General features: G+C 44.8%; 3 protein-coding genes across 11 annotated transcripts in view; all 3 read right to left on the bottom strand.

The window, feature by feature from the left end:
• Nucleotides 1-11,444, bottom strand: part of SLC25A20 (solute carrier family 25 member 20) — a 13,811-nt gene extending 2,367 nt beyond the window's left edge. Inside the window, exons 1-8 of one of the 2 annotated variants that reach the window (XM_085853144.1) lie at nt 11,014-11,440; nt 8,846-8,938; nt 6,720-6,847; nt 6,526-6,616; nt 5,811-5,928; nt 5,040-5,112; nt 4,165-4,274; nt 416-540 (exon numbers count right to left, since the gene is read on the bottom strand). In XM_085853144.1, coding sequence (XP_085709270.1) covers nt 416-540; nt 4,165-4,274; nt 5,040-5,112; nt 5,811-5,928; nt 6,526-6,616; nt 6,720-6,847; nt 8,846-8,938; nt 11,014-11,115 — 840 coding nt within the window. In that variant the 5' untranslated portion in view covers nt 11,116-11,440. Of the gene's footprint in view, nt 1-415; nt 541-4,164; nt 4,275-5,039; nt 5,113-5,810; nt 5,929-6,525; nt 6,617-6,719; nt 6,848-8,845; nt 8,939-11,013 lie in introns of both variants that reach the window. The other variant, XM_085853145.1, reaches the window with a different exon arrangement.
• Nucleotides 11,445-21,536: 10,092 nt separating this feature from the next.
• On the bottom strand, nt 21,537-42,188 carry LOC147014825 (ubiquitin carboxyl-terminal hydrolase 17-like protein 6). 5 transcript variants are annotated; one of them, XM_085853140.1, is made up of 18 exons: nt 41,525-42,188; nt 41,187-41,319; nt 40,760-40,957; nt 40,507-40,635; nt 40,180-40,380; nt 38,587-38,694; nt 37,674-37,773; nt 37,251-37,321; nt 36,905-36,975; nt 36,621-36,703; nt 35,117-35,228; nt 34,698-34,838; nt 33,890-34,065; nt 33,507-33,776; nt 28,900-31,642; nt 28,537-28,664; nt 26,064-26,236; nt 21,537-23,071 (listed from the first exon to the last, which is right to left on the bottom strand). In XM_085853140.1, exons 4-15 carry the CDS (start codon nt 40,631-40,633, stop codon nt 31,513-31,515), a joined length of 1,590 nt encoding a protein of 529 aa, XP_085709266.1. In that variant the 5' UTR covers nt 40,634-40,635; nt 40,760-40,957; nt 41,187-41,319; nt 41,525-42,188; the 3' UTR covers nt 21,537-23,071; nt 26,064-26,236; nt 28,537-28,664; nt 28,900-31,512. The 5 variants fall into 5 exon arrangements, with proteins under 5 accessions (XP_085709266.1, XP_085709267.1, XP_085709268.1 ...); XM_085853141.1 differs by lacking the exon at nt 40,760-40,957 and having other exon boundaries at nt 28,900-29,332; nt 31,495-31,642; XM_085853142.1 differs by lacking the exon at nt 40,760-40,957 and having other exon boundaries at nt 28,900-28,970; nt 29,210-31,642; nt 41,525-42,187.
• A 21,245-nt stretch (nt 42,189-63,433) lies between these two features.
• Nucleotides 63,434-72,089, bottom strand: part of LOC147014824 (potassium channel subfamily K member 2-like) — a 79,655-nt gene continuing 70,999 nt past the window's right edge. For all 4 annotated transcript variants that reach the window (XM_085853132.1, XM_085853133.1, XM_085853129.1 and 1 more), the window contains one exon: nt 63,434-71,761. In XM_085853132.1, coding sequence (XP_085709258.1) covers nt 71,132-71,761 — 630 coding nt within the window. In that variant the 3' untranslated portion in view covers nt 63,434-71,131. The remainder of the gene's footprint in view (nt 71,762-72,089) is intronic.

Raw genomic sequence — 72,089 nt, 5'->3', positions numbered from 1 at the left:
TTGTTTGGTGGATGAAGTGTGTTGTAAGGTGAGGAATGAACAAATAATAATAGAACATTCAGCTTTTGACAAGAACTGCTCACAGATAACACAATCACGACATGTGTACACAATCCATACCGAAGTACGCAACATTCCCGTCCTGCCAATGTCTGTGATAAGCTCACTGATCCATAGTTTGAGGGTCATGAAAAAATCAAGTGAACTCAGAAGAGCTCCCTTATCTAAACAATCAGTGGTGCAATCTATTGTGGGCCAATAGAAGGTGAACATGATATGAAAGTGGGGTGTGATAGAAGTAAAGAGTAAAAAACAAAAAAGAACCTTGATAAAATGATGTTTATTGAGCGGTTGCGATGAAAGGTTGAATTAAAGACAGTGTTGCGGTGTGGTTAAGTGCACAGCCCCAACTCACCGCATTTGCAGGAAAGGCTCGCAGCATGACAGCATTGAAGCCCTTGTAAAGAGAGAACAGTCCATCCTCACGAAGTACCTCTCGCAGCACATCACGGAAACCACCAGGGTACTTTCCCTCTGGGGCTGGAACACACACCACACAGTGTACTCACTCACATTACAACAGCTACAGGCTACTAGGAATGGAACCAAAAAAAAACAAACAAAAAAACTTTTTATCACATTGCACACACATATATATTTGAAGAAGTGTTTGTTTGTTTGACTTGTATGCACTCATTAACCGCTGGACAGAATGAGATGAAGCCTGGTGGTTGCATACTCGGGGAGTGCATAAGAAGGTTTGAGGTGTTAAAGAATTAATAGCTGGTGGGGATTAGGGTGGGGGCAGGACATAAATTCCCTCGATGTAAATATATATCATAGAACAGCACAAGGTAGGAGCCAGTGATACAAGTCATCGCCATCGATAACCAGAGAAGTGAAGGAATGATTATTACCCTCGCCAAATGATTCGGAGAGGGAATTGCATTTGGCTCCGTTTGTTTGTCTGTCTGTCTGTTTGTTTGTTTGTCCGCACAGAACTTTCATGTTTTTCTTCGCAGCCGCTCGTCAGATTGAAACAAAATTTTCACCATTGGTACGACGACTCATGTAGAATGTTTTAATGATAATTATGACATCGTCGGTCACGTGGTGTGGCAGCCGTATTGGAAAAACGGAAAAACTTTGGACCTCTGTATCTCTGAAACCGCACCATGGAAAACATTTGAAACTTGGCACATAGCAATACAAGTACTCCTCATGGGGAATGAGTTTGATTTTTTTTTTAATGACATCATAGGTGCCCTCGTTATGACGTCATAATTGCATATGTATCACGCCACATCCGATCAGCATGAAAAATTTTGAGGGTCATCTCGGGATAAAATGGTCCACAGAAAAAAAAATATTCATGACGTCGTCAGTCACGTGATTTGGTAGCCATATTTTTATTTTTTTAAAAACCTTCAAAAATGTTCTTTGAAGTGGCTGAACAGATCGAGGTGAAACTTTACACAAATGACCGCCTGTCCATGAAGAACAAAAGGTACACACCCATGATGTCATTGGTCACATGATTTGGCAGCCATATTGGATTTACCCTAAAACCTATAAAAAATTTTCTCCAGAACGGCTGGACAAATTGAAGGGAACCTTCACACAAGTGTTCCGCAAGCCATGGGTGTACAAGTGGCACATAGCAAACACTACTCATGGGGAATGAGTGTGGTATTTTTTGATGACGTCATCAGTCATGTGATTCGGCAGCCATATTGTTTTTTTGGTTTTTTAAACCTTCAAAAATCTTCTTCTCTGAAATGGCTGCAAAGATCAAGGCGAAACTTTACACATGACCACCTATCCATGAGGAACAAGAGTTACACATATGACATCATAGGTCATATATGTGACTTTTGTTTTCTTTCTGCTTGTTTTTGGCCTCTTCCCTCACAATGCCTTCAACCTCTCGTCACAATTTGTCTGGCATCCTGTCAACCAAGTCCAGCTCTGCAAAACGGTGCTTTTTGTTCCTTTATTGCATATTGTTTAGATGTTTTTTCAAGGTCATATCTGGCCGAAGTGTTTTGATTTTTTTTCACATTTCTCGGTTTGATTCATAGTTTTGCCGCAAGGAGTTCATGATCTGTCCCACAGTCTGTACCTGGCAGTATGTTGGCAGATTGCACAGCACTTCTCCATCTTCTATTGATTAGAATATTGTCGATCTGGTTTCTACATTTCCCATCAGGTGAAGTCCAAATGTCTGCTTGGGTTGTTTGAACCATATGTTTGCAATTACAAACTCATTCTCCACAAAGAACTCCAGCATTCACTCCCCTGGCTCATTTTGGATACCAAGTGCATCCTTTCCTGCAATCCCTGGTGCTCCTGCTTCTCCATCTTTTTTTTTTTTTGCATTCTAGACTCCCATAATAAATAAAACATTTTCACATGTTCTAACAGTTCTTGTAACTTTCCATAAAACTCCTCCACATTTTCTTCATCTGCCGCAGAAGTTAGAGCATGTATCTGAATCACAGTGGTGTTCACTGGATGTCCTTTGACGGAGGGGGCCGCTGCAGGTGGCTGTACCAGGCTCACGTGCCATGGATAAAAGGCGGGGGTAAGCATTTGCAATTACCTCGGCTCCATTAGCCTTGGAGTAAAGGTGGGGGACACTGTGGGCATTACAATTAGGCCCGGGACACACCTTGGAGCAAGAGGAGCCAGAAGCAGTAAGGAGCAAAGTGAGCTAGCAAGGCTCAGGGCTAGGGAGCCCAAACAGGTGACAACAGGCAGTGGTTGCGACAAACTGACGGGTGTTGAATAGCAGAGGGGATATAGGATCATTTAAATTTGACGGCCAAATTGTGTGGACCAATTGGGCTTTAGTAAATTTGAACTATGAGAAATGTCAGAGTTGGGGGAATTTGAAATGAAATTAATTGGTTTTACTTTGAGGACTATAACATGAGAGTGTGCCTGTCTCCTTCTCCCTTTTCTTGCTCTCGCAGATTTGGGATGATTGGAGACTGTGGGAAGAACTGCACTGATGTGTGAGAGTGAAAATAATTTGAATGTGGACCAAATGAAGTGTTCATGGTACAGGGAGTGAATTGTGTGAGAGCAATGCCCCTACTGGAGGGAGGCAACAGTTGGTGTACGTGAGATAGGGGTTAGAGTATTTGGAAAATGGAAGCTGCAAAGCTGCTGGTCATCGAGCATAGCAAATTGGGAGCAGAATTTATAGGACTGGGTGCAAACATGTCGTTTGTGGGCTGGGAGTGTGACCTGAGAACATGTTGATACACTGCTCCGGTGCATGCTCCCATACCTGACCTGACTTGACCTGAGTGTGGCCTGAGAGTAAGGAGTGTTATTATTGAAGGCACCATGCCTTGGGGACTCCTGAGTGACTTAAAGCCACCAGAGACGCCAAGAGGACAAATAAGTCGGGGTAGAGGATTTGGACGCTTGAAGGAGAGAGAGCGCCTGTTGGGGGTGAGTGCCAATAGGGCACATGGGTGTCGGGAAGAGCCTCATGGTGGGAGCTAAGGAAGGCCCCGCAATTAGTTAGGGAGTGCGAAGAGACGTTCCAGGTCTGCCCCAAGGTCTCTGGTGTCATAGCAAGATAGAGCCAGATGAGAAGGCCTGAGTCAGGGCCACACTACCCACCCAGCTAATTGAGCTTGAGCACCTCATGAGAGAGAAGCCCAAGTTCATAGGATGGGATCAGCAAGCTCAACAATGGGTAAATTGGTCATTTGGACCACTAGAGTGAATTAAAATTAAAGAGAAACAAGTGTTTGATCATGTACTAGAGTTTACATTACAATCTGTCCTCCACACCATGCGATGTGTGACTGCCTCTGCTCAGGCCAGAATAGGGTAATCGGCATTTGCGATCACGTTAGGAGAAAGTCATGTTGAGCTTTCTGCGCATGCACAGAAGACCAGGAGCGTATAGGAAAACCTGAAGATTGAATGGATTACGAGCTTTACACTTGGACTAAATTTTTATGCAGAGACGAGTTAGTCGGTTTCTGAGGCGGTTCCATGCATACGGATTGTGGAGCGCGTCAAGATAAAGCTTAACTAGTCCTGGCACAGCCTTTGGTCACCAACTCGCGTAATCTCGGTTTACGCATATATGCCCTGGCACCTTTTCAGTGGAAGAACCAAATTACCAGATGACACACTTACCAGTCTGGAAGCGGGACTTGAGCACATCTGGAGGAATGGCCACAGCCCAGTTAAAGATTCCGGCCATTCCTCCAGCAAACAGCACCCGCAGTACACTCAGATCTGAAGCACTGCAGAGATAAATGAATGAGCTCGAGGGACATTTGATCGGTAAACAAAAGAGCAAAAATGAAGCACAGCATTGAGGAAGTACTCATGTGTGTTTGCCATCAAACTGCCAAGTTGCTCCATGTGCGGTAAATAGCACATGCAGGCTTACCTACACCTTAGTTTCTTGGTGAGGTCATTCAAAGGAGCAGATGGTAAATAAAAACAATATTATTGTTTTGTTTCATCATTTAGAGATCCTTCCAAGTTGTCAGCCCTCAAAAATGTCTCAGAATAAATCATTGCATCAAAGGTCAGGTTTTCCTCTATTTCTTTAAAGAATCAAGCACTTTGATTAGAATTACTCCCAAAAAAAGTTAACAAACCTAATAACATATACAGTATTGACAATTAAATCAACTTGAAAGCAGAAAACAACCAATAAACGACTCCAGAGTGGTTGTGAGAAAACAGAGCTGGACCTGATGTACAGCTTGACATGAAAGGTTACATTCAGCGGTTCTGGTTTTGGGCCCAACTTGAACCGATTGTCCTGCGAGGAACGGATATTACAAAACGTTCCTTGCGTGCCTCCATGTGAAAAGTGTGCCTTACAGTTCAATGTCTGTTTGCATACCTGAAAGAGGCGCTAAAAGTGACTGCCAATTATGCGAGTGAGAATAAATCATGGTATCGACGGTCTATAAGATAATAGAGGATTCGTGGGGAACTTGGGGTGTACAAGTGTAACAGTGATATTCCTGGATGGCTCACACTACGAGTCACACCTGCTCCCTTCTGGAGTCAAAAGGTTTTTCAATCCCTCGTAGCTCATGAAGTACATGCCAGAAGCTGGGACATCTGTGGGCATGGAGACATAAAAAGGGCTTCTGGATACCCCCAAATCAATAACAAAAACCAAGTTCATATTACAACTCAAGTAAGATGATTCCAACAAACGCATCAAAGTTAAACTCACCGAGTTCCAATATGGTAATTATTTTAGGATTTCTTTTATATATCAGGTTCATATTTTGTGATGAAAGCCTCATTTGCCAAATTGGGACCGTGGGCTGTGACGCAATCCTCGCTCTGCAAGGTGAGCGAGTTGTGTCGAAGACAGCACGTCTCTCACCATTGCTAAACAGTGACTTGTTAACCAGACATATTATCAGGATAAAAAATAAAAAAAACTGCAATACAATATGTACCGCTTTCCTTGCAGATTACATTACTACGGCACAATAATACAATGGCGAGCCCATAATAATATCAGACTAGGTGGTGTCATGGTTAGTGTCTGAATCTGAGAGGTCGGTGGTTCAAGCTCCGTCTGAGTCAGACATTAAAAATTACACGTGCTGCTTCCATGCTCAATGCTCAGTGTTTAAAAGGATAGAGCATGGACAAACAATGCTGGGAAGGCAATGGCAAACCACCCAGTATAACCCTTGCCAAGCTAGCACTCAAAAGCATTTCGATTTCATTGGCATTGTCCAGCTGTCCAAGACCAGGAGCACGTCTGTGTGTGCTCCACACGACATCATGGTGTTACCCACCTCGCATCAGTGTGAGCGCTGTTCCCTTGTAAATACTCCGCAGACCCCCTTCTTTGTACAGCTGTCGTATGCAGTCCAATGGACCAGCAAAGCGCTTCTTGTTCCCACCTGCTTGGATCTGTGTGAAGGAGAGGGCCGATGCATTTATCATTATCGTTTTCTGCAGTACCGGCGGATTAATGTTGCTACTCGTCATTAGTTTCGGTACGTAGATGTTTCGTTAGTTTGTGGCCGAGTTTGAGGCCAACAATAGCAGAAAAATAAAGTGGCCTCAAAACAAATATGTGATGCGACAGCAAATAATTATTTACTATGATGGCAATAAAAAGAACACCATGTACGTTGCCCTCTTTTCTTCAAACAAAACCTTTCTTTGCCAAGGGGAACGGCTCGACAACCTAAATGATCCACATTCTCCGTCCGGGTCTCTCACCCACCCTCAACATTCCAACCACAAAAGGTGCGATTCTGAACCGACAAACCCATTATCCACATTTCATCATCAAACGAAGAGTTTGCTTTTATCATGCCCAAATAAATCGCTCTTCCAAGTCAAATGCAAATCTTTACAGCGGACCACATGCACATGTTGTTTACAAATACCCCTCTTGACAGGCCGGTTAATTTTAGAGTCGAAGTAAGAAATCACAGTAGTTGATTTGAGCTAAAAGAAAACAGTGCTTTGCTGCGAGAATGAAATATTCCCAACACTTACTTGTAACAGACATTTGACCCTCTCACCAGGAGCCATAATCGCCGAAGTAAAGATGCCAGATAACATGCCAGCCTTGAATATTTGCCCGTACCTACCAGGAACAAAGCAACGGGGTCAGGACACCGATTCACAACAAGGTCTTTGACTGGTTCAGATCGGTATTTCTCAAACCGAAAATGGTTCGGAGAACGTACGTCAATGAATCATTTGGGTGTCTCTGCTGCAGCTTCTTCCCCAAGCCATATCCAAAGAAGCACACGGCGAACATGGGTGTAACGCCCAACACCGGAGCCGCCATGCCCTTGTAAAGACCCTTCACACCCTGCACAATTGAAAAAAAATACATGTGATAACAACTGGAGAGTTCATAGAACACCTTACCCTACGCAGTCTTGAGAAAAAAAAAGGGACATGGGCAGGGTCCGTGAGCAGCAAATTTGATTGGTTGACATAATGTAAAATGCTGTAATATTTTGTCCAAGTATTGCTAAAGGAAATGTTTTTGAAAGTGGCAAAAAGGAGATTTGTGTTATCTCATGTTCAAGTATATAAATCAATTGAATTAAAATTTTAAAAAATTGAAGGTTGTAGAATTTTTTGGACGTTTACCGCCGTTGATGCAACGTCTTTTACCCCACCTTATTTAACACATTATCTACGGACGCATCATCATCTCCCAACAGTCTAGGTGGGAGGAGCCTGTTCAGTGTTCAGCTCTCCATTTGGAGGTTGTAAAGTCTGTTGCGGAGCCGCTAAGGCTGTTGTGGAATCCTCTTCATAACCATCTGTGATCGTGAGAAGAGTTCGTGTTCCTCTTCTTCTTTGCACAAATAAGCAAAGCGAGTAGACAAACTCTTTTTGCCGACATAACATGGGGTCCTTGGAATAGATAAATGTCGCTTCTAGTATTCACTACAAAAGGTCTTTGACTGGTTCAGATCGGTGAATTCACTAGAATTCACTTCCATATTCACTAAAATACTAGAAGCGAAATTTATCCATTCCACGGACCCGATGTTGTGTCGGCAAAAAAAAACTTTTTCCACTCGCTTTGCTTATTTGTGCAAAGAAGAAGAGGAACATGAACTTGTCTCGTGATCACAGATGGTTATGAAGAAGATTCTACAACAGCCTGAGCGGCTCCACCACAGACTCTGCAACCTCCAATTGGGGAGCTGAACACTGAACAGGCTCCTCCCTCCTAGACTGTTGGGAGATGATGATGCGTCAGTGGAGAACGTCCAATCAGAATCAACACGTTACATTAGTTCTTTGTGTCTGTTGTTTGTGTCCTTTATGACATCTTTAAAAACAGCAAGTTTACTAATTTGGAATTCTTTTCAATTTTGTTTAACTGCCAGACAGGCAGACAGTAAAAAAAAAAATAATAATAATCTCACTCCTCTCTGCGTATGTGAAATCCGGTCGAATTCAGCACCAAAGTACTGTTAAACTGCAGGTTCGTTTTCCGATTCGTGTTCAAAATATAACATTCAATGGAAATGTTCCTCGATCATAAACTAACATTTGTAGACAGAGACAGACAAAGTGAACCAATTGCTCAACATCGCTTTTCGCTTCCCATGCATGAGTGAATACAAGACCCCTTATACCTTACGGAGTGGATGCTGATGGCAAACTCACCAACTGGGTGATCCTCCCCTCCCTGTCCACACATTAATTTATTATTTTGCTCTGTAGCTGCCATCTGCCCCTCCCCCTCCCCACAAATCCTCTGTTAGTGAGGATCTGAAACCATAACAAGAGGTAGTTATTTGTATTCCAGAGGTGCATGTTCATTGTTCATCATCTGTTGAAGCTTCCGTAAGTGTGGTTTCTAATTTTCCATCATTATCACTGTAAAATTGTGAAAAGGAAAAGTGGAGCTGCCATTATATTTGTGCAGTCTTGGAGGGAAGATGTGCAAGGTATCATCTGTTATTAGTTTCAAATTGGAAAGAGGCCCTGCACACAGCATCTAATAAGGCCAATCAGGCCGCTCAGTGATTCTGGGGTGAGAAAGCACGATGAGTGTTCGTCCATCAAAGACAGGCACAGGTTGCAATAAGGTTGTGAATAGATATCCATCGAAGACCAAACAAAAGACAAGAAAGGACAAATAAAAAGACTAAATATGTAAAGCCACTGGAGGCTGTCCCATCCACTGAGGGGAGTCTTTGTACGCTGTCTCAAATCGTCTTTGTTCGCCATAGGATGTCAAAGCAATCGCAAAAGCTTTTCATTGTAAGACAACTACACTCACGACATCAAAATAATAAATCATCACAATCACCACCACCATTACCATTGCCACCATTACCTCATGAGTAACAGTTTTCTTCAAGCAGTCGAATGTTCCAGCATACTCAGGGACTTGTCCTGGTAATGCCAATGGCTGGGTCTGCAACCTCACCTACCACAAAAACAGAATGCTCGTCTTCCGCACGTAAACTGCACGCTCGTCCGCCGCACGTAAACTGCACGCTCGTCCGCCGCACGTAAACGGCACGCTCGTCCGCCGCACGTAAACGGCACGCTCGTCCGCCGCACGTAAACTGCACGCTCGTCTGCCGCACGTAAACGGCACGCTCGTCCGCCGCACGTAAACGGCACGCTCGTCCGCCGCACGTAAACTACACGCTCGTCCGCCGCACGTAAACTGCACGCTCGTCCGTCGCACGTAAACTGCACGCTCGTCCGCCGCACGTAAACTGCACGCTCGTCCGCCGCACGTAAACTGCACGCTCGTCCGCCGCACGTAAACGGCACGCTCGTCCGCCGCACGTAAACGGCACGCTCGTCCGCCGCACGTAAACGGCACGCTCGTCCGCCGCACGTAAACGGCACGCTCGTCCGCCGCACGTACACTGCACTCTCGTCCGCCGCACGTAAACTGCACGCTCGTCCGCCGCACGTAAACTGCACGCTCGTCCGCCGCACGTAAACTGCACGCTCGTCCGCCGCACGTAAACTGCACGCTCGTCCGCCGCACGTAAACTGCACGCTCGTCCGCCGCACGTAAACTGCACGCTCGTCCGCCGCACGTAAACGGCACGCTCGTCCGCCGCACGTAAACGGCACGCTCGTCCGCCGCACGTAAACGGCACGCTCGTCCGCCGCACGTAAACGGCACGCTCGTCCGCCGCACGTAAACGGCACGCTCGTCCGCCGCACGTAAACTGCACGCTCGTCCGCCGCACGTAAACTGCACGCTCGTCCGCCGCACGTAAACTGCACGCTCGTCCGCCGCACGTAAACTGCACGCTCGTCCGCCGCACGTAAACTGCACGCTCGTCCGCCGCACGTAAACTGCACGCTCGTCCGCCGCACGTAAACTGCACGCTCGTCCGCCGCACGTAAACTGCACGCTCGTCCGCCGCACGTAAACTGCACGCTCGTCCGCCGCACGTAAACTGCACTCTCGTCCGCCGCACGTAAACTGCACGCTCGTCCGCCGCACGTAAACTGCACGCTCTCCCACCGCACAAAAAGCACCACCCTTGCCGACCGCATTAAAAGCACCACACTCGCCCACAGCACAAAAAGCACCACCCTCGACCACCGCACAAAAAGCACCACCCTCGACCACCGCACAAAAAGCACCACCCTCGACCACCGCACAAAAAGCACCACCCTCGACCACCGCACAAAAAGCACCACCATTGCCCACCGAATTAAAAGCACCACCCTCGCCCACCGAACTAAAAGCACCACCCTCGCCCACCGAACTAAAAGCACCACCCTCGCCCACCGAACTAAAAGCACCACCCTTGCCCACTGCAATACAAGCACCACCCTCGACCACCGCACAAAAAGCACCACGCTCGCCCACCGCACTAAAAGCACCACCTTCGCCCACCGCAATACAAGCACCACCATCGGCCACCGAACTAAAAGCACCACCCTCGCTCACCGAACTAAAAGCACCACCCTTGCCCACTGCAATACAAGCACCACCCTCACCCACCGCACAAAAAGCACCACGCTCGCCCACCGCACTAAAAGCACCACCATCACCCACAGCATTAAAAGTACCACCCTCGCCCACCGCAATATAAGCACCACCATCGCCCACCGAACTAAAAGCACCACCCTCGCCCACCGAACTAAAAGCACCACCCTTGCCCACCGCAATACAAGCACCACCCTCGCCCACTGCACAAAAAGCACCACGCTCGCCCACCGCAATACAAGCACCACCCTCGCCCACCGCACAAAAAGCACCACGCTCGCCCACCGCACTAAAAGCACCACCCTCGACCACCGCACAAAAAGCACCACCATCGCCCACCGAACTAAAAGCACCACCCTCGCCCACCGCAATAAAAGCACCACCCTTGCCCACAGCATTAAAAGCACCACCCTCGCCCACCGCACTAAAGGCACCACCCTCGCCCACCGAACCATCCTCTGGTGCACACACTCCCCCCTTTCCTCCTGTCCCTGCCGGTGTGTTCGAACCAGGTCCCGAGGTTCCCTCGAACAAACCTTAATGGTGTCCAACGGGTGCCCAGCGAGGACCAAACACACTCCGCCGAATCCTCCAGCGAAGAAGTTCTTCAGGGGACTGATGGTCGCCTGTTCAGCCATTGCTGCCCTTGTAACTGTGCTCAGAGGGGATCACAAGGATTTCGTCACCATCAAACTGTCAGCACCGACTCACATCACTTCCTGCTTTGTGAAACGTTAATTATTATTATTCGCGTCAGAAAAAGTTACTCAGTTCGAGTTCGAGTTCCGAGCGACACTTTTCATTGAAATAGTTTCCAACAAATCGATCGCGGATTCTCGACGGCAAGACCGAAACAGTATTGCGTCACATGTCTCAGATTTCGTCATTAATTACGTCACCCGTCTCAAATTTCATCATTAATTACGTCACACGTCTCAAATTTCGTCAGGCGTTGCGTCCTCTTCTTCTTCTTTGCGTGTTTTTGATGTGATGTAGCTGATCGTGCTTCTCGCGGCGGTGGAACGCCGGAAGTGATTCTCGTGTTTCACTGAAAACGCAGAGCCAATGGAAGCACATATCACTGGCCGAGGTAGAACATGAACAAAGAAGTAAAAAGTCTCCCATCGCCATCACCTGTACGTATTACAGTCCTCTCGTCAGGCGTCAGTACTGCTTGAAGAGATGTCACGTGGTCAGGCTCAGATCCAATCATGTTTATTACAGAAACAACAAATAGTTGTTGGCACGTGGTGAGCTGACACAACCCACTCGGTGTGAGCGCCCTCTGTCACTACCTATCAGTACAACAACAAGCCTGGTGTTGGCTTAAGATCTTTGGGTCTTCAGTTTGAGCCACTATCATCCCGTTGGAATAACACATGAACACCAAGTGGGTTGATAAAGCCTGCCACCCTTCCTAAAATGAGTAACAGCTTACCTGTACAGGGTGGCACGGCTATCTCTCCAGAAAAATGATGCAGCCACAGGCTGCATGCAAAACAAGAAGAAGTCAGAGATTGCAGACCCTCACCAGGACTTTTGTGTTTGTGTTTGCGGACCGAACAAGCAAAAAGCAAAGATGGACTCATCAGGAGGAACCTGGATAGCATTCGGGTTTCAGTTGCTACTGTACTCCTCTCTCCTCAAACCCATCCAGATACAGCCAGGTGAACCTTTATCAAAAAATAATAAAGAAATAAATAAAACACAGATTCAAAAAAACAAATAATTCTGGCTTGCATACCGTGTGTCCAATTAGGTGGGAATTTAAATCATATCTTCCCCATCAATAACAGATCATGATTTTAAAGTTTCATTTTGATCGATGAAGTGGTTCAAGAGAAATAATTTTTTTTTAAAGATTTTTGTTCAATCCAGTATGGCTGCCAGACCGTGTGACCTATCAGTTTTATTCATGAACACCCTGGTATCTCAAAGGCTTGGGGAACACGTCTGTGAAGTCTCCCTTTGATCTGTCTGCAGAAGAAGGTTGTTAAAGGTTTTCGGGTAAATCCAATGTGGCTGACAAATCATGTGACCTATGATGTCCATCCATCCATTGGGAGCATACTCTGTGCAGAGCGTTGGTGCTGCCCAAGCAGTCTCCTTGGCTATTGGGCACAATACTGGACAGGTTGCCATGCTGACGCATGCCGAAGGGTGGGAATGTTTTGTTCCTTATGGATAGGTGGTCATAATTGTAAAGTTTTGCCTCCATCTGTTCAACTGTTTCAGAGAAGATTTTTGAAGGTTAAAAAAAAAAGAAAAAAAAATGCTGCCGAACCACGTGACCAATAACATCATCATTTTTTTGCTTCTGTTGACCAATTTTTTTCTGATATGACCCTCAAAAATTTCATACTGATCGGATGTGGTGTTCTACATATGCAATTATGACGTCATAACGGGGGCACCTAATATGGAATAGGCAAAGCCTAGAAGCAAACGTAGAATTCTTCTTACATTCGATGCTGCAATTTCCGGTTACTTCGGCCTGGATTCGGGATCAGCGATCAAATAATGTAAATCACGATTAAAAATTATTTCACATTACCTTCACAACAACAACTACACCGCCTAGAACAGGATCTCATCTAAAAAATAAATATTATCTTAACATTACCTTCACAATGACAACTACACCACCGAGAACAGGATCTCATCTAAAAAAATAAATATTACCTCAACATTACCTTCACAACAACAACTACACCGCCTAGAACAGGATCTCATCTAAAAAAATTAATGTTACCTCAACATTACCTTCACAACAACAACTACACCGACTAGAACAGGATCTCATCTGAATAAATATATATTACCGAAACATTACCTTAACAACGACAACTACACGCCTTGAACAGGATCTCATCTGAAAAAATTAACATTACCTCAACATTATACCTCAACATTACCTTCACAACAACAACTACACCGCCTAGAACAGGATCTCATCTGAAAAAATAAATATTACCTCAACATTACCTTCACAACAACAACTACACCGCCTAGAACAGGACCTCATCTGAAAAAATAAATATTACCTCAACATTAAACCTCAACATTACCTTCACAACAACAGCTACACCACCTAGAACAGGATCTCATCTGAAAAAATTAATATTACCTCAACATTATACCTCAACATTACCTTCACAACAACAACTACACCGACTAGAACAGGATCTCATCTGAAAAAAATTAATATTACCTCAACATTACCTTCACAACAACAACTACACCGCCGAGAACAGGATCTCATCGAAAAAAATAAATATTACCTCAACATAACCTTCACAACAACGACACCGCCGAGAACAGGATATCATCGAAAAAAATTAATATTACCTCAACATTACCTTCACAACAACAACTACACCGCCTAGAACAGGATCTCATCTGAAAAAAATTAATATTACCTCAACATTACCTTCACAACAACAACTACACCACCTAGAACAGGATCTCATCTGAATAAATATATATTACCTAAACATTACCTTAACAACGACAACTACACCGCCTTGAACAGGATCTCATCTGAAAAAACTTAATATTACCTCAACATTATACCTCAACATTACCTTCACAACAACAACTACACCACCTAGAACAGGATCTCATCTGAATAAATATATATTACCTAAACATTACCTTAACAACGACAACTACACCGCCTTGAACAGGATCTCATCTGAAAAAACTTAATATTACCTCAACATTATACCTCAACATTACCTTCACAACAACAACTACACCGCCTAGAACAGGATCTCATCTGAAAAAAATAAATACTAGATTGAACGTAGAATTATTCTTACATTCGCTTCTGGCTTTACCTATAACTTGTTCACAACTGTATACACAATTTCCGGTTCCTTTGGCCTGGATTCGGGATCAGCGATCAAATAATGTAAATCACGATAAAAATTATTTTTTGATGATGCGGGAGATATCTTTATTAAAATCAGTGGAGGAAATATACACCATGTCTGATATTTGGGTCTTTCATGTCTCCTTTATCTCCCAGCATGCATCATTCCCCATGACAAAAACCGGAAGCAAAAAAAAACCGGAAACAAAAAAACCGGAAGCAAAAGGGTCATACCAACGGCACGGATTCCGAATTGCCAAGGTATTGTGTTGTTGTTGTTGTTGTTTCCGTTGTTTCCTATTCTCTCATGTGCATGCGTTAAGTATGAAGCTCACTACGTTCACTATGTAGTATTTTATATATGGAGCGAGGGAGGCTGAGGAAGGGTGGGGGAGCAAGGAGGAGTGGGGAGTGATAAAGGAGGGGGGCAAAGAGGGGTACAGAAAGGGAAGGCAGCATGAGGTGAGGGCAAGGGAAGGCACCATGAAGGAAGGGCAGGGGAGGGTAAGGGAAGGTAGCAAGGTGAGACAGTGAGGGGTGAGACCGTTCGGACATAACCACCATCTGGACACGTCTCAAGATAACCACTGTCCAAACATAACCACCATCCAGATACATGAAGGGAAGGTAGCATGAGGGAGGGAAAGGTAAGGCAGTGTGAGAGGAGGGTCTGTCCTGACACGTCCAGAAAGAAACCACCGTCTGGACGGGTATATTAAGAGGGGGTGAGAAAAATTGGGAGGAGAGAGAGGGGTGGAGTAGCGAGGAGGTAGGGAGACCGAGGAGCGGTGGGGAGCAAGGAAGCAGGGGGGTGTGAGGAGGGGTGGGGGAGTAAGGCAGGGTGGGGGAAGGAAAGGGAGGGAAAGAACTATGAGGGGAGGGGAAGGTGGTGTTTGGGGAGGGCAAGGGAAGGTAGAATAAGGAGAGGTTCTATCTGGACATAAACTCTGTCGGGACATGCCCAGAGATAACCACCACCCAGAAATAACCACCATCCAGATACATGCGGAGATAACCACCATCTGGGCATAACCACCATTCAGATATGTTCAGAGAGAGACACACACACACACACACACACACACACACACACACATACACACATACACACATACACACATACACACATACACACATACACACATACACACATACACAAAAACACACACACACACACACACTCACATACACACACACACACACACACTCACATACACATACACACACACACACACACACACACTCACATACACATACACACACACACACACACACACACACACACACATACACATACACACACACATACACATACACATACACATACACATACACATACACATACACACATACACACATACACACATACACACATACACACATACACACATACACACATACACACACACACACACACACACACACACACACACACACACACACACACAATAGATTAGTGCTTGGCCGATATCAGTAAGTTTTCGGTCATTGGCTGATCGCAGCCATTGTGATAACTGACTACAGTACATACTGCAAACAACCCAAAAATCTGGAGTAGCTTTCACCCTTGTTTTGGGGGAATTTCAATTAACAAATTATAAAAACAATGTTACATTGCATACGTTGAAAGGTGATGAGCAAACCATTATTTTTTATAAACAGCTGCCAATTGTCGTGTGACCTTCCTTGGCACATCTGAGGTCCTATCCACGTACAAAGCTTTCATCTGCATCTCATTGGAGTACTGCTCTTCCCTCTGGGGTCGCTCCTCTGCCTGGCATCTTGCTCAGCTTGACACCATGGAAACAAAGACCTTCAATATCATTGGAATCTCTCGCGATGAAGCTGAGGATGGGCCTTCTCCATCGCTGACTGGTCAGTGTCTCACTGTCTTCTTCCACCGCATTTCTGGACTTTCACCCTCTGCCCTCTCCGTGCTTTCTCCCTGCCAGGTATCTGCAAAACCCACGAGGTCAACAAGCAACCCCTCCTGGTGAATCTGCCTAAATCCAGAATCACTTCTCATCTCCACTCATTTATTCTTCTATTTTCCTGCCTGTTGAATCACCTTCCACACTCTCATCAATCTCATTCTTCCCTCCAAGTCTTCAAGACAGTTGTTCACCACAATTTGAACTTGTCCTCCATCCCTTAGTCATGATCTATTCTTCACCCTTTAAACCACCACACACCCCTCCAAATGTTTGGTTTTGTGTCCACATTGTCCACCCTTTGCGTTCTCCCAATTACCCCTAGTTGTTAACTGTCTCCCTCGTTTGTCCATCTCCATCTACTTTCGCCCTCTGCTCTGCTGTTAGTGTTTTCCCCTTTCTCCTGCTGTTCCTTTGTTGTGTTGTGTTCTGATTTTGTTCTTGTGTCGTCGCTCTTCCATGAGCCTCTTCCACGAATAAAAGTGACTGTTGGAAGGTCATGCAAAAAGCACGTGATGCCAGATCTAGATGTTATTCATGAGGGATGGAAACCTTTCATTCCAAAAGGTTTTGTTTCAGCACGAGATGACGCTGCCAATCACCAACCTGTTAAAATGTTGAGAGACATGGAGGGAATCTCAGTCTTTGATGCGAGAGGACATCTTGCCTTGATTCAAGAAGATGTCACCTAGTGCCAATGTACTGTTTCAAGGTGTTGGTGGCTTTGCCAATGCACCTCCTCAGGTGGTTCACTTAAAGTCTGCCTTGGTGTCAGGACCTGTTACTGTAGGCTTGCAGTCTACTTTTCCTGTTGGAGTGACTTTTATTATTGGAAATGACTTCGCAGGTGGTCAAGTTCGTTGAAGAACCATGTGTTGAGTGTAAAACAGCATCTTGAGCAGGAGATTCCTGATATTTTTCTATTATGTCATGACTCGCTCCAAGTTTCGGTAGAGGGGATACCCTGGGTGAGCTTTTCCTGGCGGTGGTTTCAGGACATGTTGGGCATTGAAAAGCTTTGGGGTTATTGGCCTCATGGTGGTTACCTTTTGCCTGTGGTCGGGTGGCAGCACTATCTGACCCCACATCCCAATATACACGTTATAGCGGCCTTTGGTGACCTCAAAACGGACTTCACGGCCAGCGTCCAATAGCTTGAATCGTTGCCCACATTATGAGTTCCCTACACCAAAAATTTGGGGCCTTTAGGTGCTATGGTTCGGCCGTGAACGAATAACATACAAACAAACAAACAAACAAGCAGTCATAGACTGGTACTTACGAAATCGTCAACTTGACCTCTGACCTTGTCTAATAAAAGCTGTCTCTAGACAGGTAGCGACGCAAACCAGAAGTTTCTACAATGATTCTGTACCAAACCATCAAAAATCGTAACGTCAACCGAAGCAAAAATCTCCATTTCTCCACGCAATTATTTAATATCATTTTATCAAAGTCACAAAACCGTAATATTTGGCCATCCACCAACAATCTTTACATAATCCGACGGCTTTGCGAGTCAGGCATGCGACGATAATTTTTATTGGGATAAAAATGACTTTTAAACACCATCTTTATCGAAAACACCGTCAGTGCGCACACGCAAAACCTTTACATGACTCAACGACGTGTCTGCTCGAGCGCGCTGCACCACGTGACGAGCCGTGACGCGGCGAGTGAAATATTTTTTATACAATCTTAAAACGTCTCTAAAACATCCGATTTTTACCAGAATTTCGACAACCGAGTGTTAAGCGTCCTAAGCGATCGCAAAAACCGAAGAAAAAAAATTAAAATCGAAGTTAAAACGAACTCGTAACGTAGTCCGAAGCAAAAATACTCCATTTCTCCACATGAATTTACGGAATTATGTTTGACCTCACTGTGACCTTGACCTTTGACCGATTTTGACCAAAATCTAATCAGCGCTAGCCATCATGCTCCTGAATCACGTGGTGTAATTTGAAATTGGTAGCTTCTTCCATTCTCAAGTTATCGTGCCTGCAAACAAACACACAAACACATAAACACACACACAAACACACAAACAGAGGACGGAAGTCATCAATATACCTACGAAATCTTTAGATTTCGTAAGTAACAAGCAGTCATAGACTGGTACTTACGAAATTGTCAACTTAACCTTTGACCTTGTCGAATAAAAGCTGTCTCTGGAGAAGGTAGCGACGCAAACCAGAAGTTTCTACAATGATTCTGTACTAAACCATCAAAAATCGAATGTTTGACTTCACTGTGACCTTGACCTTTGACCGATTTTGACCAAAATCTAATCAGCCCTAGCCATCACACTCCTGAATCACGTGGTGTAATTTGACATTGGTAGCTTCTTCCATTCTCGAGTTACCGCGCGGATTAACGTAACGTAAAGGTCACACTCGATGCCCCCCCCCCCAACTCGAAAGGACGCTGGGGCGAGCGCGATGACGTCAGCGCGCACACGCAAAACCTTTATGTGACTCAACGACGCGTCTGCTCGAGCGCGCTGCGCCACGTGACGAGCCGTGATGCACCGGGTGAAATATTTTTGTACAATCTTAAAACGTCTCCAAAACATCCGATTTTTACCAGAATTTCGACAACCGAGTGTTAAGCGACCTAAGCGATCGCAAAAACCGAAGACAAAATTAAAATCGAAGTTAAAACGAACTCATAACATCGACCGAAGCAAAAATACTCCATTTCTCCACAGGAATTTACGGAATTATTTAATATTATTTTATCAAAGTCATAAAACCGGAATATTCGGCCATCCACAAACAATCTTTCACCATCAATTTCACAAACTAACACCATCCGACGGCTTAGCGAGTCAGGCATGCGATGATAAGTTTTATTGGGATGAAAAATGACTTTTGAACACCATCGAAAACACAACGCGGCCTACAACTAGGCAAGGCGTTCTGTGCCATGGGCGCTAACACTGAAAAATTTTAAAACAGCCGTAACTTGACGAATTGACACACAAATTCCACAGAACTTACCTCGATCTTCCAAACTCACGCTCCATCAACAATATCTGTGGTAACTGTTCTCGAGTTATCGTGTTTTGGATATTTGACCTCACTGTGACCTTGACCTTTAACCGATTTAGACCAAAATCTAATCAGCGCTAGCCATCACCCGCCTGAATCATGTGGTGTAATTTGACATTGGTAGCTTCTTCCGTTCTCGAGTTATCGTGCCTACAAACAAACACACAAACACACAAACAGAGGACGGCAGTCATCAATACACTTACAAAATCTTTAGATTTCGTAAGTAACAAACAGAGGACGGAAGTGATCAATATACTTATGAAATCTTTAGATTTCGTAAGTAACAAACACACAACCAAACACTTCAACAAAACAAGAAACATCTGTAAACAGTGAATCAAATTTCAGCCACCTCATTCTTCAGAGAGAGTATGACATCACAATCGGCATACACGAGGGTTATCATCATTGTGAGGTCTTTGCGCATGGCCTTCAAAACTATTTATGCATTTAAGAGGATTGAAGAATATGAAATCCTCACTCTTGTGAATCGTATCGTTCAAACACAAGATTTTTTTGAAAGGGATGTTTTCAATGTGTAAGATTGAGGGTGTGTGGGAGAGGAAGATAGAGGGTGTGTGGGAGAGGATGATAGAGGATGTGTGGGGAGGGGATGATAGAGGGTGTGTGGGGAGGGGATGATAGAGGGTGTGTGGGGAGGGGATGATAGAGGGTGTGTGGGGAGGGGATGATAGAGGGTGTGTGGGGAGGGGATGATAGAGGGTGTGTGGGGAGGGGATGATAGAGGGTGTGTGGGGAGGGGAGGATAGAGGGTGTGTGGGGAGGAGAGGATAGAGGGTGTGTAGGGAGGGGAGCATAGAGGGTGTGTAGGGAGGGAACGATAGAGGATGTTTTGGGAGGGGAGGATAGAGGGTGTGTGGGGAGGGGACGATAGAGGGTGTGTAGGGAGGGGAGGATAGAGGGTGTGTAGGGAGGGAACGATAGAGGATGTTTTGGGAGGGGAGGATAGAGGGTGTGTGGGGAGGGGACGATAGAGGGTGTGTGAGGAGGGAACGATCGAGGGTTGTAAGGAGGGGACGGTAGAGGGTGGCTGTGAAATTAGTAATAACAACATCATCATCACCTTCATCACCAAGAACAACCTGAGGAGAAAAATAAAAGAACAGTTTTCAGCAGATGAGATGAGGAGAAGGCAATGACACGTTCTCCTGAACTGTCACACACATTTTCAAGCTTTGTAAACCATTTAAAACCAGTGAAGGACTCATCAGGGTCTTCTGATTGTAAACCTGGGAATGTTCAGTGAACCCACGGTCACAACGAACCCACTACGCATTTGTGCCACTTCACGACAGAAAATTTGGGCAAATCGTGGGTCATCGGGGGTCGTCGCAAGACAGTCCCACTAAATTTTGAGCATCGTGGCATCGACTTGCGTCATGAGGCAAAATTGGGCATGCACCTTTTTGCTCGACGATTTTTTGTGGTATCTATGTCTTGTGGCTGTCGTGAGTCTGTCCTACGACAGTCTTGCGTTATATAGTCGGGAGGCGGACGCGCGAGCGTCCCATGAGTGACCCACGACCTGATCACGTGAAAAACAGCCCCCCCCCCCCCCGACAACTCACGATGGTCCCACGACTGTCGCACGACTGACTTGCGACACACCCACGACATATCTTTTTTTTCTGTCGTGTCCCCATCGCCAAACCATCTTTAATGTGTCGTAGCCCTTGTGACCACTCGAAATAGATTTCGGGCATGTTGCAAGATCTGGCCACGACAAATATTTTATGGGTCTACCACGAAAAAATTACATACGATCCGTTGTGCCCGGGGCTTGACTCACCTGTTCTCTGACCACGACGGATCAACTTCAACTTACTGTGCGTTGATCTGTGGATGTTCAACTTCTCTTCTTATATAATACCCAGTGAGATATTCTTTCCTGAACTCCCTCCACTCATGTAATCTACCTGTCAGACATTGCACTGTTGTTATCTCGGCGACGATTTCAAAGCTTGCATACCCTCATTGGTGAAATTTCTAGTGATTTACTTGCCATTTTTGAGAAGGTGTGCGGCTGATTGATTGGTGGGTACTCTCTGAGCTCATTCATCCCTCCAACCTCCCTTATCCTCAGTATCACGTTGTCCTTCACAACGTGGAGTTGTAGCGACCTCATTTTGTCTTTGATTTTACAGGGTGTTCCAAAAAGATTGGACAACTTTGGTTTAAATTTTTTTTAATTCCACAAATGATACAACAATACACTTTGGTTTCTATGATTTTATAGATATTCAACACTTTGAAAGTTTGCTTGAGTGACAACAGTTGGTTGCAAATGAGAATGCTCAAGATTGTCACCAATTAACGGCTATTTTTGAAACACAACTTTTTGGAGACATTCATCACCACATTGACCAAACAGTATATCCCATTTAATATCAGCCTGTTTGATGTTCTTCTTCACAAGGAACATATTGATATTGGTATTATAAGGGGAGTTCTCACAATCGACTTCCCTGATAGCGATCAGGAAGCCACCGCCCCGCAGATAACTCCGCGGTGTGACAGGTTCTTCAACAACCACAGACACCGGCAGTAGTTTAATTGTAGTCGGGTTCAGCATCCCAATCTCGCTTTACTGTCACGGCAAATTAAACATTACAGAGAGGGAACTATGCTTCCCAACGCACAACCGATTCCTGGATACAGCCGAGTTTGACCGCAGGTGTACGTGTTGACTCAAAATGGAACAGCTTGGGAGAACTCTCCATCTGCAGCACACTATGTTTAACCAATAGAAGCTGACAGACAGTTTGGAAGGGATTATTATTTCACAAAGGCACATATTTAGGAGGTCAATTAGTGTCACAAATAGAAAAGCCTCATCTATGCACATAAGCCCCTTAGTCAGAGGACTTTGTGCAAATAGCAAAGGTGTCACTCTCATTCCAGGAAAAAGAAGATGAGCAAGAGGATAGACAGACAGTGAAAGTGATGAGGTACAGGGTACTCGCGTAACCGCTTTGATGCCGTGGATCAGTCCCACTCAAACTGCATGGGCTACCATGTCTGCTTAGCCTTCCACGTGTGAGGTCGTTGGTTTGTGGTGTGGACATGTAAAGCGTGTTGGTTGTGTTTGAGAGAGAGGGAAAGAGATCGATAGGTTGATAAAGAACTACAATGGGGTTGATGCTGCTATGAACACAACACATGTTCCACTCCCATACTGAATGCTGGATTCCCAAGTTTCGCAGCACAAAAATATGATGACATAACTAAACTAGGATTTTATGTGATTTGGAATGTGCCACACTGGGGGTCTCTAAAATCCATGACATTACCCCCTCCCCTGTATCGACCTCATCCTGAGGCTGCCGATCACTCCAGTGTACCCACTGAGCATGAACACCTAACTTATTGGATTTCTGGGTGACATTTTGTCCATGGAAAAAATTATTTACATTCATGTCCCCAAAAAGAAAAACAATTAAAGATAATGTGTTGTGCAACTACTACGATGACACACTCACTCAAGGTGTGCAACTTGTGGGTTAAAATTCCATTTTTATCGATGCACATATGACCAGGTGGGTTCAACAGTTTTTAAACACGAAACACTGTTCAATAATTATAGGTCTTCAGCGGTGATCTCCAACAGCAGGTCGGCATGGTCACAAATGGTCCCTCGCTAGCAGCAAAGTGGCACAAATGGTCTCCAACACGCCATGGTCAGTCGTCTCTCAGGCATGGCATGTGAGTTGTCCTTTGGGTAAGGTGACAAGGCAAATGAGTTGGGCATCTTGGCAAGGCAAGGCAAACAGGCAAAACCTAGGCCGGCAGGTGTCGCTGGCCTGACTCTTGGTTGATGTGTTGTGCTCGGACCTTCAGAAAAGCATTTCGTACAGAAAATCAATGTGGTTGCTGAATGTTGCAAGTTCCGCCAGAGATCTCAGAGGCCTGAGGAGAACATCAATCTATATGTTGTGGCCTTGTGTTACCTTTCCGCCACTTGTGAATTTGGTGAAATGGACGAGGAGATGCGACTTGATCAACTGGTCGAACGTGTTTCCAATAACAGGATTTGTGAAAGACTGCTGTGAGATCCAAACCATACTTTAACAAAAGCAGTCGATATGGTCTGTCAAACTGAATCAGCATTGCTGAATGCAAATATACTGTCTGATTCAGCTTCGGTCCAAGCAATCAACACCAAACAAGCAATTACTTAATCTTCAACCTGCTACGGACATTTTATCCACCAATAAACACGATACCTGTGACAAGTGTGGATGTGCAAATGTGCAAACGATGTGTTTGCACGATGTGCAAACCACTGTGCAAATGTGACTTCTTGCCCTGCTTTTAAGGTTAAATGTAATGCATGTGGGAAAGTGGGACACTTCTTAAAATTCTACCATTCTGCCCAGAAAGTTTTCACAATTTCTGATCAAAAATTTTCATGCTGATCAGACGTAGGGTTTTGCATTTTGTAATTATGACGTCATTAAAAAATCACACATCCCCCATGAGGAGTACTTGGCTGTGCCAAGTTTCAATTTTTTTTCCTTGGTGCAGTATCAGAGAAACAGAGGTACAAAGTTTTCTATTTTTCCAATATGGCCACCACACCACGTGACCGACGACGTCATAATTAACATTAAAACATTCTACAAGAGTCGTCACCTCGATGATGAAAATTTCGTCTCAATCTAAAACAAGCAGTTGGAGAGAAAAACAATAAAGTTCTTTGTGAATAAACAGACAGACAGCCAAACAAACGAACCCAAATGTAGTACCCTCTCTGATGATGATGGTGACAATTCTTCAGGGATTACCAGGTGTACAAAACTACCTGGACGACAATTATTTATGGTCGTTCTATTCCAAAACACGACGCAAACCTCCATTCTGTCCTGCATTGCTTGCATGAGGATGGATGAAAACTCAACACTCAAAAGTGTATATTCAATCAAACCATCCTTCCTTTTCTAGAACATGTCATTTTAAAGGAGAGCTTCCTTTCTGATTCTGACCGCATCGTAACCATAACTGACCCAACTGCTCCTCTCGACATTCCTTCCCTATGCTCCTTCTTGGGAGGAACTTACCACTTGGTGCAGTAAATCCCGACCTAACTATGCCACGGTTGTTGAACAGCTGCGTGCACTGCTTAGGTCTGGGACTGACTTAAATTATATCTGGACTACTGAAGCTGAGCGGAGTTGCACTGCTTTAAATACAGTGATTGTGGAGAGCTCTTTCTCTCTTCGATCCAAACCTAACTCTCTTGCTCTCTTCGATCCAAAACTGACCCTCTTGCTCTCTTCGATCCAAACCTAACCCTCTTGCTCTCTGAGAGCCAAACCTTCCCCACCTTCATCTCAACAGATGTGCCTGAATACGGGCTAGTGGGAGCGTTAATTCAGCTGCACCCTGAGAATACTGAGCTCACAGTGGCTTTTGCATATCACACACCGTCTCCTGCCGAAAGGAAAAATTCGACAGTTGAGAAGGAAGCTCCAGCCTGCGTCTGGACTCTGGGAAAGTGGAGGATATAACTCTGGGGACGCCACTTCACTTTTTCAATTGACGACACTGCTCGCCACAAAAGGCATGGTCGTGCCAGAATGTGAATCACCAGATGGTCGACTCAACTGCTTTTCTTCTCTTACAATGTGATGCATCGCCCTGGAAAACAGAACTACACTGCCAACTGCCTATTCAGAATGCTTCTGCCTACAAATTGTGATGTGTCAGATGATGAACCTGAGCTGATTGCTGCTATTTTGCTTACCCTGATTGCTCTGTCCATTACAGAGTTCTTTGCTGAGTGCCCAAATCGAGCAAGGCTGGCAAAACTCTCGGAAAGCGGTTGCACCTGAGCTTGCTTCGTACTTTTCTGTCCGTCATAAACTGGGCATGGACAATACATATGCAATGCAGAAGACTGGCTTGATTGAACTGCTGTCCTTGTGTACCAAATTCGTCAACCTGGTGCATGAAAATCACCAGGGCATTGTGTGCATGAAACAGCACCTCCACGATCGACACTGGTGGCTGCACTGGAGTTCTGTGGAGAATGATCTCGCAATTGCAAAGACGTGGCTCAAACCACACAAGCATAGACGGCACACATGGGCTTCAACTGATGGGCAACGTAGACATCAGATTGACTACATTCTAATCAACAGAAGATGTTGAAGTGCTGTGCAATTTGCCAATACTCTGCCAGGTGCAGACTGTGGGACAGACCATGAACTCCTTGTGGCAAAACTAAGATTCAAATTGAGAAAGGTGGTGAAAAAAAACATCACAAACTGCAACTAGATTTGACCTTGAAATGGTATCTAAACAAAATGCAATTAAGGTCAAAAGCTGTTTTGCAGAGCAGGACTGAGTTGACAGAAATCCAGCTGAATTGTGGCAAGAGGTTGAAGACATTTTAAAATAAGAGGCAAAAAAACAACATCCCAAAAGCAAGCAGAAAGATGAAGGGTTAGGAATGGGTGGAAAGAAGCAGAAAGAAGAGGAAGAAATAAATAAATTAAATCTACATTTTAAATGATGCGAAACTAATGGATACAGGAAATTTAAAAAAAGGAAAATCCCACGAATATGTACGACGACAATCCATCACAGAACATTTTAGCAGCATGGATTCCATAAACGTTTTCATACCGAAAAAAACATGATTCTTGGAGTTAAAAAGTACTTGTGGGGTTAAAGTCTATCTCAAGGGTTTACACATGACCCACCAACAGGCATGGATTTTGATTGACAGCTGATCAACACCTGTAGGTCACGGTCTTGCACGTCATGGTATCGTCGTGGGGTGGCCGGGCGGTTAACACTGACAGCCCCCAGATGGGCGAGCGGTTCCTCATTAATCGGAGGCGGACAAGTTGATCCTCGGAGATTTTAACACGCGCTGGAAGGGCATGGTGGATGGGCGGAGGAGCATGGGGAATTAAATGGATGCACAGGCGGTTTATCCTCGAACCCACCACAAATACACGAATACAGTTTCTTCAAAATTAACACATTTAATGAAAATAAAACAAATATTCACAAAGGATGATAATTCAAAAGGAAATCACAATAATATGAAACTAGCCGAAACCCCGTCACAGACGGATTCCGTTCATTCAACCACCCTCACAAGCTCACCCACACTCGAGGGACATGGACTGGACAGGGCGTGCTTGCCCCCTCCTACTCATCCCCCGCCCCTGCCGCATTCCTCCTCCCCCCCCCCGCCTTCAATTTGCTTACCCCCGCCCAAAAATTTAATTACCCAGATCCGCCACTTCACTCCCCGTCCGCCGTCTCTTGATTCCCCGCCCCACTTGCCCCTGGGCCTCCGCCCCTGTCCACCCCCTCACACTCAACCCCGCGTAATTCACCCCAGCCCCACCCACTCATCCCCTACCCCATTTCCCCCCCCCATCTCCCGCTTTCAATTTGCTTACCGCCACCCAAAAATTTGCTTACCTTGTCCCCCGCCTCTTCACTCCCTGCCCCCGTCTCTTCATCCCCTGCCCCAGCCTCTTCACTCCTCGCCCCCGTCTCTTCATCCCCCACCCCCGCCTCTTCACTCCCTGCCTCCGTCTCTTCATCCCCCACCCCCGCCTCTTCACTCCCTGCCCCTGTTTCTTCATCCCCCACCCCCGCCTCTTCACTCCTTGCCCCCGTCTCAACGAAAAGTGTTTATTCTGCTTCAGAGTTGAAAGTTGACTCTTGCCACTATGTGCGATGCACTCTTACAGGTACGAAGTTTCTTTCAGTCCAGGTCACAGTATCGAGAAAAACGTGACGCGACCGCGAGGAGGAGCACAAAATTGGTCATTCAGTATTAATATATAGAAGATACAATGATTCTTGTCACCTTTTTTGTGTGAAATTCACATTCTGAGGTAGTCAGCATGTGCAGAAGAGGGTTTTACATTGCAGACGCTATTTTCGAGGAGTGGAATTACACCTCTCGGCGGTAACGGTCTGTCGACGACAGACGTAATGATGTCAGCGAATGACTGATGATGTCATGACGTTCTGACGCCTCTCAGCGGTGACGTCACACGTCGCCATGTAAACGAATGTAAAACGAAAAGTGTTTATTCTGCTTCAGAGTTGAAGTTTGACTATTGCCACTATGTGCGATGCACTCTTACAGGTACGAAGTTTCTTTCAGTTCAGGTCACAGTACCGAGAAAAACGTGACGCGACAGCGAGGAGGAGCACAAAATTGGTCATTCAGTATTAATATATAGATAAATAAATCCGGCAGTCAAGGCGCCGCGCACACAGACTCAAATACAGACAACGGGGGAACAAAATAAAAAGAAAACCCTTCCATTTCAACCACTCTTGCACTAAGCTTGGCCCAGAGCTGATCCTCTTGAAACCCAGAATTGAGGCACCCCCACCAGCACATGCACACGCGTGCAAAATGGCGCTTCTCTCACAGCAGGACAAATGCTAGCCAGGCAATCCACGAGCGGCACTCCACACCAAGGCTCAGAGCCCCAGAGCTTTGTGTGCTCCGGTCATCTTCACTAACCCGCAATGACATACACAAGGCTTAGGGTCCGTTGCTCACGACTCAACCAAGAGCCCAAGGCCAGTGTCTTGCTTCGTACGTGCGCTCACCCTGAACTCCCGCCTCCTCTCACGTGCGCTCTCCCTCTCGCCTCTCAAAATGCGCCAGCCTTCTTCTTTAATCACAGCTCTCCAAAAGTGCGCAAGCCCTGAACTCCCGCCTATGATTCTCTTCCGAATCAACTCTACCTTGTGCGTTCCTCAGCGACCTCGTGTGTGCGCTCTGCTGATCTCTCTTCAGAAACAGGAGGAAGCCTCCCACAATGTGCAAGCCAACCTTCCTCTTTATCATGCCTATATCCTCCACCTCCGGGGCATGGCCTGCTCACATGACACCCGGGAAGGCGGGGCCTCCGCCAGCTCCACACGCCTGGCTTTAGGGACGTGTTCCCCACCTTTATTTCCGATCTTGAAATATAAAAACAAATGGAAAAATCACAGAGGGGCAATTACATACTGGGAAAGCTTATTCTTAAACCCCAGCTAATTAACACGACACCACCCCCTCGTGTGGTGACACGTAATACTGAAGCTCACAGGTTCCTGATTTAATCACATTGAGATGCATTCTACACATCCACGGACAAGCAACTCTATTCAATGTTAAATTCCCGATTAAATTCCTCCATCTACCTCCACAATGGTAACAGTATCAACAATAATCCAGGGAGCGGATAGTGTTCGTCTCGACATGGCATTGGAAAAAGGATGATCTGGGTACACTCGATTCGTCTTCAAAAACGAGGTTCCAGTTTTCATCCCTGCGGAAGCACAATTGTATAAGCATGATACGACACGGGGAAATCTCATAAAGTATTGAACTTTTTGCTTAATTTTTGTGAAAATTTGTCAAAAAGTGTCAGTGTAACAAACAGTCCAACGGAAAGAGTGAAATATTTTTAAATATGAAAAGTAATCCTCAGGTTAAAGGAATTAATCATATTTTGTAAATAAACACAAAAACTCAGCGTTTTCATGTTTTGTATCGTCAACAACCTCTGGTTCCCAAAGATCATCATCCTGGAGAGCCAGAGAAAGCGGTGTCCATTATCGATGCATGAAGTTTCCTTGCAAAAATAAATAAAGAGAAAAGAGTAAAAAATAGAGAACCAAAAGGCGAGAAGAGAGGTTCAGGTTTAGTTTTAACTCCAGTATGATGAGAAATGATATTGGTGGGGGGTGTCCATCTCGCCTTTATCATGAAAAATAACAGAAACATTTTAAAGCTTTTTAATGTTAAATCAGAAGAGATGAATAATTGTGTGAAGTGTTGCTCATGATCTGTCAACCCAATACGATACGATACAAGGCCGGTGGAGGGTGGCAACGGCCTCCTTTATCGTCTCATCTGTGTCCAGATACAGAAGTACAGTTGTAGATCAGCCTTGACCTGCCATGCCTTCATGTGCACACCAAACCAGGTGAGTACCTGCAACGACAAGGCAACCACAACCAGACCAGGTGCACATGGCTCCAGATGATACAAAATCTCCAACAGCCAAGACCGATGGAATGATGCGAGGTTCATCACTTCATGTGATCCACGCTCCACACTGATCATAACCTTTGCTCTGAACGTGGTGACAAAGGAGATAATGCAGTGGATTTGTAAAAGTCATTGCTGTTCCTGATTGAGATGTTAATTCATCATAAATAATTATCAGCTGATAAATTCGTAGATCAAAGTGTTGAGATAATCCTGGACTTGAATAACATTGGAGATTTTACAGTTTGAATGAAAATAAACTTTTACACATTAAACTGGTTGTTGAGAATGTTTAAATTGTGCCGAATAAGAGTTAAATATCCTACAGCCTATCGGAATGAGAGACAGGTCACGAGATTAAACTCTCTCTTGTCCACAACTTTTACAATACTCACAACAGCATGAAATAATCAAACAACGGATGTAAGAGACTTGACATCATTTTCACGTCCGTTTTACCACCACCGTTGTTTCTGCCTCATGAATGCTGAGAAATTTCTTCCAAAAACAGAAGATAAAGTCAGTTCAGCTCAATCGTCCAAGTGCATTGGAAACACTCTGAACCATCTTGACCTGGCAAACAACTCGACCATCATAAATGACAGAATGTCACAAAAACAACAATATATCAGTATGAAATGAATAGCAAAACATCAACGGGGAAAACGTGGGACAGAGTAAAGCCGAGTGGTGAGGACAAACCCGGAGAATCCAAAGTTTCCAAACCACAGGTCGCTCCGCAATGATCCAAATCCCCTATGCTCCTTTTTCTGTGCACAGGAAGAACTTGCCATTCACGGGGGTTACGTTCTTGAGAATCACCATGAACCACAGTCAGTGATGTGTAAATTTAAGCAGAATTGGGGAAAACAGGGTTTGGGATTATAACATTAAACTTTGACACCCCTTTTTGCCAAAATGTACACTTAATTAACATGCGTGTGTATTGTTTTTGTGTTGGTAATTTTGATGAATAAAAGAGTAATTGTTGTTTCATCTGCAGCCTGTTGGTGCAGGTTGCAACATTTCTGGAAGTACTGATGCAGTGCCCTTTTTACCAGTAAGCTGGAACTCATTTTGCCTTCCTCAGAAGGCCGATGATGGGTGGAATCAACCCCCCTGGTGTTATTGCAATGGACCAAAAGGGATTTGAACTCAAGAAGCTAAGATGTTAAGCCAGCCACCTTAAAGAGGAACCCAAATGCTCAGACCAGCTCGACACTAATCTATCCCTTGATACCCTACAAAATAGATATGATGTGTCTTCGTCTGATTTCCAAATTATAAAGTCGGTAAATTTGCGATGAAAAGTCAAAATCTTCTTCTTCAGATTAGCTATGATGTCACACATGGAAGGAGAACATCTGCGAAATCAAGGTCAGACATCTTGCCATTCCCAAACGATGAACCGCAGTTTGATCTCTCCAACATCCTCCCCAGAATCCAGTTCGTACAAGCACTGAAAAGTGTGGGCGGCAGTACACACGCCTGACGAATTCTAGTAACAACTGGAAATAAGTCAGAGATGGTATCACCACATCTCACAGCACTCTCAGTACCACAGTATAGTTCAGACATCAGATTGATCAGTTTTGGTGGCACCCCACGACGACCAAGAATCCTCCAGAGGGCATCTCGATTCACTGAATCAAATGCTTTGCAGTGATCAACATAGGCTGCAAGCAGCAGCTGACGAAACTCCAGTCAGTGTTCGGTGAGGAGCCGAAGGGCAAGACAACATTAAGGTTTCTGGTCTGCCAAGTATTTCAATTTAAACAAATCTAGATAATATTTGACACAAAATATACCGTACCAGAACTCTTAGACTAATTCACGTAAACAATGGTCCCATGTCTTCAATTTCATAGGGGTTAATGTTCAAACCTGGAAACTAAATGAAGGCTTTTAACACGCGGAGACTTCTACTTCAAGCAAATCGGATAATAATTGGTGAAATGGTACCTGGTCACAGGCCCTTCAGATTCCAGCAGGTAACCATCACTTCAGTGACTTTCTTTCAATTTACAGGGGTGGAAGTGGATGGAGAGGAAGGGCAGGGAGATGTGTTACACTCGTTTGTGAAATTCTGCAATTAAAGTTGTTACCTCTTGTTTTATTCCTTGTCAAGTCCATTCCAGTCCTCTTCTCTTTGGATTCCCCAATTCCTCATCATCATCTTCGTGCTCACTCCTCTTCCGCTTCCTCATTTTTCCCTGCCTCTGTTCCCCTTGTGATGTGGTTTTCAGGAGAGGTCTGAATGGGAGGGAAGTACGAAATGCAAAACAATATTGTCGTTTATCAGAAAATCAAAACTTTTTTTGGGCATTAAAAACACTAAAGGATAATTTAAGAAACACACTCAGCAAGCGTCTTGCAAACACAAACCTTACCCTTAAACAGAAAAAAACATTGGTGGACACGAACAGCTAATCACCTTCCAGGTAGCAATTTATGAAGGGAGATAAATTGGCAATTGTGTGTGATTAAATACCAAATTAGTTGTGTGTGCCTAAACAGCTGATTAGTTGTGTCTGCCTCGGTTATGGTTCAATACATGTCAAACATTTATTTTGTTCAGCGTGCTCTATTTGAGGTTCCCAAACTAAATCACCAAAATGACACCACATTGGCCTCGCGTACACGTCAATTTTTAGTTTGTGTGTTCCAACTCCGCCAACATGTCGGGAAAGAAAAAGGAGAACAATTTTTCTCAAGAGCAACGAATGGCATCAAGGTTCATCAAGGAACAATCCAAGACAGCTGAAGTGACTCGGACGCAAATAAAAAAAACCAGCTTGAATGGGAAGATATTTTAAAAAGGATGGCAGTCCATTGATCTAGGTCATCTTGTACTAGATTCAGCAGCCAACATAATGATTCCTTCGAGAGTCCACAATGCCAGACATATGTGATATTGTCATACTTCTACATCGGGGGCTGACAAGATGGCCTAGAGGTACGTACACATGTCTCTAAACTGTCTAAACTGTCTAACCTGGGTTTGAATCCTGGCACATTTATAAAAACTGTCATCCTGGTGTTTCACAGGCAGGGTGATTCATCAATGTGTGCCGTCCCTCTTATGGAAGTTAAACAGGAATCCCATCTGCCAGCATTCGTTGGACCTTAAAGATCCTGTGGTGTCCTTTGCAAAGATCAAGCGAGCTATCTCCAGCACCAAGGCCAGATTCCTGCCCTAACTAGTCGACCATCACATCTAGCCAGCCGGTTCATGAACACTTAGGCCAAGTTTCCCCTGGCCGTCCCCACAAGCAAAGTGGGATAATGGTGCCGTTAAATAAGAAGAAAATACTTCTCCAGAGGATGCATCTATCCTCGAATATTGTCAATGCATGTCTGGGTACCGCCCTATTCCTATCCTCTTCTCTACCTCCTCGTGAGCTAATCCAAGTACTCCTAATCGTCCTACCACATCCATATTCACTGTCTCATGTAAACTACCAATTATTTCTGCTTACTTTAAAGCCTTAAACTTACTCTTAAACTGCCCTCACTGGTGTATAAAAGTTTATTTGTTATTTAAACGCTTGTGATTTGATTTTGATGAGCATCACATAATCACTCTTCAGTGATTGGTGATTAACTTTCAACAGGTGATCATCATACAATTTGCGATTCTACACAAACTCCTTTTATAAATTACGCCAGCACTAAATGTACCTGGAAGTTCACAGAATTTTCTCTGAACATGAATCACTCTTATTTCAGTCTGTTTGGTCACTAAGTCCATGGCTTAACATTGGAGAGTAAACACAAGTGTTCACCCGGTTAAAGATTTAAATTGAATAAAAAGAAAGGAATAAAAATATGAAACATTGTCATTGGCTCTTTCAGTCAGCCCTCGGACTTATTGATTGTCTCTCAGACTAAAGAAGTGCTTTTATCAAATCAAGTAAATGGTGATCGAAACAGAGAGTGAGAGGAACAGGGGGGTGGGGATGAAACAGTACAATAAAAGGGGGTGGGGGAATGTGGGGGTGACGTGGGGAGGGGGTTAAAGATGATGTAATGGGACAGAAGAAACTTATTCAAAAATAAAATCTGTATTTATAGATATTATATTGTGTGAAGTGATCGAGTTAGAAACAGGACTCACAGCTCGGGGCGAGATCCAACATCATCATGAGTGTGACACACCCGCTTGGTGTCACCATCACCATCGTTGTCATCATCATCATCATCATCATCATCATCATCTCTTCGCCGTTTTAATCCAGAAGCCTTGCCCATGCCATAAAACTTTGGTTTAGGTGGTGGTACCACCGGCAAAGCGCTACCTTTTCCCGTATGATAGTCTTGCAGGCACCTTGACAAATATTCTGTGTCAATCTTGCAACAAGGCTTGGCATGGGCTTGCTTGTTGCTCCTGAAGACACATGGGATATTAAGGCAGGGTGAAAGAACAACAATAATCTGTGGCACATTGACAACAGCAATTTAAAGGTGCATGATAACAAGACATCATTTATACAGACTTACCTGTTTACATCTCCATGCTGCATGTCGACACCATCTGATGGTTCCTTATTTTCACTTCCAGCAGCACCAGTTGAACGACTGTAGAATAAGAGGTACGCCTTTTGGAGCAACACCTCACTTAATTCTACTTTATTGACGAGGGAATCATTCATTTTGTACCAGCTGCCGTTGCTGGCCTGCCAGGATGCACGTACAATGGTTAGCATTTCATTATGAGACAGAAACACAAGTAATGAAAGAATATTCATCCATTTGAAGTTCACCATTCAGTGTCCTTAGAATCTCCAAGGTGACACAGCTCATGTCTGCAAGAGACCATAATGTAGCACACGTCATTTAATACGGAGAGTAAAAAGACCAGGTATTGGGAGGAATTCACGACTTTAATCATCGGATCAAAAATATTGTCTTCTGGTGCACCGTGCAAATTCCTGCCTGATAGCTCTTGGAAAGACAATGGCAAACCACCCAATGAATTATTGGCAAATGAGAATCTACTTTGGCAGCAACAAGGTTCCTCTACCGTGGACGGGACATCGGGTGAGGATCAACCGACTTGCTTAAGTTAACCCTGGTGAAATCTGTGAGGAGCAACAGCAAGTATCGTACATATTGGACACGCAACTTAATATTCCTTCTGGTCTGCCTATTGTTATATTGATCGATTGCTGTTCATTGCTTTCGACAAAATAAAGATAAGTTTGAATCATGTAACTTGCACAAAGTGCGATCCTCGGCCTGCAAGGCTTCCCCACACCCAGTCTGAGACAAAGAAACAATGCAGGAAATGATCACACGGATCACTCACCTTAACATAACTGTAATAGTGCCCTCGCCAAGTGCTTGTACCACTGTGCACAAGGACAGCATACAAGTTGTATTTGATGGCAGGGCCGTGCGGCTGTGACATGAACGGACGCATGTCAAAAGTTTCTGGAAATGGGAAATCCTGCACATGAGCAAAGACATGTTCGAGGGAAAGAGGAAAAACGGGTTAGGGTAAGGATTAAAAGCAAATGTTCAAACACCATTTCAATCCAAATGAGAAACAGTGAAGGTTGCTGTTCATAACCAGGTTTATTAGTTATTTCATGATGTCATACTGTTCACATGATGAGCATATTTGGAATGATCACGGTTATGACACATTCCATATCTGATTAAGATACATCTGATGAAGCAAACATCGTCATTGTGGAGGAATATTCTAAAAATGGACAAAATTACCTTTGAAATCTTTCTTCCAGTTGAGCCATAGAAACGCCGAAGTGCGACAGTGAGGATGTTGGGGGGGCTACAGATGTTGGACGTCATTGCAGCAGGTTTCTTCGAGTCACACCTGAAAATAATAAACATATTTCAGTTAAATGTCACAATGAAAGTTAAACACACATCATTGAGGTTTGTATGAGAGCCACTTGGCAGAGATGTCAAAAAGTCACTTGAGCCAAGTCTCAAGTCTTTGTGGGCATGTCTCAAGCAAGTCTCAAGTCTTTGAGGGCATGTCTCAAGTCAAGTCAAAGGCTGGTGATGGCTTCGTCATGACAGTGGCTGGCTTGGGATCTATGGTCCAGAGTTCAAGCCCTGTTTTTCAACTGAATTAACACCAGGGGGGTTGACTCAGCCTGTCATCCCTCTGAGGTTGGCAAAATGAGGACCAGTGTACTGGTATAGGGGCAGCATCAGTGGCATAGTTGCGCACCAACAAAATGATAGCTTCCTGGCAGCCAAGCTGCCATATGCAAGAAAAAGAAGTAGTAAAATCTCAAGTCTTTGAGGGCAAGTCTCAACTCAAATCTCAAGTCACTGTCGTTTTCATTCAACTTGTTTTCAGTCCCACATTTACTTATAAAACTTGGAGTCCAACCTAACAAGGCTAACAAGGAGTCCAAGCTAACAAGGAATGAAGACACAGAGCTTCATTTAAAGCAATGTATGTTCTAAAAATCCGTTTGACTCAAGTTTTTATTTGTCAACTTCACAGAGTGGACATTTCTGGTTTTGATCCCAGTAAACATATCATATCTCGTGTCCCTATTGGATCATAGGTGCATGAGACTAGTCAGTCACCTCAGCTTATGTTTGAATGGTTTACACGTAGAACCAAAGCATTCGATGTGGAATGGTTTTACTGGGTGGGTACCTGCACGGGGCCAAGTTTCCCCGATTTGACACGAATGTTGATGACATGGTTTGAATAAAGTTGTGCTTCCGTTGGTAAGATTGGTGCTTGCCATTTGGACATGGTGTACCATGAGCTGTCTCGAGAGTGTGCATTCCCTTCAACCTTAGTGGAGAAAGGTGTGCGACCCGGCGGCCGTAGCGTAATTGTGATATATACAGTACAAGGTTGGCCTATATGTCGCCACTGACCGAACCATGTACGCCGCCGACTGAAATTCATGTTCCATAAAACCCGTTTTAATTCAATGTTAAATGAATAATTATTTTCCAAATATTGTGAACAGTCATTATTACCTCAAATCATATGTAAGTTACAAGCAAGTCACAAGTCCCCAAACACTAAGTCCCAAGTCCGAGACTCAACTCTCAAGTCAATTTTGTTGAGTCCGAGTTTGGTCACAAGTCGCAAAAAATCCAAAACATCAAGTCACAAGTCACAGAAATGAAAACTTCCCCAACTCTGCCACTTCATGAAAAGTGAAATCAGAAAAGTCTGGTTCTCGGGAAAACTTCCTCCCGTTTGCAGTTTCCAAGACTTTGCACTCACCGTTCACAGAAACAGGCGTTGTCTCCCTCCAACAGGTCTGCCTGCACAAACTGCTGTAGGGAATCCAACATGTCTGAAGCATTCTATAAGAGGCCAAGAGAGTAGGTCAAGGGTTAGCTCAATAGGAACAAGATGTTTGAAGTTATGGAATCCTCATCCACCTTGAGGGTCCTTTAATTTGTTAGTTATCAAATGATTTGATCTATCAGCACAAACTCTGAACAGGAAGTGAAATGGAAAAGATAAATCAAATATTCCAAAGAAAAGCATGAAAAAATTCCAACCTCGACATCCAGAATGAGGTCCATCATTTCCTCACATCTGATTTTCTCCCCGTTACACGTCAGGCATTTAACTGAAAGAGGAACACGGGTACACTCATTGAGAACAAAAATCTATTCCAATCTGTTTTTTGAGTTTTTATTCTCAAAATGCATTTGTTTGTAAATGTAAGATTATGGTGAAAACTTGTGAGTTATGCTTAACTTATCATCCTCATCCTGATACGATGCTGAATCAATCTTTCCCGTTTGCTCACAAACCATAAAATTTGATCAAAAATCATGAATTTCACCCCCAGGAGGAATATCCCAACCAAATTATTTTGTTACATTCATTTTAAGAGCTCACCTTGAGATTGTAGGACGCCTCCAAATACCTCCTTGATCACCGAGGTGGAATTATTGGACAACTGAAAGCATCTGCAATGATAAACACAACAAAGAGAGAAACATGACAACAATTAGTAACTGAGAATGGAGTGGAATTATAACTTATTGGAGCTGGATGGTGTTGCTAAAACTCCCGGCGGGATCAGGCTAAACTCACAGATGCCGTTCTGATTCCACGCCGGCAAATGCGCTCATGATGCGCCGGTAAATTCCACCATGGCGCTAATGATGTGCACATGAAGGAACAGATTGAATCAATAACATAATTTCGGACCTTCCAACTGTACAAGAATAAACTCAACATTGCAAAGCTTGGGTGAGTAAAAGTTGATATGAGAAACAAAAAAGGATGAATATTGAAGAGAGATCATAAAACCCTCACCCGGGATGATCTTGAATATCATCTTCCATCGCACTCAGCAGACACCTGAGGAATTCATGAGCATCCTCCTGGTTTCCGAAAACAAAGTTCCGTGAAATCCCTGAAATCATTCAAACAACAGTCCATCAAACGGTGATGAGAATCAATTTGCCTCAATCAACTTAAAATGGGACATCAGAGATCTTGTCGTCTACATTTGGCCAGGCTACAACAAACACAGCAAATCATTGATTGGTCTTCACAGTCACGGATGGACGCACAACATCAAAACCTTCATAAATTTTAACCAAGTAGAGTCGTCTTCTCTGATTACAAGGGACAGCCATCATCAAATCTACCAATACAACTACGACTACTTTAATTGAACAAATAAATGATTCCTTTTGTGAGGTTGGCCAATGAGGAAGTTTGGCTGAAGTACCTCAGGAAACGTCTGGCCAGGCCTGACATTCATCTGGAGCTAGTTTGGGACACCTGGCTTCACGTCCATCCAAAGGACGGCACACTTCATGATGTAAGAACGTGACAACATGCTTTTTACTTTTATTGATACAGAAAACAACCCTTGCTCTGGATAAGTGTATGATTGGAGGAAATGAGCATTTAGATGTGGAATTCTGTCTGCATGTTTGGAAACCTGGATGGAGCTACACCATCAGATGGTGGAAACACGTGATATCGCTCTGTTCTGACACTGATGTTGCGTCCTGACACTGAAGGAGGCAGGACTTTATACATTAGAAAGGAGGTGATTACAAGGGATCTGACTGAGATGTTGAAGATAATGAAAGGTGTGGACCAAAATACGCCGAAGAGTTTTTCAGGAGAAAGGTCAGCAACAGGACCAAGGACCACATGCTTAGAGTGAAGAAGGGGAATGTTAGGCAAGCAGGTGAAGGGTGCTTTCACTCACTTTTCAGCTGAAGGATGAAGGGCAAAGGCTCAAATGGGATGTCTGTGCACGAGAATGCCTTCAGGATGTGCAAATGAAATATACACATCAGACAGGATGACTTGTGATCTAAACAAGGGAAACAAAGACAAATGTAATGACAATGTGATTGAAGACTTTTGATGGAATAGAAGACCACTGGATTCATCAATGAGTAACTTCAATATGAATTTAATTCTGGAAACAAAGATGTTGTCACATTTACAGCTGTGGCAGAGAGACAGCTGTGGCAAACCACGTGACTGTGGCAGAGAGGTGAACTGCAAACGTCAGAGCAGAGAGCTCCAGAGCCAGATTAAGGTCGAATTTAGTCGGCAAGCACACCAGCGTGCAGTGTACCTGGATTTATTACCTTCACTATCTGCATAGGACGGCAGGAATGTTTTCATCCCTGTCTGTGTTTGTGTGTCGGACATAACTAAAAGTTATGGATGGATTCGGATGAAATTGGACGAATTTGTTGGATTTTTGTTCAGATCTGGATCCAGATCCGGCCTATCATGGGATACAAAACGTAAACTGTTCAGCCTGGTGGAGGTATGTGCTCTACCACGTGCCGTTCTACTCGGTTCTACTTCATTATATAACTTGCGCGGCAATAATTAGCCTTAACTGAAGACATGACATGCATTTCTTTGTCGTTAACCATCCTCATATGAGCTATGTAGTATCTTCCATCCACTCAGCCAATATCCTCATACCCCTGGATCTCCAATGCTTCTACAAGGTGAGTCATAAGTACCAAGACACGGTTTTAGCTGCTTACATAAGATTTGTTTATACCATGTAATTATGCTGTGACAATGCTCTGTGGGGGTATGTCAAAGCTCGTCCTCCTCGTCTTCCTTCTCCTCCTTCCTCTGCATCACAAGGCTGCGTAAAGTATTATTGGCTGAGGGCATGGCTGTGCTGCTGATGCAATGCCCCCATTACCAGTACACCGGAACACATCTCGCCGACCTCGGAAGGGTGACAGGATGATACAACCCCGCCTGGTGTTCATTCAATGTCTGACAGGGGCTCAAACTCAGGACCCGGAGATCCCAAGCCAACCACTGTAACCACAAAGCCAACATCAGGCTATTACATCAAAGCTGAGGTTGCAGAACATCGCACGGCATCTGTTGATGAACTGAAACAATCCATTGAGGAAGCATTTGACACCATGACACGTGGTACATAACACGTGGTACATAACACGTGGTACATAACACGTGGTGCATAACACGTGGTATTTTGTGTGGGTTTTCACACCGCACGTGGAAAATTATCTTGTGCCGTGGAAATGGAGGACGTCCTCTGGATGCACTCAAGGTCTAAGGGGGTCTTGTCATTGTTGTATTGTTGTAATATTATATTATTACTCCTGGTATTATATTTTACTGTCATTACTGTAACGTGTTATGACTCCTTGGGTTTATGGGTCACCCTGGTAGATGGTATACGTGTCCTGGGACTTATCAAAAAAGAACTTTACAACATCATGATTACACGAATAGCACTTATAAGTGCAGGAAGTGTTCATTTTTCAGGTGAGAAAAGAGAGGAACTTACAGGTGTGGTCGTGTCTCCCCGAGAGCAGGTAGTTTACCATGGGACACGTGTAGGTCAGGCACTGAAGGGTGGAATTGAGAAAACATGTGTTGCCCATGTTCTGCAGGCCCGCACCAACGCCACCATTTCTCTGCCACCCGAGTGTGATGTTTCCGGATGTGACAAGGTCTCCAGGGGAAACGGAGATGTCATCTGGACTGTCTGTAGGAAGTATCAGGAAAACCCAAAGTGTCAACACATTCGACCTGAACACCGTGAAATCACGATACCAGTTAAACCACACTCCATGAGAACACATTTCATGGGTCTACAGGTAGGAAAACACACCTTTGGTGCTGGAGTGATCACTGCCATTGTGGAAGAAATCTTCCGTGGAAACCTCTGAGTTGAGATCATCCAAATCCTGCTGGGAATCCTCGGGAATGTCGAAGGAAAAAGGTTTTGTGTTCTCCATCGCTGATTAAAATGACAGAACAACAAAGAGAGACATTTTGCATCAAAAATACCAACAACCAAAATAAATTAACTTCGACTAATGTCACATGTCGCCCCTGACCACCACCCCCACCTTCCCAATTACCTGCACTGGTCCCGCAACCCCCGGGTCCATCCAGACCCCCAGAAGGATTATTTTGGAGAAGGGAGGGAAGGTGAGCAGAGGAATTGGAGGTGGAACGGAGGAGGGGGGGGGGGTTGGAGCACAGTTCGCATTCAGATCGGGAAATGAACCCCGCACAGACAACTCACAAGTCCGTACGTGCGGCTCCACCTGTATACTCTCGTGTTGGACAGGTGAACATGGAGTGATCACGTGATTCATGAACAAAATCATTGTATTAAATGTATTATTATAATAAACCAACACGGATGAAGAAAGCACGACGAGTCCTGATCGATGACCCTCATGAGAAGCAAGTTCAAACACTTGGGAGAGAACTCGATAAATGAAACATTTCAATGGTTCGATTCCCGACACCGCGCCGTGCATCCACCGTGTGCTTCCTCACCGACAGGAGATCAATTTCACGATGTAACCCCGAACAGGAAAGGCTGAAACACCATCAGAGATCCACAGAACCCTCAAAGTTCAGCTTCTTCCTCTCAGAGCACACGGCGACTGAACTCCGTGACAATGAATTACTGAACGTTCGAAACACACGATTATTACGTCACAATAGTTGCTTCGCACATATAAGGAACGCGCGATTTTATTGTTTGTGTCGTTGCCAAGCAACGAATATCCGACCAATCACGACGGTTTGTTCAGTAAAATGTGTTTTTCATCATGAGAAATACAAGGATTGAAATCTACAAAAACACCTCATCGTGTTACACGTTCACTCACCTCCCGGGCTTGTCGGGTTCATTCTCCTCACAGATATCCACCAATTCCTTCCCATCGTTCTGGGGTGTGTTCCGTTAGCAAGCAGCTTGCTGTCGCTTGCCAAGCGGCTTGCTTGATTTCAAGAACTCAGGAAGCACTCGAACGGAACGGGGTGCTCGGCACCGCTTGAGAACATGGCGGTCTCCATGGAAACAGTGCGATCGTGGTGTTCGAACTAATGTTGTCCGGGTCTGATTTTCACTTTTACTCGATCCTCTTGTGACAATTTCTCCAAACGAATTTATTGTGTTTGTAAAAACTACAGAGAACAAGGAAGAGGGAGAGAACAATAAATAAATGGGGAGTTAGAAGGAGGAGCCCCCTCATAAGCTTATATATACACCCTACTGTCACGTCGTGGAGCCCAGGAAACACAGAAACCACGTGATCACGGAGCATCACGTGATAACGGAGCACCACGTGACCACGGAGCACCACGTGATCACGGAGGACCACGATGATCACGGAGCACCACGTGATCACGAGCACCACGATGACCACGGAGCACCACGATGGCTCGCGGTGCTTGTTTCAATCGGCCATCTTCGAACCTCCCCTTCCTGTGGTTGTTGTCCAGCATCATGACACCACGATGGAGTTACATGGATTCAAAAGTATCCAAACAATACAAACCATGATAATGACATCCCTCCCCCATTTAAATAGGAACACTGTGTACACGAGTTTACTTTTCCATCATTTAAACTCGTAGTAGCCTGATGGAGTACTGTCCGTAGCATTTTGTCCGTAGCCTGATGGAGTACTGCTCTCCCCTCTGGGCTGGTGCTCCTGCCTCCCACCTTTCTCGACTTCACGCTGTCGAAACCAGGGCTTTTAAGATCATTGGCATCTCCCGCAATGAAGCTGAGTCTTTGGGCCTCTCACTCAATCACCGCAGGTTGGTCGGTGGTCTTTCTGTCTTCTACCGACTCCTCTCCAGCCTTGCCCCCCCTGCTCTCTCTGTGATTTGTCCCAACCACATTTCCACAGGGCGCTCAAGGTCCGCCAACAACCCCCTTCTGGTAAAACTACCAAAATCACGAATCACTGCTCATCTTCACTCTTTCATTCCTCTTTTTTCCCGCCTTTGGAATAAACTTCCTCACTCTATTCTTTCCCATTCTTCCCTCCAGGCTTTCAAAACAGCTGTTCACCACCACCTCTTATCTTCCCCCATCCAAATCCTCGATCTTTTCTACCCCCGATAATCCACCCAAGCCCACTTCCTTCAATTCTCCTGCTTTCCTTCCTGAAAGTCCCTTTAATGTCCATCTTCCCCTCGCCATGTTCCCCGTCCCATCCCCATCCCTCTCCCTTCCACAGTTCACCTGTGTCTGTTCCCCAATGTTTTGTCCCTTCCACTCCCGCCCCTCTTGTCTCATGCCTCCTTGCTGTGAGTTGTGTGTTAGCTCTCATACGAGCCTCGACCAAGGTATACAAAAAAAAAAAAAAAAACTCCTCGATTCATTAAAATCATTAAAATTAAAACTACATTAAAACTAAAAATTAAAAAGGTGTCCGCGTTGTGTCATCGGCAAGGATCTCCATTTCCTCCAGAGGAAAGTTCACAGGGATGATGTTTCTGGTGCGTTCCGTCCCCTCAAGCTGCTTCAGAGCTGAGTTATCTCCACACGAAGGAAGCCATGGCTTGGGCTTCATGTACAGTGCTGTTCACAGGACAAGCTTTGAGGCGGCTCCACCCGGACACACCCCGGGATTCTTCCTCCTCATTAGATCTCTGGACAAGGTTTTAGGACATGGACGAGGACCATCTCCAATCTCCTTTCTCCTCACAGGACATGGACAAGGAACACCTCTAATCTCCTTTCTCCTCACAGGACATGGACGAGGACCACCTCTAATCTCCTTTCTACTCACAGGACATGGACGAGGACCACCTCCAATCTCCTTTCTCCTCACAGGACATGGACGAGGACCACCTCTAATCTCCTTTCTCCTCACAGGACATGGACGAGGACCACCTCTCATCTCATCTCCTTTCTCCTCACAGGACATGGACGAGGACCACCTCTCATCTCATCTCCTTTCTCCTCACAGGACATGGACGAGGACCACCTCTCATCTCATCTCCTTTCTCCTCACAGGACATGGCTTTCTCCCGTCTGGTCACGTGCGAGCCTCTCTCTCATTGGTCCACATCCGATGTGGGCGGGTCCATAATGCAGGTTGTGGAAAACTCCCGCTGTTTCTGAGGGAACTTCCACACAGCCTCGAGGGATCGCACATCACCGCGGGCCCAACACAGTCGGTCGATGTGAGTGAGATGTGTTCGTGTTTTATTATTATTATTATTATTGTTATTATTATTATTATTATCTGTGTGTCTATGTCGAAATCATTCGATCACGTGAGGGAGGAAAGTAAAATAAAATTTTATCGTGAAGAAATCGTTGCGGCCTTTTCCAAGTCAAGGCATGGTTGAACAGGTCAAAAATCTTCGTGGTTTCGGACCCCAGAGAGCGAGGTGGCCGAAGATCACCTTATAAATGACATAATTAAATAACGCCGTTAATTGTCTTCACAAGGGGTGTTTTAATTAACCCAAACACCCAATCTCCACTCACGTACTCCTTTGGAGTTCCCTTTGTGTGCATGTAAAGTTTCATTCTGATCGGGTTCATGGTTGTGGAGTTATGGAGGACACACACGTACACACACGCACACGCACACACACGTACACACACACACACACACACACACACACGTACACACACACGTACACACACACGTACGCACACACGTACACACGCACGTACACACGTACACACGTACACACACACACACGCACACACATTTGTGTTGATGCATGAAATTGCTTCAAGCAACTTATTTAAAAATGATAGCACTTACAAAAGCGATGTATGAAGCGATTTTGTAGGTTTGCATAACAGGCCTTTAATCACATGAGTGAAGAAAGTGAAAAGAACATTTGAACACTTTATTGTTGAGAAACCGTTGCAGCCTTTTCCAAGTCAAGGCATTGTTCGGCAGGCCAAAAAGATGGTAAACTAGAAAGGTACTCGGTGGAGCGCACACCTCCACCACGCAATACCTGATCCACGAGAACATATCGGGCCCAATATATTTTTGAAATATCATGTTGAAACACAGTACTCTGTCGTTTTTGGCCCGATCCCTCAATTGTGAAGAATCACTTCAAAAATTAAATAATTGTCCTTTCCAGATCCAGTTTCGGATCTTCACCAAAATTGAATCAATTCGTTCTTTCCACACACCCAACCTGTTCACCAAGTCTCATGCAAATCCGTCCACAACTTTTGGAGATGTCGTGCTATATATTAGTTTAGCCTTTTGTCTCAATGGTGAAGAATCAATTAGAAAATTCTAGCAGTCAGATCCGGATCTTCACCAAAATCTCATCAGTTCGTTCTTGTCACACACCCAACCTGTGCACAAAATTTCATTCGGATCCGTCCACAACTTTTTAAGATATCCTGTACACAAACAAACAAACAGATAAACAAGCAGTCATAGACTGGTACTTACAAAATCGTAAACTTGACCTCTGACCTTGTCTAATAAAAGCTGTCTCTAGAGAAGGTAGCGACGCAAACCAGAAGTTTCTACGATGATTCTGTACCAAACCATCAAAAATCGTAACGTCGACCGAAGCAAAAATCTTCATTTCTCCACGCAATTATTTAATAATGTTTTATCAAAGTCGCAAAACCGTAATATTCGGCTATCCACCAACAATCTTTACATAATCCGACGGCTTAGCGAGTCAGGCATGCGACAATAACCTTTATTGGGATAAAAATGCCTTTTAAACACCATCTTTATCGAAAACACCGTCAGCGCGCACACGGAAAACCTTTACATGACCCAACGACGCGTCTGCTCGAGCGCACTGCACCACGTGACGAGCTGTGACGCGGCGAGTGAAATATTTTTTTATACAATCTAAAACGTCTATAAAACATCCGATTTTTACCAGAATTTCGACAACCGAGTTTTAAGCGTCCGAAGCGATGGCAAAAACCGAAGACAAAATTAAAATCGAAGTTAAAACGAACTCGTAACGTCGACTGAAGCAAAAATACTCCATTTCTCCACATGAATTTACGGAATTGTTTGACCTCACTGTGACCTTGACCTTTGACCGATTTTGACCAAAATCTAATCAGTGCTAGCCATCACCCTCCTGAATCACGTGGTGTAATTTGACCTTGGTAGCTTCTTCCGTTCTCAAGTTATCGTGCCTACAAACAAACAAACACACAAACAGATGATGGAAGTCATCAATATACTTACGAAATCTTTCGATTTCGTAACAAACAGACAGAAAGGGGTGAAAACATAACCTCCTTCACCTTCGGCGGCGGAGGTAATTAAGACCCCAGTGAGGAAGAGCATGTTGATTAAGGATGCGTCTTGATTAAGGATAATGAAGTAAGGCCGTTAATTATCTTCAAAAGGGGTGCTTTAATTAATCCAAACACCCAATTTTCACTCATGCACTCCTTTGGGGCTCCATTGGAGTGCGTGCAAAGTTTAGGCCGCTCCGTTTCATCGTTTTGGGAGTTGTGGAGACACAAAAAAGCACACACATACACACACACACATATATACACACACACACACACACACACATATATACACACACACACACACACACACACATATATACACACACACACACACACACACACACACACACACATATATACACACACACACACACACACACACACATATATACACACACACACACACACACACACACACACACACACACACACACACACACACACACACACACACACACACACACACACACACACACACTGACTGACACACTGACATTTATCAGTATTGACCTGCAAATACCACCTGGAGCTTCACCCAAGGGAATATGAAGGGAGAAAGAGAGAAGAGAGAGACAGAGGAGTGGGGCAAAGAGAGAGGAAGGAGGGAGGAGACTGAGGAGGGGTGGGGAAGCGATTGGGGAGTGGGGAGGAGGGGTGTGGGAGTGAGGAGGGGTTGGGGAAGGCAGAGAGGGGAGGGCAAGGGAAGGCAGAGTGAGGGGAGGGCATGGGAAGCAGAGTGAGGGGTGGGCGAGGAAAGGCAGCGTGATGGGAGGGCGAGAGAAGGCAACATGATGGGAGGGCGAGGGAAGGCAGCGCGAGGCGACAGTCCATCCATACGTAACCACTGTCTGGACATGTCCATGTAGATTACCACCATCCAGACATAGCCACTGCCTGGGCATCACCACTGTCCGGACACATCGGGAAATAACCAATGTCCAGAGAGAGATAGAGCGAGAGAGAGACAGAGAGAGACATTGTGGGAGGATGGTGCTGCACTGTATTAGGTGAGAATGAGAGAGACAGAGACAGAGACAGAGACAGAGACATAGATTGGCAGAGAGAACATGTGCTTTTTGAACAACACACACACACACACACACACACACACACACACACACACACACACACACACACACGCACACACACACGCACACACACACACACACACACACACACACACACACACACACACACACACACACACACACACACACACACACACACACTATATTAGTGCTTTGCCGATATCAGCAATTTTTCGGTCATCGGCTGATCGCAGCCATTGTGATAACTGACTACAGTACATACTGTAAACAACCCAAAAATCTGGAGTAGCTTTCACCCTTGTTTTGGGGGAATTTCAATTGACAAATTATAAAAACAATGTTACATTGCATACGTTGAAAGGTGATGAGCAAACCATTATTTTTTATAAACAGCTGCCAATTGTCGTGTGACCTTCCTTGGCACATCTGAGGTCCTATCCACGTACAAAGCTTTCATCTGCATCTCATTGGAGTACTGCTCTTCCCTCTGGGTTCGCTCCTCTGCCTGGCATCTTGCTCAGCTTTACACCATGGAAACAAAGACCTTCAATATCATTGGAATCTCTCGCGATGAAGCTGAGGATGGGCCTTCTCCATCGCTGACTGGTCAGTGTCTCACTGTCTTCTTCCACCGCATTTCTGGACTTTCACCCTCTGCCCTCTCCGTGCTTTCTCCCTGCCAGGTATCTGCAAAACACACGAGGTCAACAAGCAATCCCCTCCTGATGAATCTGCCTAAATCCAGAATCACTTCTCATCTCCACTCATTTATTCTTTTTTTTCCTGCCTGTTGAATTACCTTCCACACTCTCTTCAATCTCATTCTTTCTTCCACGTCTTCAAGACAGTTGTTCACCACAATCCCAAGTCATGATCTTTTCTACACTCTTCAAATCACCACCCACCCCTCCAAAAGTTTTGCTTTTGTATCCACATTGTCCACCCTTTGCATTCTCCCAATTACCCCTCGTTGTTACCTGCCTCCCCCATTTGTCCATCTCCATCTACTTTTGCCCTCTTCACTGCTGTTGGTGTTTTCCCCTTTCTCCTGCTGTTCGCTTTGTTGTGTTGTATTCTTGTTTGTTCCTGTGTCGTTGCTCTTTCACCAGCCTGGAACATTTATTTTTTCAAATCAATAAATAAATGAACTCTTGCATGCTCAACTTTCAATGCATCAGGCTGTATCAAACGAAGCAAACCAGGCGCTGAGGGCTGGACTATCAGACCTCGCGCATGCGGACTGTGGAATCCCGAATGACGTCGCAGATTTTCACATGCAACGGGATGTTCTTTTGGCAATACAAAGATTGAGGAGGAATGCTGCCATTCACATCTGTAAACCGGATAAAGGCACCGGAGTGGTAATCATGAATAAGATTGATTACATCGACAAGATGATGGACATCCTGAAAGACGAAACCAAATTTAAATACCTGGGCGGTGTAACGGAACATGATCGCACGCCTCAGGTGGAAGGTCAGATCATCAAACGACTGTTGCAGCTTCTCAAACGTGGAGAACTATCAAAGGCGGTGTACGACAGAATTAAATTTGTTGGAGCCCAACATCCAAGAATGTACAGCCTGCCGAAGATTCACAAGGAGAATATCCCTCTAAGACCCACACTGCATACAGCTTGGTGCGATCGGCACAACATGAACTGGCCAAGTGGTTGGGAGAGCTACTGCAACCAGTATTCGATTCATTTTCTCATTTCGTGGTAAAGGATTCCTTCACATTTGCAGAATCAATTGGAGCTAAAACACCGACAAGTGAGGACAACATCATGGCATCCTTTGATATTAAGCTTGTTCACGAATGTACCATTGACAGAGACGATTGAAATATGCGCACATTTGTTGTATCACACCGATCTGGAACAACCGATGATCTCGGAACACGTCTTCGTTGAATTAATGAACACAGCAACAAGGGAGGTGGAATTCAGTTTTAACGACATGATGCATGTTCAAACGGATGGTGTCGCCATGGGTTCTCCATTAGGCCCAGCTCTTGCATATATCTTTGTAGGATATCATGAAATGCAGAAACTGACTGGTCGGCAAGGGGTCGATTCACCCATCGTATACTATCGGTATGTTGATGACATTTTTGCTTTGTTTGAGTCTCGGATGGCATGTGACAATTTCCAGGCATGGCTCAACACTCTCCATTCAGCGCTGAAGTTTACCACGGAGCTGGAATCTTCAAACACGTTACCGTTTTTGGACGTGTTGGTTGATAGATCCGACCTTGGTTTCACAACATGCGTCTACCGGAAGCCGACTTTCACAGGGCAGTATACTCGGTGGGACTCCTACAGCTCCACGAGAAACAAAATTGCCTTGATCAATATCCTGGTTAACAGAGCACAGAGGATTTGTTGACCTTGTAATATTCCTGCTGAAATTGACAAAATCATGAATATACTCGGTGAGAATGGTTATCCTGAGCATATCGTTAAGAGATACATAGGTCAGGTCAGGTATGGGAGCATGTGCCAGAACAGCACGTCGCTGCGTCCACTTTCCGCCGGTACTCCAGGGGCCTCCGTCTGGCCATCCCCCAGGCAGATGCCAGGCCCATCCCCATCTCCTTGAGATGATGGTCAACCTGTTGCAACCATGAGGCACATGGTCGACCCACTGGCCTCCTCCACTCATGAGACTCCCTCGCTGAGAGAATCTGGTGAGCAGGATCAGAGTCAGGAAAATGAGCCACATGTCCATACAGCCGCAACTGATGCTCACGGACTATGCAGGTAACAAATCTCATCCGAGTCTCTTTCAGCAACCGCTCGTTGGACACAAAATCCGACCAGCGATAGCCAAGGATTATCCGAAGAGACCTGGTACCAAAGGAATTAAGTCTCCGTCTCAGATCCTTGGTCAGAGTCCAAGTCTCGCACCCATAGAGCAAGACTGGAAGTACCAAGGACCTGAAGACTCGGACTTTCGTCCTCCCGCACAGGTACCGGCAGCGCCACACCCCATGATCCAGTGAATCCATGACTCCCCAGGCCCGACCCAGACGTCTATTGACCTCTGACTCGCAGCCAGCAGAGACATGAATATCACTGCCAAGGTAAGTGAATCTCTCCACGACCTCAACATCCTCACCACAAACAGACACAGACAGGACAGCAGCATCCAAGATGTCACCGAAAGCCTGGATCTTAGTTTTGACCCAAGAAACCCGTAATCCCAACGGCTCCGACTCCTCATTCAGCACCTCGAGGGCCCCCAAGAGGATGTCTAAAGTCTCTGCAAAGATGACTGCATCATCTGCAAAGTCAAGGTCCGAGATCTTGACATTCCCAAATGACGCACCGCAACTTGATCTCTCCGACATCCTCCCTAGAATCCAGTCCATACAAGTGCTGAAAAGTGTGGGGGCAAGTACACATCCCTGACGAACTCCAGTAACAACTGGAAATAAGTCAGAGATGGTACCACCACACTTCACAGCACTCTCAGTACCAGAGTAGAGTTCAGACATCAGATCGATCAGTTTTGGTGGCACCCCACGAAGACCAAGAATCCTCCAAAGGACATCCCGATTCACTGAATCGAACGCTTTACAGAGATCAACATAGGCTGCAAGCAGCCCCTGCCGAAACTCTCGTCTGCGTTCGGTGAGGACACGAAGTGCAAGGATACGGTCAATCGTTGACCTCTTTGGTGTAAAGCCTGACTGCTCTGGACGCTGGTGCTCAAGCAGATGGTGGCGAACCCTATCGAGAATTATCCGAGCAAAGACCTTGCCCGGCACTGAGAGCAGCGTCACCCCTCGGTAGTTGTTGCAGTCTTGGCGATCACCCTTCCCTTTCCAGAGAGGGACAACAAGGCCCCTCTTCCAGTCAGTTGGGATGATGTCTGTGTTCCAGGCAGAGCACAAAACTGCATGCAACGACACGAGTGCAGCATTACCACCAGCCTTGAGAAGTTCGGCATGGATGCCACAGATCCCTGGAGCTTTGCCCCGTTTCAACTGGTTCACCGTAGCCCGTGTTTCCACAGGCGTAGGTGGACCACAGTTGATTCGAGGGTCAGCAACAGGGATTGTAACACCCTTGACGTCCAACTCGACAGTTGGGGGATCAGCCTGGTACAACCGCTCAAAGTAACCGGCCCAGCGGGCCTTCACTTCAGACTCCTCTGTCAAGAGCCTACCACTCTCTGCTCGAACTGTAGTGCTCCGAGGGATGGGCTTGGATGAACGTAATGCGCGAATTCCCCTGTAAGCGGGACGAGAATCACCTGTCCACAGGTGATGCTCTACCCCCTCACAGATTCCTCGCACATAGGCCTCCTTGTCCACCCTCAGTGCACGTACAGTTTTACGCCTCAGCTCCCTGAACAGCTCAGCTCTGCCATTCAGCCTGGCCCTGCGACTCTGGTCAATGGTATCCAGTGTCCCTTGAGAGACAAAATTCTTCTTTGCCCTGCGGTGAGCTCCAAGGCATCCACCGGCAACATCAAGGACGGTGGTCTTGAAGGCGCTCCACAACTCTTCAGGACCCCCCAAAGCACCCAGACCCCCCAAGTGTCCATTCAGCCTGTTCGCAAACTCCTCAGCTACTCTCTCATCCCTGAGCTTGGCAACATCCAGCCTCGGCTGGGATGGTACCATTCTCCAGGATTTAAGGTGCAGCTTTAGAGTTGCCACAACAAGTCTGTGGTCAGTATTGAGGAACTGAGCACTCCGGTAGACCCTGCAGTTCTGGATCATCCTCCAACGACCGTCAATGAGGACATGGTCAATCTCCTTTGCCACACCGCCAGCGTTGGAATACCAAGTCCACCGATGAGCTTGTGGGCGCTGAAACCATGAACCAGCCACCCTAAGTCCATGACTTCTTGCAAAGTCAAGGAACTTAGTGCCATTCTGGTTCATAGTTCCTGACCCATGGGGACCAACACACACCTCATAACCATCCCTATCAGTTCCAGTCGATGCATTGAAATCCCCCAAGACTAGAAGTGTATCTCGTCTGGGGCACTGATCAACCACAGACTCGAGTGTGGCGTAGAATGCATCCTTCACGGTGAGATCACTCGCCTCAGTCGGAGCGTAAACAGAGACCAGGGAAATGACACCTAAGGAGTGACGAATCCTTAATCTCATAATACGCTCGTTGACCGGTGTTACCTCAATTATCATTGGGGTCAGCTTATTGGACACAGCTACAGCAACTCCTTGGGTATGGTAACCATCAGAGCGACCAGACCAATAGTAGGTGTAACCACCCACCATTATCTCGCCGCAATCCGGTCTCCGAACCTCAGAGAGAGCTGCAATCCCGATGTCCAAACGCTTGAGCTCAGATGATAACAGAGACAGGTGATCATCCTCTCTTAGGGATAGGACATTCCAGGCACCCACCCGAAGGGACCGCCTCAGGTTAACCCAAGGAGACCGCCGTCTGGTGGACGACACCTCAGCACCACTCCGACACACTCCCGCAATCTGACCCAGGGATGTTACCCCGTGGTTTCCCTCCTATCAAAGATTGGGGGTCCCGAAGGCTTTGCCCCAATCCCGTCATCCGGTGAGCTTCCCTGCGAAGGGAAGCTGCGCAGGAGGTACTCCCACGGAGTGGGTTTTCAGATTTTTTTGCGTTTTTGCGTTTTGCGGAATGAAGGGTTTTACGGTGGCCAGAGTGCAAATCCTGCCACCAACCTCCTAATAAGAAGTGACCCAACTGCAGGAGGACGTCCGCAGACACAGTTGGGCACTAGATATGGATGGCCGTTGGCTCACAAGGAGCTCCTCCGCCCTTTGACAGGTTTTGTTTTTAATCCTGCTGGGTGTCCATATCCAAACACCCTCCTCACCAGAAAACCTGGTGGGGGAGACGGTTTAGTCGCCGACAACCCGACCATGGAACAGGTTAGTACAGTGGTTAGTCCATGGAACAATACATACTCAAGTTTCTAAACACGACAAAAGATCGGAAGATTAGTCCGGACAAATGTCCAGTCTATATCAGGATACCCTGGAAAGGGCAATCATCATGAAGGTTTGAAGTACAAATCAAACATATTGTATCCAACACGTTTCTGGCTGTGCAACCCCGAGTAATCTTTACCTCTCGCTGTTTGCTGACATCAGTCAACAAGGATGTGCTACCCACCTCACAAACCATCAATGTTATTTATGAGTTTAAGTGCCGATGTGAAGCTTGGTACATGGGCCGCACAACACTAAGATTGGCTGATCGGATCAAAGAACACATCCCCTTGGCGATTTGAAGAAAGATTGTGAGGGTTAGAACACAACCAGTGCGAGCATGTAGAAATATCCAGCAACCACTGGCCACTGTATCTGCTTCATCTGCCATTGCACAGCACCTGGTTGCCAACCCTATCTGTGCAGACCAGTACAATGCAGATATGTTCAGCATATTGAGCCGAGGTCGGAGCTCGTTTCATTTACGTATGTTGGAAGCAACCTTCATCCTTACCACCGATCCAATACTATGTCGTCAAAAGGAATTTGTACGATCTCTGTGTCTCTTTCAGCATGGAAAGATCAAGGGAAGTACGGTAACAAATGGTGAATGGACCTTAGGGGAAACCAATCCCCCCTCTCTCAAGGATGTGGTTTCAAACGTCAATCATCGACGAACTCTGCTCCAGCCAATGGGAGCTCGAGATGAAGATGATGAGCCGACCAATGGGTGTTTGGATTAACCGTGACGTCATTACGGTTGAACCAATCAGTGTCTACCTTATTGAGACCTGCGTATAAAGCATGCGCATTCACTTCCTCCTTCACTTGCTGCGATTTTTACCCTGAAGAGTGCAGCACAAAAAGCTTCGGTCACTATTATGTCGTGTTTGTTTGTATCCATATTTAAGTTCTGTAGTACCAAACATCTGTTTATTAAAAAAAAAAGAGGAAGATCATGCAAAAAGCATGTGATGCCAGATCCAGATAATATTGTTGCGGCCACGGGTACCGAGGCACCAGCTTGTCACTCAGGGGGATTAATCCCCGGTTGTCCTCGGTAGAGCCGGACCTGGGGTCACCGCTCACAATTAACGTTGTGGTACAGTGGGTTGTTTTAGAACCACGAACGCCACCCAGTTAACAACGAGTTCCAGTGTCTACCTCCAAATTATGCTGTTTAACTGGAGGTCACGTGGTTACCTGAGTGGGGAGCGTGCCCTCGGCAAAGCACCAATGTTATCTCGATTAGATTTTCATTAGAGTGGCCGAGCGTTTTAACTGCTGGTGCATCCCAACTATTTTTGGTCAAATCTTTGGTAATTACCTCCCAGTCTATCTAGGTTCGAACAATGCTAGACCAATGGAAGGAAAGGACAAACACGGACAGGTTGGAAATCGACAAAGGATTTATTAATTATAAAATAAATAAAAAAAATGAACTTTTTATTTTCTGAGGTAAATAAATGAATTAATTTCAAAGCAAAATAAATCAAAATGCCAGGAAAGAGACAAAGAGCAGATGCTTATTGGGGGTTGACTTACAGCTAAACACAGACAAGGGTAGCCAACAGATCATTCAGGGGAGGGGAGAAGAATCGTCTCGCTCACCAGATAGTAGTCGCCCGTGAAGCGAAAACATCCTGAAATGTGTGCGTGTATGTCACATCCGTCACCAGCACCCAGCCTTGCCGTGCACCCTCTCACGAACAGCCTTGAACGCCAGTCGACGTCTGGGAGGACACCGAGATCGTCTGTCGCGGGTTTAGACCCTGGTGCTGCGACACAGGCAGTTCCTCACACTTCACGAAACTGGTGACGTCCAGTGACCCACACAGTCCGTCGGTGACTGATCCGCCCCTCACTTGTTGGTGACCGACCCATGCCTCACTCGCCTTCGGCGCTGCTCACACCCACACCACACGCTCACTTGCTCAAGCACTGGGAATGAGCCTTGAGCTCAAGCACTTGAGCCTCAAGCTCAAGCACATTATGGGTTGCTCTCATTGTTGGCACTAGTCAGACACCCACACATGCACCACACGCTCGCTTTCTTATCTTTTGCGCGCTTACACCCGCTTCTTGCTCGCTTCTCTTCTTCCTCCCTGGCTTTCTTTTTTGCCTCAGAACAGACCTCAAATTCGTTTTATATTTGCGGGCCGTCTCGGCGGGCGCAGTCCGCCCCAAGCTCACCCCGCCCCACTTACGCACGGTTACCATGACGACCCGTGTGCTCCCAAAAAAGGCGGGGGTCGGTGCTCGCGAAAAACATGTGCATAAACTTTGCTGAGGAAAACTAAGGGTGCGCGTCAGAGCTCGTGAAAGAAATGCTGAGGAAAAACAAGCTCAAATGAGCTAAGATCCTCGTCCTCTTAATGATGACGTCATAAAAACGAATATGACGTCATTGTGATGTACTGTATCAGGTTTGCGATAAATTATCTGTGCGAATGCCCGGCTTGATTCCTGCAAAAAAATTCAAACAGCTTGCCTAGTTTCGGAGATAATGGTATAGGCAATTTCCATTAGCGGCGATATTATGACGTCAACTTTTTTTCGAGGAAGAATTTCCAAAATCGGAGATGGTTACTGCCTGTACGTGGGGTTTCTGCATATACATGGCAAGTTTCACAAATATCCAATGAAAACTCTGGGTTGTGAAACAAAAAATGTCAAAAAATAGGAATGACGTCATAAAAATTGATATGACGTCATAGTGATGTATCATATGTATGGTAATTCATCTCTGCTAATACCCTGTTCTATTCCCGCAAACAGAATTCAAAAAGCTTGCCTAGTTTCGCAGATAATTTTTTAGGCGATTTCCATTAGCGGAGATATTTTGACGTCATAACTTTTTTCTAGGAGGAATTTTCAAAATCGGAGATGGTTACTGTCTGCGCAGGGTATTGTTACATACATATGCCAAGTTTCAGGAAGTTTCGATGAAAACTGTAGGCTGTGAAACAAAATAAGTCCACAAGAAGAAGATGAAGAACAACAACGTGAGTAAGACTTAGAGATCCTCCACGAGGATCTAATAAGGGCGGGCGTCAGAGCTCGTGAAAGAACGTTTCTGAGGAAATATAGGGGCGGGCTTCAGAGCTCGTGAAAGAAATGTGTGTGAATGTGTCTGTCGTAAAGAAAAAAGCTTCCCATAAGAGAGGGGATCTATTCTTTATCCTTCTCAACGCATCATAGTCAGGCAGCAGTTGTCACCTACTTCAAGAATTTTGCCAACTTTGATTTTTCACTTTTATTTGTTCAAGGACATCACAATGAATCACTTTCAACTTGTCTTCTAATTTTCAGTTAAGTATTTCATCATGTGAGGGCGCTTTTTTAAAATAGCTGCCAAAATCATAAAAAAGCTGTAAAAACATAATTTTCACCAATAATTCCAGCAATTTAAAATGATATTTTCTAATGTTTTGGCCAAATGATCTTCAAGTAAGTTTAACAGTAAGCTTAAGTATCAAAAACATTGTAGTTAACGACTCAAAGAGGGCGCATTTCCCCAAGATGGTGGCCAAAATCATTAAAAAATTCCCATAAAATGTATCATTCATTGTAAAGATTACCGATTTGGTTCAAATTCAACTGAAATTGTTCACCTTTATGCAGTGTCCCTAATGTTTTCACTAGTTAAAAATGATTTCCTTCAAAACTTGACATATTAAGGTTTTAGTGATTTGGATACACCTTAACTCAATCAATTATTGTGTACTCATAGACAATACTGTTGTAGGCCTACAGATGAAATATGTGTGGTGGTCTGATAAAACCCATCGGAAGTCGCGATGGACAAGTTCCTTGTTTAAAACGGGCACGCAACCTCTCCAACAGCCATCTCCAACAGTCATGAAGTGAATCTTCTGGGCCTGCGTCAGAATGCTTAAGAGTACAGGCCATTCTGTTGGACTTCGCCGGTACAATGGAGCACAAATCCCGATGTTCCATACTGGGGCTTTCTCTGTGATTATGGAATTGAAAGTTGACCATGTGGGACACTGGGTTTTCTTCTGTTGTAGTATCCCCGCGTTTCCTGCTGTCTGAGGCTTCTGTTGTAGCTGTCTCTGATACAGATATATTCACTGAACCATCCTCTGTTCCTTTGTCCATGTCTCCTGTTTCTTCTCCTCCATCTTCATTATTTGTGTCTTCTTTTTCTTCTGATTCTGTTCTTTCCTTGTCAACTACATATTCAGTGTCACCTCCCTCTGTTCCTTCTTCTTATGCATTCCCTCCACCCCCCAATAAATTTGATAGAACCCAACTACAGACCAATAACCACATAATATTAATGTGCTCATAGACATGGCCAATACCTTTCAAAGTGTTCAATTTATAACCATCATTGTCAACTTTAGGATTAGTTGGTTTGTCACATTCCAGGTACTGCATATCTAGCTTCTGTTTTAGAGCTCTATCTTTAATACTTATGTTAAGTTTCAGTTTTGTACCAAGAAGAGGGTTCCCTTAAAGTTCTTTTTGTGCTACTCGTAAGTCAGCTCCATGAAATGGCCCTACTTCACTTCCCCAGTCAATATTGCCTATAGCAAACAAGGGTCTTACTCCCTGCTTTAGAAAGGGGGGGTACATGCCTGTCTTTAACATTGTCATTAAGGTCATCCATTACAGCCATGGCCATTCTTGTGGTCATTCTCTCAACTTCATCATATGAAACAGCCGTCTTCATGTTTTGGAGCATTTCCACTTGTGAACGTGACCTGTTTGCTTGATATGATACCAGTGCAAGGCCAACAGTCAATGGTGTATTCTTATCCTTGTGAAAACTGCCACCTTCTTTGGACTCGTAGTTAATTTGTCTCTTAGTTCTATATGCAGATATGATGTGCTGAGTTAGATTTCTTGATATTTTCTCAGCTTCTCTTTCTCTTTTGACTTGTAGAGTAGTAAGTATGGGGACCATAGGTTATCCACCTCACAACCTGCAATAGCTTCTTCGGTGTTTCAAAGTCATCAAATTATCCTTTATATTGCCAGTTTTTCATGTTGTCAACTTCTCTTCGAATTATCTTTGAAGCCCTACTAAGAATTTCCATCTCTTCATCCACATCTGATGTTTCATACTCATATGTGAGGATTTTGTCTTTGACTAACTGTGACACAACAATTTCTGGTTTAGACCCACGCTTGACAAAATCAATCCCAGGTATCTTCTCAAGTAAAAGGGACTTCAGGTGCTGCTTAAAGTTAGTTCTTTGAACTGTTACATCATGTTCTTCAAGGAGTTTAATATAGGCATTGTTGATTGTCTTCATGTCAATGCTTGGGAAACTGTCACTATTGGTGATTATCAACTGCACTATGTTGACAATTTCAATGTCACATATGGCCTTTCCGATGGCTTCATTTTCAGACGAACAAGTGTTTGTACTCTGGAAAGATTCAATGTGTCTGGTTTCCTTTCTGAAACAGGTCAGATGGTATTTACAGTTTTGGGCAAATGCATCCATGGCATCAGAAAGGAGTGCCAATCTTGCGTGGACATCTTCATTTGTGCTCAGTTCCTTTATCTGTAAGAACTTCCTTCCCATAGGCTCACTGCAAACTTGATGCAGTTTTTCCACACTACTGCCCTGACAGAAAACACACAATTCCTGATCAAACGTTTTCCTTGTTTTTGGAGTTGGCGGTACAGAACTTGTACTTGGCCTCCCTCTCTTTTTGTTCACTGTACATTTTAAATCTTCTTCATGACTTCTTTCAGCTTTCTCAAGGTTAGCTTGGTTACAAATAAAAGTGATTTGTAACATTTTCTGTGGTAGTGATATTCTGCCCCTGCAACAATGTTCATCTGCTTTACTCTATCATGTATGTTAATGTTTTTACCAAGTCTAGCCCATCTTTCACTGAACAATTTAATATTGTTTAGAGATATTTAACTTGCTAATGAAAATTCATCTTTCCGTTTTTCTGCACAAATGATACACTGTTCCATATTTCAATTGGTCAGATGTTTGCTTTCATGGTAACAGACAACATGGCCGGCATCAGCTTGAGCCCTGCAAAACAACAAGAGTTCATAATTAGTATCACTAGGATGAAACAATCCAGAAAACGTCATCTTAAGGCCCAGTCACACCTTGACGTTTTAGTCAGCAATGGCAACGTATCAAAATGTATGTAATACGCTGGCTTACGCTGAACTTTTGATGTTTTTTTTTTAAAGATTCGGACGTATTCATAATGAGTTGGTCGTATGCATAACATATTAGTAACGAACACAGAACGTTTCGTTGTCTCATGGATAACTTATACCAACGAATGCTTAGCCTGTTGTCGGCATTCACAACGTATGCCCAACGATAGTCTAACTTATGCAGAGCGCGCTGCACATATCCCCGACGATCACGTGGCGTAGCCTATTAAAAGGCTGCCGCAAAATGATTCAAATCATAACCGCCGGAGAAATGGAAGTGTCAACATCGCAGTCACACCTTGGCGATCTTGCCAGCGTATGCCGACCTCTGAAAAATACGTCTAAAATGCTGGCGCACGTCGAATACGGTATGGGTAAGTTTGGTATACGTGAATAGAACGCTAAAGTACGCTATCATACGTCGTAGTAAGTGGAGTACGTCTTGCACTTTTAAATGTGTTAAACATTTTACGACGTACTTGCCGTATGCCTCACACATGTTCCGCATGCGATGGGAATAAATTGTACGCACGATATGCGATCGTTGGCACACGTTGACAAAAGTTACTTGTAAGTTACTCATAAGTCAAAACACGTCAATGTAATGGTTAGCATCAGTGTTCCAGACTCCCTGGTTGTTTTTTTTATCTTCGGTATGACGGTGATGTTGACACTTCGATTTTAGTGCGGTTATAATATAATATAATTAATAGGCTGCCGGTCAACGATTTAAATCATAACCTCACTAGAAATCGAAGTGTCAACATGACTGTCATACCGAAAAAAAACAGAAAACAAACAAAACCAGGGAGTCTGGAACACTGACGCTAACCATTACATTGATGTGTTTCGACTTATGAGTACCTTACAAGTAACGTGTGTCGACGTGTGTCAACGATCGTGTAACGTGCCTACAACACGTTACTCATAGGTTATAAATAAGTTTCGGGTACGCTAAACATTACTTCGACGTGTTTCGACTTATGATTAACTTACAAGTAACGTATGTCGACGTGTGTCAACGATCACATAACGTGCCTACAACTTATGGCCAGCGTAGCGGAACTTGTGAGTCATACGCTGGCATAAGTCGTAAAATTTCAAGCATGCTAAAATTTGAGGACAACCGCAAAGTACAACGTTTATAGCCAGCGTACTACGACGTATGGCAGTGTTTTTCAGCGTACTCTCAATGTTTCCAAAACTTAACCATAACGTATTCGACCTGTGCCAGCGTTTTAGACAAATTTTTCAAAAATCGGCATAAGCTGGCTAAAACATCAAGGTGTGACTGGGCCTATATCAGTTGATATGTGTGGTCAGGTCAGGTATGGGAGCATGTGCCAGAACAGCACGTCGCTGCGTCCACTTTCCGCCGGTACTCCAGGGGCCTCCGTCTGGCCATCCCCCAGGCAGATGCCAGGCCCATCCCCATCTCCTTGAGATGATGGTCAACCTGTTGCAACCATGAGGCACGTGATCGACCCACTGGCCTCCTCCACTCGTGAGACTCCCTCGCTGAGAGAATCTGGTGAGCAGGATCAGAGTCAGAAAAATGAGCCACATGTCCATACAGCCGCAACTGACGCTCACGGACTATGCAGGTAACAAATCTCATCCGAGTCTCTCTCAGCAACCGCTCGTTGGACACAAAATCCGACCAGCGATAGCCAAGGATTCTCCGAAGAGACCTGGTACCAAAGGAATTAAGTCTCCGTCTCAGATCCTTGGTCAGAGTCCAAGTCTCGCACCCATAGAGCAAGACTGGAAGTACCAAGGACCTGAAGACTCGGTCTTTCGTCCTCACGCACAGGTACCGGCAGCGCCACACCCCATGATCCAGTGAATCCATGACTCCCCAGGCCCGACCCAGACGTCTATTGACCTCTGACTCGCAGCCAGCAGAGACATGAATATCACTGCCAAGGTAAGTGAATCTCTCCACGACCTCAACATCCTCACCACAAACAGACACAGACAGGACAGCAGCATCCAAGATGTCACCGAAAGCCTGGATCTTAGTTTTGACCCAAGAAACCCGTAATCCCAACGGCTCCGACTCCTCATTCAGCACCTCGAGGGCCCCCAAGAGGATGTCTAAAGTCTCCGCAAAGATGACTGCATCATCTGCAAAGTCAAGGTCCGAGATCTTGACATTCCCAAATGACGCACCGCAACTTGATCTCTCCGACATCCTCCCTAGAATCCAGTCCATACAAGTGCTGAAAAGTGTGGGGGCAAGTACACATCCCTGACGAACTCCAGTAACAACTGGAAATAAGTCAGAGATGGTACCACCACACTTCACAGCACTCTCAGTACCAGAGTAGAGTTCAGACGTCAGATCGATCAGTTTTGGTGGCACCCCACGAAGACCAAGAATCCTCCAGAGGACATCCTGATTCACTGAATCGAACGCTTTACAGAGATCAACATAGGCTGCAAGCAGCCCCTGCCGAAACTCTCGTCTGCGTTCGGTGAGGACACGAAGTGCAAGGATACGGTCAATCGTTGACCTCTTTGGTGTAAAGCCTGACTGCTCTGGACGCTGGTGCTCAAGCAGATGGTGGCGAACCCTATCGAGAATTATCCGAGCAAAGACCTTGCCCGGCACTGAGAGCAGCGTTACCCCTCGGTAGTTGTTGCAGTCTTGGCGATCACCCTTCCCTTTCCAGAGAGGGACAACAAGGCCCCTCTTCCAGTCAGTTGGGATGATGCCTGTGTTCCAGGCAGAGCACAAAACTGCATGCAACGACATGAGTGCAGCATTTCCACCAGCCTTGAGAAGCTCGGCATGGATGCCACAGATCCCTGGAGCTTTGCCCCGTTTCAAATGGTTCACTGCAGCCCGTGTTTTCACAAGCGTAGGTGGACCACAGTTGATTCGAGGGTCAGCAACAGGGATTGTAACACCCTTGACGTCCAACTCGACAGTTGGGGGATCAGCCTGGTACACCGCTCAAAGTAACCGGCCCAGCGGGCCTTCACTTCAGACTCCTCTGTCAAGAGCCTACCACTCTCTGCTCGAACTGTAGTGCTCCGAGGGATGGGCTTGGATGAACGTAATGCGCGAATTCCCCTGTAAGCGGGACGAGAATCACCTGTCCACAGGTGATGCTCTACCCCCTCACAGATTCCTCGCACATAGGCCTCCTTGTCCACCCTCAGTGCACGTACAGTTTTACGCCTCAGCTCCCTGAACAGCTCAGCTCTGCCATTCAGCCTGGCCCTGCGACTCTGGTCAATGGTATCCAGTGTCCCTTGAGAGACAAAATTCTTCTTTGCCCTGCGGTGAGTTCCAAGGCATCCACCGGCAACATCAAGGACGGTGGTCTTGAAGGCGCTCCACAACTCTTCAGGACCCCCCAAAGCACCCAGACCCCCCAAGTGTCCACTCAGCCTGTTCGCAAACTCCTCAGCTACTCTCTCATCCCTGAGCTTGGCAACATCCAGCCTCGGCTGGGATGGTACCATTCTCCAGGATTTAAGGTGCAGCTTTAGAGTTGCTACAACAAGCCTGTGGTCAGTATTGAGGAACTGAGCACTCCGGTAGACCCTGCAGTTCTGGATCATCCTCCAACGACCGTCAATCAGGACATGGTCAATCTCCTTTGCCACACCGCTAGCGTTGGAATACCAAGTCCAGCGATGAGCTTGTGGGCGCTGAAACCATGAACCAGCCACCCTAAGTCCATGACTTCTTGCAAAGTCAAGGAACTTAGTGCCATTCTGGTTCATAGTTCCTGACCCATGGGGACCAACACACACCTCATAACCGTCCCTATCAGTTCCAGTCGATGCATTGAAATCCCCCAAGACTAGAAGTGTATCTCGTCTGGGGCACTGATCAACCACAGACTCGAGTGTGGCGTAGAATGCGTCCTTCACGGTGAGATCACTCGCCTCAGTCGGAGCATAAACAGAGACCAGGGAAATGACACCTAAGGAGTGATGAATCCTTAATCTCATAATACGCTCGTTGACCGGTGTTACCTCAATTATCATTGGGGTCAGCTTATTGGACACAGCTACAGCAACTCCTTGGGTATGGTAACCATCAGAGCGACCAGACCAATAGTAGGTGTAACCACCCACCATCATCTCGCCGCAATCCGGTCTCCGAACCTCAGAGAGAGCTGCAATCCCGATGTCCAAACGCTTGAGCTCAGATGATAACAGAGACAGGTGATCATCCTCTCTTAGGGATAGGACATTCCAGGCACCCACCCGAAGGGACCGCCTCAGGTTAACCCAAGGAGACCGCCGTCTGGTGGACGGTGGACGACGACAATATTATGTTTTTAACATTTTTCTGTGATTTTGGCAGCCATTTTGAAAAAGCACCCCCAGGTGGTGAAATATGACACTGAAAATTGGAAGACAAGTTGAAAGTGATTCAGTATGATGTCCTTGAACAAATAAAAGTGAAAAATCAAAGTTGGCAAATTTATTGAAGTACTGATCAGATAGTGACAACTGCTGCCTGACTATCACATTTAAAATCCCATTAGACATGGGGATGGGGTAATCTGAACATGCATTTAAAAAAATAACTGTCTAAGGACCTGGATGTGTAGATGCATTCATTAGACCGGATTCTGAAATCCGTAACAATATTAATGAGGGATGTAAACCTTTCATTCCAAAAGGTTTTGTTTCAGCTCTCGGTGACGCTGCCAATCAGCAACCTGTTAAAATGTTGAGAGACATGAGGGAATCTCAGTCTTTGATGTGAGAGGGCATTTTACCACGATTCAAGAAGATGTCAACTGGTGCCAGTGTACTGTTACAAGGTGATGGTGGCTTTGCAAAGGCACCTCTTCAGGTGGTTCACTTAAAGTCTGCCTTGGTGTCAGGACCTGTTACTGTAGGCTTACAGTCTACTTTTCCCATTGGAGTGACTATTATTGGAAATGACCGCAGGTGGCAGAGTCTCAGTTAACGTGCAGTTCGTTGAAGAACCAAGTGTTGAGTGTAAAACAGCATCTTGAGCAGGAGATTCCTGATATTTTTCCATCATAAGTAATGACTCGCTCCAAGTTTCGGTAGAGGCGATATCCTGGGTGAGCTTTTCCTGGTAGTGGTTTCAGGACATGTTGGGCATTGAAAAGCTTTGGAGTTATTGGCCTCATGGTGGTTACCATTTTCCTGTGGTCGGGTGGCAGCACTGTCTGACCTCACATCCCAAAATACATGTTATAGCGGCCTTTGGTGACCTCAAAACGGACTTCAAGGCCAGCGTCCAGTAGCTTGAATCATTGTCCAGATTATGAAGTACCTACACCCAAAATTTGGTGCCTTTAGGTGTTATGGTTCGTCCGTCAACGAATAACATACAAACAAACACATTCAAACACTTCAAAAAAACAAATATATACCCGTAAACAGTGAAACGAATTTCAGCCACCTCATTCTTCAGAGAGAGTATGACGTCACAATCAGCATGCACGACGGTTATCATCATTGTGAGGTCTTTGCGCATGACTTTCAAAACTACATATGCATTTAAGAGAATTGAAGAATATGAAATCCTCACTCTTGTGAATCGTATCGTTCAAACGCAAGATTTGTTTGAAAGGGATGTTTTCAAAGTGTTCATTTATTTTAAAAGTTATGAAAGCAAAGTGCTTCATCGAATTGCCAGTTGCAACAGCTTGAGATTGAAACACGGATACACACTGTCATTTGCATATATGTTAAAGCACACAAACACTTCGTACATGTTTCAACATATGGCAGGACACAATGTATCGACCGACATTCATTAGTGGTTTCGTCAAAACCCGCTGTTTGCAATTATTTGTACATTTGGGTTCATGGTTTAACAGGACGAGTTTACAAACACATGTTTACAATTGGATGTTATTGCCCACAAAGAAAATACACTCACTGGTCAAAAACAATGACAGGAACCGCTTCATTCGTGTAAACTGCACCGTTTATAGGCTGTGTTTAACTTCTGATGCGTTACATGATGTTACTTGTCACAACGTTTGTGTAGATAAGGAGGAGGTGTGGTGATGAATGTGTTCATTATGGGTTGGTCTAATGATGTGGTTCCACTCACATGTCAGTGCCCTCTTCATTTCTACCAACATCTCTATTGTCCTGCCATGTCAACATCTCCATTGTCCTGCCATGTTAACATCTCCATTGTCCTGCCATGTCAACATCTCCATCATCATGTCAGCATCTCCATTCGACTGTCATGTTAACATCTCCTTTCCCCTGTCATGTTAACATCTCTATCGTCCTGCCATGTCAACATCTCCATCATCATGTCAGCATCTCCATTATCCTGTCATGTTAACATCTCCATTATCCTGTCATGTTAAAATCTCCATTCTACTGTCATGTTGACATATCATTTCCACTGTCATGTTAACATCTCCATTCAACTGTCATGTTACCATCTCCATTTTACTGTCATGTTAACATGTCCATTATCCTGCCATGTCAACATCTCCATCATCATGTCAGCATCTCCATTCGACTGTCATGTTAACATCTCCATTCTACTGTAATGTTAACATCTCCATTCCACTGTCATGTTAACATCTCCATTCCACTGTCATGTTAACATCTCCTTTCCCCTGTCATGTTAACATCTCCATTCTACTGTAATGTTAACATCTCCATTCCACTGTCATGTTAACATCTCCATTCCACTGTCATGTTAACATCTCCATTACACTGCCATGTTAATATCTCCATTCTACTGTCATGTTAACATCGCCTTTCCCGTGTCATGTTAACATCTCCATTGTCCTGCCATGTCAACATCTCCATCATCGTGTCAGCATCTCCATTCCACTGTCATGTTAACATCTCCATTCCACTGTCATGTTAACATCTCCATTCCACTGTCATGTTAACATCTCCATTCCACTGACATGTTAACATCTCCATTCTACTGCCATGTTAATATCTCCATTCTACTGTCATGTTAACATCTCCTTTCCGCTGTCATGTTAACATCTCCATTCTCCTGTCAGCATCTCCATTTTACTGTCATGTTAACATCTCCTTTCCCCTGTCATGTTAACATCTCCATTTTATTGTCATGTTAACATCTCCTTTCCCCTGTCATGTTAACATCTCCATTCTACTGTCATGTTAACATCTCCTTTCCCCTGTCTTGTTAACATCTCCATTTTACTGTCATATTAACATCTTTCCCCTGTCATGTTAACATCTCCATTCTACTGTCATGTTAACATCTCCTTTCCCCTGTCGTGTTAACATCTCCTTTCCCCTGTCATGTTAACATCTCCATTCTACTGTCATATTAACATCTTTCCCCTGTCATGTTAGCATTTCCATTCTACTGTCATGTTATCATCTCCTTTCCCCTGTCATGTTAACATCTCCATTCTACTGTCATGTTAACATCTCCTTTCCCCTGTCATGTTAACATCTCCATTCTACTGTCATGTTAACATCTCCTTTCCCCTGTCATGCCAACATCTCCTTTCCCCTGTCATGTTAACATCTCCATTCTACTGTCATGTTAACATCTCCTTTCCCCTGTCATGTTAACATCTCCTTTCCCCTGTCATGTTAACATCTCCATTCTACTGTCATGTTTACATCTCCTTTCTCCTGTCATGCCAACATCTCCTTTCTCCTGTCATGCCAACATCTCCTTTCTCCTGTCATGCCAACATCTCCTTTCTCCTGTCATGCCAACATCTCCTTTCTCCTGTCATGTCAACATCTCCTTTCCCCTGTCATGTTAATATCTCCATTTTATTGTCATGTTAACATCTCCTTTCCCCTGTCTTGTTAACATCTCCATTCTACTGTCATGTTAACATCTCCTTTCCCCTGTCATGTTAATATCTCCATTTTATTGTCATGTTAACATCTCCTTTCCCCTGTCTTGTTAACATCTCCATTCTACTGTCATGTTAACATCTCCTTTCCCCTGTCATGTTAACATCTCCATTGTCCTGCCATGTCAACATCTTTCCACTGTCGTGTTAACATCTCCTTTCCCCTGTCATGTTAACATCTCCATTCTACTGTCATATTAACATCTTTCCCCTGTCATGTTAACATCTCCATTCTACTGTCATGTTTACATCTCCTTTCCCCTGTCATGCCAACTTCTCCTTTCCCCTGTCATGTCAACATCTCTATCTTCTTTTCAGTATCTCCATTCTCCTTTCATGTCAACATCTACCTCTCCATATTCCCTTCAGCACCTCTCTTGTCTTGTTGTGCCAACATCTCCATTATCCTGTCGTGTTGGCATCTTCATCTGTACGGCAGCATCTCCATGTCAGCCTCTCCATTCTCCTGTCATGTCAAGATATCCGTTGTCCTGTCATGTCAGCATCTTCCTATCAATGTCAATGCAGTATGTCCATTCTCGTTTTGTTCTGTTGCGTCCTGTCGTGTCAGCATATTATCTCCGTATCAGCATCTCAATTATCCTGCCATGTTAGCATCTCCATGTCACCATCTCTATTGTCTTGTCATGTTGATATCTCCTGTCGTCTCAACATCTCTATTCTCATGTCACGTCAACATATCGATTTGTCTTTCATGTAAGCATCTCCATCTCTATGTCAACATCTCCAGAGAGCTGTCATGCTGAATCCCTGTCAAAGTAGTCAGAACTCATTGTCAATCATCATCTTTATGTCTCAAACTGTATGTGTTGTGAAATTGCCGCCGAACCTGCAATGAAGAGCGACGCTGAAACCATTTAACACTGCTTCACACAGATATCTGGCCTTGTGTATGCTTGAATCTTAATGAATCACTCAAAATTAAGTGTATCGTCCTTATATAAACATGAATCGTTCTGTTGGAGGGGCAGTGATGGTGTGGGAAGTCTTCATCTGGTATCGATTGACACTCGTCATCTCATTTGATGAGTGTTATTGAAGGACTATTTGGGATCACGCTTTCCTGTTGCTCGTGTAGCCATGTTGTGATTATGTGTCTCGATTAGACAATATCACGCGTTAGGCCTGAATCGTAAAGGAATTGGTTCAGGTAGACACGTCATGAAGACTTCACATATCTGGTCTGTGGACAGCACTCTCCGAATATCAATCGAGCATTTTGGGGATGTCAGAGAGCCACATCAAAGACCCATTCTCTTAAGCACGACTACATTTGACATGAGGAATGGTACGAAAAACGACCGCATGTCACATTTAGAAGGTGCAATTGTTGTGTTGCAGGTAATCAGGCCACCTGGTGGACCATTTACCCTGAGGTGTCTTCTGTAATATTTTGGCCGTTGACGAAATTGTACGTAGGTATCAAGGGAGCACATAAACCCTGAATATCTTTGAAGCACTTCGTTCACTTCTTCTTGTGAATAAAACTTTTTCAAGTTTCCCGAGAAAATCTGATCCTTTTGTTGAGGTTAAACGCCGCTTTGTGGGTGGTGAAGTAAGCGGTCACCCCGAGTTGAAAAATAGGATATAATAACAATTTGGGATTATTGTGACAAATTGCATGCTTCAAAGAGACATATACAATTGGATTTTTAAAATGTGATACATGTTTTATCTTCTCTCCTTATATGGAGGCACCACTAACGTCAGTTAGTAGGTCACCGACTGATTATCGCGATATGATTCATATTAATATGAAATCTCTTCATCCACAGAATAATGGTCATCGTAAAACATCTCATGGCCCTTTAAATGAAAATTTTAAATATCACTCCAGTTGTTGCACAACATTGTCATACTTATTATTTTCCAGGCCATCCATGCATATGGTTTTAAACTGAGAAAAAGCAGATATAGGACTTCAAATCCCTCTAGCATTGCGCACTTCGTCTTGATTCCCTAAATGGCAGTGACGTCACATTGATGTATATTCACAAAATGGCCTTTTATGAACCAAGTCGGTTCGACGTTGTGCGATTCATGCTCCTGCATGCACACCGTACGATTCGTACGTGTTATTGGTGCGAATGTAATTTCAAATCGAGCCCTTTTGGGTCAGATCGTCATGCCAGTAGTGCAGGAAGCTTAAATCTTGTGATGGAGCATTTCGTATGAACACAGTGCAGCTGCACACAAAGATGGCAGACAGCCTAAAACACATGAGGACGATCAGGAACACCCCACTGTGTGCTCTCTCTGTCCCAATTGACTCGCTCATCATGGTCTGGCTGAGTTCCAGTCGAAGTTACTATTAAAACTTGCATATTGGATCCTCAATGACATGACACAACCCATTGTTTTAATGCCTGTGATTTTTGTCTACTTCCTGATGAGTGGCTTGTTCTGCTCCATGTTAAACCAGGTGGTCAGGTCTAGTCATGAAGCTGTTTGGCACCAATTAACACACACATACACACATATACACACACCAGAAAAGATGGAATAATCAAACCGAGTGGATTAAAAAAAGGTAATCACAAACTTCAAGTACCATTGCTACCATTCCAACAAAACAAGTTACTTCAACACATTTGTCATCATCAGCACCTTTTTGGACCTGAAAACTCATCACGTGCTTACTCTATGGAATGAAGGAAAAATAAATAATTGACGGTGTGTCAGGAATTGTCATTATTTGGAGCAATTCGATTCTCTTTCATTCCTGCAGAAACTATTTATGTTTGCCAGAAAATCTTCCAAAACCATCTTTAGATCTTCATTGTTTTCCAGGCTTTTGAGGACATTGTTGTTAGTTTTTTCTTCTTCTACTCTTTAAACCAAACAAACAAATGATCGACGATTGTTTTGTGGGTATTCGATCTTGCACGAAAATAAGAGGACAAACAGTTCATGATCGCCAAGTTGTTACAGTATCAACCAGGGTGAACAGTTTACCTTTTGTATCCCACTGACAGGCCGGATCAGGATCCACACCATTCGTCCTTGTTCTTGTCACCTACCCAACTCATCCACCAAGTTTTGTCATAATCTGTCCACAACTTTTTGAAATATCATGTGATATATCGTTTGTGGCCCCATCTCTCAATGGTAAAGAATTACTAAAATAATTAAAAGATTCTTGGATCCAAATCCAGATCTTCACCAAAACTGAACCGATTCGTCCTTGTCACACGCCCAACCTGTCCACCAACTTTCGTCCGAATCCGTGCATCACCTTTTGAGATATCCTGCTCACAGACAGACAGGTAAACATTAAAATATAACCTCTATCCACCTTCGGTAGCAGAGGTTGTGGAAGCAAAGAAACATTTTAAATAAACATATATATGACGAGGGCAATTTTTCTTTTATACACATTATGTAGGAAATATCGGGATTATTGGGTTGGGCCCAGGTCATCATTGTGCACCTCGTGAAGATACAGTCACATTCACATGATTAGTGTGGAAAGTCTTAAATAAGGCACCAAATTTGAGTAACACAGAATCATCGAGTGCTGATCACGTCTCGACTACCATTGCATTTAGCCAAAGAAACAAATCCCTGGGATAATTAGTGCCACAAAGCAAAAGGGAAACCTTCGGCTTTCAACATTCAAGTGATAGAGAGAAACTCACTGAGTCACTCCAAAGTCACTTCAGGACCTACATGGAGACAAGATCTCACAGGTGCCTGCCATGGTGCTATTTGGTAGGATCCTTTGTTCTACACACACAGGAATGCCTACGAGACAGGTACGATGTGAAAGGATTACAGATGGAAATCGAGAACGATGATTTCCAACCCCTGTTTCACTCAATGTGCAAATTCACTCGTGGAGTTGTGAAGGAATCCATATGCATGTCAACGGACCTTCGATGCCTTTCTGTGAAAGGTGACCGATGTCATTTACTTTAGTCCTGCTCCATTAATGGTGCTCGACTGTACTGTGAGTACACATGGCCTCAAGCTGTTATAAATGCAGCAATGATGAATTTTGTTCGATGGTTGAAGCCTAGAAATCGAAGTCCAAAGGCGATAAATAAAGGCCTCAATGAAACATTAACACAAGTTGAGGCCATTGGAAACTGGTTCCAATTTAACCATGACAGTGCAATATAGTATCCAATTGGAAGAGATGAGCTTCGCCATGTCAGGATATCATGCCTCAATATCAACATTCCAAGCTGATATTAACACATCTCAGGGTCTACATTGCCCTGTTCCTTATCGAAGATGTCAGATGGTGAGCAGGATGGTGTGATATCTCCATTGATTTGTCGTCTCCACCGTGAGCCTTTCAGTATGCCACGTGGGTCACCCCTACGTGCTAATCTCCTTTGAACTCCAGCCAAACCTCCGCCAACTCCTCCCCATCCCGACAATGCCCTGTCAGGACTATTGCTCCCGTCTCCATCTGAAGCTGGTGAATCAACTTTGGCAGAAGCTCCATTAGCATGCAAAGCATTGCCATTGCTGGCTTCCACAAGTGGTGACCGTCGTTGAGGAGAAGGAGTATCGCTACGCTGGATCCTCAACCCACCATCAGTCGGTGGGCAAGGAATGCGATCAACAGAGCCTGCCTTGTTGGTGAGTGTGGTGAGTGATCCACGGAATTGGGTCCGTCCTCCAAGTGTCAGTACATCCATGGAGTGGCGGCGCAATGAGCGAGATGCTAGGCGATGTCGCCGCTCGATGCTGCGGATGGACGAAGCACGCTGCAGCTTGTCGTGGATCTCCACGCTGAGCCGCCGATGGGTCTCCTTGATCTCGGCCGTCACATTGGCCCGCCACTCAGCAGCATGTGCTCGAAATTCTGCAGCCTATACAAATAGACAAAACCACATTATTCTGCTAATATTAGAGTCCACTGTTGAAAGTTGATAACTGTAATAAGGATGGACATATAATTCAGGATATAACTTGAAACTCCTCCATGAGCCTCTACTCTGTAAATATATAAAAATATTAACAGTTAAAAAACTCGTCGTGCTCATTTTAGAGTAATCAAGTGAAACATTACATTAAACCAAAATGCTAAAGAATTGATTTGGACTCTTTGATGTTCCTATATGAGTGCTTATCTTATGATTTTCAAATCTGATACACCTTTTTGATTGGTCCACTAAATAGTAATGCCCGTAAAATGTA

Source organism: Eptatretus burgeri, chromosome 13, assembly GCF_056783735.1.
Source record: "Eptatretus burgeri isolate ZD-2024b chromosome 13, Ebu_testis_v1, whole genome shotgun sequence".
Classification (NCBI taxonomy): domain Eukaryota; kingdom Metazoa; phylum Chordata; class Myxini; order Myxiniformes; family Myxinidae; genus Eptatretus; species Eptatretus burgeri.
The sequence above is the reverse complement of the archived record's forward strand: the minus strand, read 5'-3'. Positions and strand labels throughout refer to the sequence as shown.

Excerpts from the sequence above, each read along its gene's own strand:
- LOC147014825 (XM_085853140.1), bottom strand. The coding sequence starts at position 40,633 with ATGGAGAACACAAAACCTTTTTCCTTCGACATTCCCGAGGATTCCCAG. Across the intron at positions 40,381-40,506 it reads TGATCACTCCAGCACCAAAG|ACAGTCCAGATGACATCTCC; the intron begins GTGTGTTTTCCT and ends TACTTCCTACAG. Across the intron at positions 34,839-35,116 it reads CTGGAAGAAAGATTTCAAAG|GATTTCCCATTTCCAGAAAC; the intron begins GTAATTTTGTCC and ends GCTCATGTGCAG.